Source organism: Cherax quadricarinatus, chromosome 48 (genome assembly GCF_038502225.1).
Source record: "Cherax quadricarinatus isolate ZL_2023a chromosome 48, ASM3850222v1, whole genome shotgun sequence".
In the NCBI taxonomy this organism is placed as follows: domain Eukaryota; kingdom Metazoa; phylum Arthropoda; class Malacostraca; order Decapoda; family Parastacidae; genus Cherax; species Cherax quadricarinatus.
Window position 1 is genome coordinate 18,801,790 of NC_091339.1, and position 72,089 is coordinate 18,873,878.

Below are 72,089 nucleotides of genomic sequence, written 5' to 3' on the forward strand. Positions count from 1 at the left end.
AAAGGCGGTGGGACCAGACATCTCTCCATGGGTCCTTAAAGAGGGAGCAGAGATATTGTGTGAGCCATTAACAAAGATCTTCAACACATCATTTGAAACTGGGCAACTCCCTGATGTATGGAAGATGGCAAATGTAGTCCCAATTTTTAAAAAGGGAGACAGACATGAGGCACTAAACTACAGACCTGTATCACTAACGTGTATAGTATGCAAGGTCATGGAGAAGATCATCAGGAGGAGAGTGGTGGAGCACCTGGAAAGAAACAAGTGTATAATTGACAACCAGCACAGTTTCAGGGAAGGAAAATCCTGTGTCACAAACCTACTAGAGTTTTATGACAAGGTGACAGAAGTAAGACGAGAGAGAAGGGTGGATCGACTGCATATTTTTGGACTGCAAGAAGGCCTTCGACACAGTTCCTCACAAGAGGTTACTGCAAAAGCTAGAGGATCAGGCACACATAACAGGAAAGGCACTGCAATGGATCAGAGAATACCTGACAGGGAGGCAACAACGAGTCATGGTACGCGACGAGGTGTCAGAGTGGGCGCCTGTGACAAGTGGCGTTCCACAGGGGTCAGTCCTAGGACCTGTGCTGTTCTTGGTATATGTGAACGACATAACGGAAGGGATAGACTCAGAAGTGTCCTTGTTTGCAGATGATGCGAAGTTAATGAGAATAATCAAATCGGATGAGGATCATGCAGGACTACAAAGAGACCTGGACAGGCTACAAGCCTGGTCCAGCAACTGGCTCCTTGAATTTAACCCTGCCAAATGCAAAGTCATGAAGATTGGGGAAGGACAAAGAAGACCGCAGACACAATATAGTTTAGATGGCCAAAGACTGCAAACCTCACTCAAGGAAAAAGATCTGGGGGTGAGTATAACACCGAGCATATCTCCTGAGGCGCACATCAATCAGATAACTGCTGCAGCATACGGGCGCCTGGCAAACCTACGGATAGCGTTCCGATACCTCAGTAAGGATTCGTTTAAGACTCTGTATACCATTTACGTCAGGCCCATACTGGAGTATGCAGCACCAGTTTGGAACCCACACCTAGTCAAGCACGTCAAGAAATTAGAGAAAGTGCAAAGGTTTGCAACAAGACTAGTCCCAGAGCTACGGGGATTGTCCTACGAAGAAAGGTTGAGGGAAATCGGCCTGACGACACTGGAGGACAGGAGGGTCAGGGGAGACATGATAACGACATATAAAATACTGCGCGGAATAGACAAGGTGGACAAAGACCGGATGTTCCAGAGAAGGGACACAGACACAAGAGGTCACAATTGGAAGTTGGAGACTCAGATGAATCAAAGGGATGTTAGGAAGTATTTCTTCAGTCATAGAGTAGTCAGGCCGTGGAATTGCCTAGAAAGTGACGTAGTGGAGGCGGGAACCATACATAGTTTTAAGGCGAGGTATGATAGAGCTCATGGGGCAGGGAGAGAGAGGACCTAGTAGCAATCAGCGAAGAGGCGGGGCCAGGAGCTGTGAATCGACCCCTGCAACCACAAATAGGTGAGTACACACACACACACACACACACGCATATACAGCAGGCCTAGTGTCTAATCGACATGTGCCTAGGACAGAATAGTAACTAACTAACACACAAAATAATTTAACCAAGACCCGCCTCAGGAGATATTTTCTCTGACAAACAGAACCTCTCTATCGCTTCTCTTGTGTGAGTCACGAAGCATAAATTATGCCTGATTGTCTGGGCACCTGCTTCCCACCCGGTCCATTATTTTACAACTTACACCTTTATTAACACAGCCCACTTGCACTTGTCCACGTCATTGGTTCATTGTTAATTTACGCCACAACTCAATAAGCTCACCTCAAAATATATGTAGGCCTGGTCATGGACCGGGCCGCGGGAGCACTGAGCCCCGGAACACCCTCCAGGTATACTCCAGGTATTGTGTGGAACGGTGAGACGCATGCCATTGAAACATTATTGTCAAATTACATGTTGGTGGTGTTATACAACGTACCATTCTTGCTTCAGTTTGTCTTTTCTACAGATCATATTAACTTATTTGAACAGCATCTTTTGGGCCCAGATTATCCAGAACCCTTCGTAGGGGCCCCGCTTTGTGTGGGGTGCTGGTTTCCACCCCTTTTTAATTAATAAGACACCGTTTATTTTGAAATAAACAACCCACCAACAGACAAACACCGCCTGGATGATGCTATATTTCTCCTCGCGTTTCCTCATTTCCAATGTAATACTTTTCGTGCTAAACTACTCAATAATCAGTTACAAAATATAAACTTAAAACTACAGTATACCTAACCCAGAAAATTAATTTTGAAGATGTGAATAAAAAACTGCATAAGGGAGAGAGAGCCTTTTGTAAACATTTCGCCTAGTACGAGTTTTATTAAGACCATATAATCAGGTGACTCGGTCAGTTGTATCCACTATCTTGTAAAGTGAACACGCTGAGTGCATTTGCTAACCATCGGCTGTAATGAAGCTGTGAAATGTGGGACAAACATATCACGAAATCGCATTTTGGTCACACAAGGCATCAAACAGAACATAAATCTATGAAATATACGCAGAGATTGGCAGTTTAAGATGGTTGTGATCCGTACACAGCGCCTCACAGGTTTGTGCAGACTACAACTGGCAGAGAAACTTCCAAGTCTAGAATTTGGCGGCATGTGTATCGTAATTACAAATAATCATTATCTGATGGAAAACCTTTCACCATATGCAGAAGAGAATACTGACTGGGCTACAAAATCACAGAGAGTTTTAATATAAATATTTCCGATGGTGGGTGAATGATGCCATGATATACTACATATCTGTACAGGGAAACCCCTCAAGGAAGGCTCCTTGACGCTGGTGAGGGGCTCTTGATCTAGGGAATTGGATCTGTGCTCCAGTTGGATCTGCTCCAGTTCCCTGAATTAAGCCTGAATGCCTTCCATCCCCCCATAGGCGCTGTATAATCCTACGGGTTTAGTGCTTCCCCTTTGATTATAATAATAATAATGTACAGGGAAAAAAAAATGTCCTTATAGGGTAAGTGACATCCTCTTTCTTTTATGTAGTGATTACTGTATTTTGAATATGATAATGAATTTGTATTTGTATGAATAAATTAGCTATATTGATAATACTAGAATTTATTTAACATATAAACAATGTTGGATCTAAAACAGCATAAACATATGTTCAACGTCACGAACTTCCTATAAATTAGTCACTATTCAACGATCTTTATCGACAAGCATGAGATTAAGACATTTTCTGACATTTGATAGCTCACAGCACAGCAGGTCTCAGAAACCTCTTAAATCCTTCAACTTATTGTTTTGGGTAATGGTTACCGACAACTACTTATTATTTTATACTTTTCAATACATGCAACCTGTGTATTCATCATGGCATTTCTTGTCCAAATTGTTTTGGGAGATAAAAAGAACATTAATACATTTATATAGGTGGCGCAGCACACTGAGGCGTGTCTTGCGCCTGGCACAATGTAAAAAAAAGACGGATGGCGTTTTCAGGTTAAGTTGTGTAACCTAACTAAACGTTACTTAACCTAACGTAACTGAATCTATCCCAACCCGGCCAAACCTAACAATATGTAGGTTGCATGTACTTAAAACTGTAAACTAATGTCCGAATTCCACCGCGTAGTTGTCAGTAACTATGGCCATGTGTTGTCGCAACTCAGACACACTCTTGACAGGTAATATGGTGCACGTCTCACCCTGTGACGTCAAGCGAAATACTATATATAAAGATACCAAATATACAAGCTACCAAAATGCAAACCTAAATTCCGTTGCAACAACCAACGGGAAGGTGAAAAAAAATGGCGAGGAGACTGTGGGAAGATTTTTTAGAAGGATGTGGAAGAAAAGGTGAAGAACGATGGTGCAAAGGATGTACAGGAGGAAAAAGGAAGTTGGTGAGGAGGACGAGGTGGAAAAGGAAGAGGATGATGGAAGACAGCTAGGAAGAGGAAGAGAGCCCGTCAATATGTCATAAAGACAAAGAAAAAGGTGTTACCTGGTCACAGTGCCTGTTGCTTCCCTCTTAATTGCTACTGGTGTCATTGCCCCTGCGGCTGCTGTAAAGTAAATTGGCTCCACCCAGGAGTAGTTTGGCTGGTTCTAGGAGGTTAAATGATCCTTGGTATTTTAGCTTTGTATCCACCTTACCTCCCTTTGGTAAATAGGCTTGTATTCTGGTGTATCCTTCGTTAGACTTTGTTTACAATACAGTATTAAATTTGTTCTTTTGGTGTTTTTCATATTTTTATTGGCAACTCTTTGCTCGATGTTCAGTTTAAAGGATGAACATATGAAAAAGATAAGCGAGTTCATTTTTAGAATATGCTAATTTATACATATATAGAATTTGTTTTTTTCAGTTTGACATATTTGTTTTATTGATATCAGGTGTTATCAGCACTGATAAACTGCTTGCAACCAGACCGCAATAAGCAATTGCAATTTAATCACTTGGAAAAGAAAAAAAGAATTAAATTCCAAGCACATTCGTGATGCCTTAGTCACATTGTCAAGGAACCGTGAGAATGTGACTTGAGAAATCACGAAAGCGTCTGAAATTTAATCTCCTGATTAAATTTCATGCATAAATTCCTTATATGAATATTAATATCTTTATATATTACGTAGGTGAAAGTAGTGTGATAGTTTAAGGCATTTGTACTTCGTATTGCTATGAATACCTCCTCATGGAATACTTATAAAAATGTATATGATAATTACAAAAGAGGGGACACCTCGAGCGTTGTTCTGCGCCTGTAGCCACAAATACTTCTAGGTAAAAACAAAAGAAAATAGCATAGAATCTCCACCATAATTGGTCGGCAGAAATCTAGAATGTAGGTTACATCATTTATTTATAGATTTTTATATACAGCAACGTTTAATTGCAATTCTGATAATAAAAACGTGGTAACTGACTGTAAAATATATACTTGGTGGCCTGGTTACCCACCACACGAGTTCCTTCAAAGTGTAACGTATATCCATACATGTTTGGTTAAAGATTGTTTGAAAGAACCTAGAAACACCTGCAAGGTACAAAGAAATGGAGCACGGGCTGACGTGCGTGAATATCTCATTCATAATAAGCATCTGGAGTGCTACTCCAGCCTGACTTAGTTTGCTCTCGGTGATGAAAAATACTCCCAACTTTTCAAAGTTCATACTATACAACCATCTAGCCAGTTTTATTAATATCACAAGATACAATGTCTTTCTATAACGTCTATATATAAACCATACCACGGGTGGGGTTTGAACCCGCGGTCAGTCTCAAAACTCCAGACTCTGACCGCGGGTTCAAACTCTACCCGTGGTATGGTTTGTTTGCAATCGTGTCATTTCGATTTCGTGAGTCACGTCTATATATATATATATATATATATATATATATATATATATATATATATATATATATATATATATATATATATATTATTTATTATCACACTGGCCGATTCCCACCAAGGCAGGGTGGCCCGAAAAAGAAAAACTTTCACCATCATTCACTCCATCACTGTCTTGCCAGAAGGGTGCTTTATCGTAAGGGTTCTTGAATGGAGATATCGTAGGTTGAAAGTAGACACACTTGTAGGATGGTAAATATATTGTCAGACTGAGATGAGAGATGGAGCCCGGTGCCAAGCCTGTTCACGTTCTGTAGGTCTGCCGCCGAGTGAGACCGGGACAGAGGGATCACTGCCCATGTGTATCCCTATGACGTCACACAAAGCCAAAGGCCTACGAGGGATCTCGTGTCTAAAGCACAGGGATGATACTAATATGCTATGCTATATAATACTGGGAATACAGGGATCAGCAACTATGCTGACAGCTCGGTCATGTTACGTATGTCGTCCCGACATATACTACTATACTATAGGCTGAACAGGCAGGCGGATCTGGGCTGATTCTATACAATAACAAATTCATATATAACTTAGAACTAATGGATGGTACAACATGATTTTGACGTAATGGGTGTTAACGTAATCATTACAAACTATAAGAACAAATCATTATACAATATGGATGGAATTGATCGATCGATCTGTATTCATGCACTCTACGGATTCTGAGGAAGAATAATTATATACAAAGAAGTGTTTAACAGAAAGGCAGATTCGGTGCACTCAAATCTAGACTGTTAATTCTCAGAATACGGAGGGAACGTGAACACGTAAATTTCTGACAAACTGATCAGCTAATAATAAAACACACAGTTGACAAATTCATTCATCTCGGACATCTAATTATGCAGGCTGTTTACACTTAAACCCAATTCTGCGAGGGTAAGGTTTACGTATGCAGAATGGTTATCATCTCTGGGAGGATTGAATTCCTCTGCAATGGCTAACACATGCCTTGACTGAGAGAGATCTGAAGGAGTATCTACAAGATACAGGTACAATCACTAGTGACTGTGGAATTACTAATTCGTCTGCTAGGAGTACTCAACTCGACTATTCGATACAGTAATTCTTGGCTCATAAGTCACTAATGAGTACTGGTGGCTTCACAGTAAGAATAAGCTCTTCCTGGAGCAGGAATCGAATCACACCAGAACACAAGGGATCGGTTCTTTGGGCATTTTTGACATCCTCGACAGTAAATAGAGGATCTGCAGTAACTACACTAACGTGTCGCGATAAAGCATCTGCGACTACATTCGACTTGCCAGGTAAATTTTCAAAAGTGGGATTGAACTCTTGGATAGTCAAGGTCCATCTGGCTAACCTTCCAGTAGGCTGTTTGTTCTGGAATAAAGGTAACAGTTCTTCCTTACTGGAGGAAAGAACAAACTCGGTGGAGTGGATGACTCCCCCCGGTTGAAAAAATATTAACGCTATAACACGCAATATGAGCAAGGGAGAACGAATCTACTATCTCAACTGCAAGCACAGGAGAAAAGAAATGAACACGGTCAACAATGCTGATATTCAATCTGAGTCGCACACAGTGACACGAGGTATCAGCTATAAAGAAACTACACTTACGTTAATATGTGAAAGTTATTCGAGAAATAACTTCTTACGATGCACTGATTACTGTCAACTAGGATGGGATCACCATCTGGAACATTAGGAACAACAACAGACACTCTAGTGAGAGCACTAGCTGTAACAGAGACGTCTTTCTGCAGACAGCATGTCACATCAACAAGAGATGGCATTACTAGTTGCAAGTAATCGTTTTCTGACAAGGCATCCCCTGTGGAGAAACTACTACTCGAACTAGCAGTCATTGCAGGGATAGGCTGTGCACTCAAGGCAGTCTGAGTGTCCCCGGACACTTGAGGCAACGGAACACTATCCTGCAAGTCTGAAGGTATAGGTGGAACACAGATGGGAGTGACAGAATTACTAGTGCCTGACCGCTCGGCTACGTTAATAAGTAATTCGTGGATCTATAGGAACTTAATCTGAACTTCACATTTAGCAGCACTTTAACAAATCTCAGATACAAGCTGTGAGAACAAACACATTGCTCAAGGGCTAGATATTGTCTTTCAGTCAGTAAGGGAATGTTGGTACTGTGGACTGATTCATATTGACTTTGACTGGAATGATACACTAAGTGAACGTTCAAAAGTGACTGGGACATCTTCTCAGTGAAAATACTGAAGGGCATAAGTCAACAAAAAAAAAAAAAAATAGAGAGAATGACACAGTAAGCTTAAATGGAAAAAATGCTTAACTATTCTGCATAAGTAATTAAAAATAGACAAGTTACACAGTAAGCAAAGAACTCACACAAGAAGAATATGCAACTTAACAAACACTGAAAATCAAGAGAACTTTTACTTTGCTCAAATCTAATATTCTCAACTTTTACTTTAAATTGAATAAATGGCACAGTGAGTTTTCTTTACTTTCAATGCAACAAGGAAATATACAATAAAATGATAAAATGGACTCAATAAACTTGTGCAAAAAATTAAAACAAACACACAATTCACTGAAAAATAAAATAAATTGACAGACAGAATAAAATACTATGCACAGAACAGAGCATAAGAAACTGCACTGTAATAAACTGTATTGCACAACACTGCATAAAATTTTCTGCAAGAAAAACTTTAATAGCAACACAATATTTGCACAAGAATTATTGCAAAATGAGTCTATGTGCAATAATAAAAATTATAACACACAAGAAAAGAAATATATCAAGGAATGAACACTTTAACTCTTAACTGCACTTAAACAACAAGCAAAAGAACAATTTACTTTAGAAGGAGAATTTAAAAATTGCACTAAGAGTGAATTTGTTCAATAAAATATGAAAAATAATAGGTGCTAAAACACACAACAAAAAGAAATACAACACTTACAGTGATGCAGAGCACAAAACATCAACATAAACACAGTACTAGAATTTTCTTGCAATGAAACTTGATGTGTTAAAAATTCAGTAAAAATTTTATTTCTTGCTTGGTCTTTTAAAAAATGGCACTATTGTCTGTGGAAATAAGACAAATTAGACACTGGCTAAATGGAAAGAATATGAACACAAGAATGTTCAACACACAGGGAACAAAAATAGAATTACACAAATGCTGGGAAGAAAAAAAATAACAGACAACACTGAGTTGTGATGCAGAATATGAGGTGAAAAAGTTACTGAGTTAATACACTGGAATTCTGAAGTTTAAACACAAGTTCTATATTGCTCATATGTTGCACACACAACAAAGGAAACACTAAGTACTTACTTCAAGTGTATAAAAAGATACACAACACAACAGATATAAAATAATGCACGAAAATTAACACTGAATTAAGGAGATTAAAAGAAATTAATGCAATCAGTACATGATAAACACTGAGTCTGATCAAGAGTCACTGAATGTCACTAAGAGAAAAATTCACTGGGAACACAAAAGAAATGTCTCAACACTCGCAAATGTCTCTAAAAAAAAAAATATTATAGCTGTAACAACTTGAAGAATGAGACTGATGGATTGTTTATATCGTCTTGCTGCTGTCCTCTGCACAGATGATCGTAGAATTGCGCTTAAATCGGCGAGAGACAACACACAGGAGGCTTTATAAAGATGGCGCGAACACACTCTAGCTCTTGACCCCCTATGTGGTCCTTAAAATATGGTGCTACAACCCTTAGCAGTGCACCAAAACACTGATGAGGTAGGTGAGTTGTAATGGCCGACTGTAGTTGGGTTTGTGGGTAATGGCTGAGCGAGGCGTCTGAGACCGGCAATGGTGCGACACACGTGATCGTGAGTGGTTGGGCTTATGGGTTGAACGTCGTAAGCCTCACTGAGAAAACCCACACTGCCGCGAAGATAATTCTAAGCCGGCTGGCTTAGAAGAAACCCACGAAATACTACAACACCACAAGGATGACAAGGAGCACTCAGAATGCTTGGAACTTGAATCACAAGCGATGAAGGCTACTCATGTGGCTTGCTCGAGTACTGGGGTAAGACACCTGGGTTAGTTGCTAGCTGGCTTATCTTAACCCTTCACACAGAATAGCTTGATAACTTCACACGAGGAGCACAGCAGGGGTGGAAGCTGGCTTGGCAGGCAAAATAATTAGATGGAGTAGGCTAGGCTGGACTGGGCTCGGGTGTTCTGACTCCCCCACCACAGACTGGAAGCTGGCTTATTTTGCAAACTCGGGTCAACCCCTCGGGAGTAATGCAAAAAAGCAGGAAACACTAATACAAAGAGACTGACCAGTGAATAATGTAGAAGCTGGTAGAGTAGCTGGCTTGAGGTAGCTGGATGGGGTGAACCTCGGTAGTCGGTAGGCCTACTGGTCACACGAAATGGCCGTCTTGCTGGTCGACAATTTTATCTCCAGAAATCGCTGTAATCGTCAGAATTACAGGCTCACCGCTGTCACCATTTATCGTAAAGGGTTCTTGAATGGAGATATCGTAGGTTGAAAGTAGACACACTTGTAGGATGGTAAATATATTGTCAGACTGAGATGAGAGATGGAGCCCGGTGCCAAGCCTGTTCACGTTCTGTAGGTCTGCCGCCGAGTGAGACCGGGACAGAGGGATCACTGCCCATGTGTATCCCTATGACGTCACACAAAGCCAAAGGCCTACGAGGGATCTCGTGTCTAAAGCACAGGGATGATACTAATATGCTATGCTATATAATACTGGGAATACAGGGATCAGCAACTATGCTGACAGCTTTACACTACAGTTTTTAAACTGCAACATTAACACCCCTCCTTCAGAGTGCAGGCACTGTACTTCCCATCTCCAGGATTCAAGTCCGGCCTGCCGGTTTCTCTGAACCCCTTCATAAATGTTACTTTGCTCACACTCCAACAGCACGTCAAGTATTAAAAACCATTCGTCTCCATTCACTCCTATCAAACACGCTCACGCACGCCTGCTGGAAGTCCAAGCCCCTCGCACACAAAACCTCCTTTACCCCCTCCCTCCAACCTTTCCTAGGCCGACCCCTACCCCGCCTTCCTTCCACTACAGACTGATACACTCTTGAAGTCATTCTGTTTCGCTCCATTCTCTCTACATGTCCGAACCACCTCAACAACCCTTCCTCAGCCCTCTGGACAACAGTTTTGATAATCCTGCACCTCCTCCTAACTTCCAAACTACGAATTCTCTGCATTATATTCACACCACACATTGCCCTCAGACATGACATCTCCACTGCCTCCAGCCTTCTCCTCGCTGCAAGATTGGTACTAAGGAGTCGACAATAGTTTCCATTTTAACATTTCTCCTGATGTAAAAAAAAATCACCATGGCAATATAAAAATATTTATTAGACATCTTAATACGAATTTTGCAACAAATACTAATAACAATAATTGCAACTATGAATATTATATAAAAATATTTTTTTTCAAAACAAAGTGCAAAACAATACATTAATTATCGTGCTAATATAAAAGCAATGTATGTCTTGTCTTCATAGAAGTGTGAGTAAGAAGCTCACACAAAAATTATATGGCTCCATATACTGGCCTAGCCACCATATGAAGTCATCGGGCAGACGGTCTCATACTGGGTCTGGACCGAAGTTGCGGTCTGGGTAACGTAAACCGTTGTTGTCTGAGTCGTGTAGGTGGTCAAGGTTGTCGTCTGGATGGTCGTGATGGTAGTGGGGACGACTACCGTCGTGGTCTCGGTCTTGTATTTGGTCTCAGTGTTAGTGAGGAGTGTGGTCTGGGTTTGAGTTACATAACTTGTAACAGTTTCATGTTGGTAGAGAGTAGTGGTGGTGTGGACGGGGGTGGTGCTGGTCACCTGTTGACATAGAAACGACATCAGTATACGTAATGACAAAATTACCACCTCTAACGACAAAATATCTACCTTTAACTATATTATTATTGGGGACGCGCTAAGCCCGCAGGAATCATGCAGCGCCTGGAAAGTGATCAGGTGCGAAACATGAACGGGAGGAGCAACTCCAATTCCTTGGATTAACAGCCTCTCACTACACTTAATTAAACTGTGCATACTGTATGCGAATTCTAAATCTTGATATATTAGATTAATTATATTATACCATCAGTAATATATTGGTATCAAATTACATTAATGAGTAACGTTTACTTTCTTGAACTAATATTTACTTTAATTCCTAGTCGGACCTTAGCCATTATTATATTTGTTTAAATACAAGACAGCTATCCATATCCCGCAAAAAATAGTTATTTCGTGTGCAGATTGTTATTTCGGGAGATATTAGACAGCATTTTATGGGAATGGCTAATTCATTTAGTATTGAGCCATGTGGCATGCCTGGTTAATCACAACTAACGTCACCCGTCCCGCAACCATTTCAGATACTACCTTACCAGGGTCGTGTCTTCTGCGCATGGAACTTATGAATTTCCTTTTACGACATAATTCTCCAGTATACTGGACAAGACGAATGACAGTATACATGCGTATGTACCTCTTGCACTGTAATTGCGTATTATATTTAATGTATAATTATCTATTACGCAAAATTATCTTAGGTTAACTTGGGTTCTCTTAGGTTAGGATGAGGTAAATATTCATCTCTCATCCTTCAAGGGGTTGGATTGTGAAAGGAAGGGTTCTTATTCAAGGAAATAAACTTATCTTCCACATCCTTGAATCGAATCTGAATACTTCTCATTCCCAGGGTGACCCGAAGAATGAAGACGATAACATCATCCAAAATCATGTTAGTGAATATAACATTAAAAACTTTTTGTGTGTAACCTATCAAAATTCATTATTAATCATTTGAACGTAAAAGATCTATGAAAAGTTTAACCCTCACAGGAGGTTCCTTGATGCCAGTGTGGAGCTCTTGATCCAAGAAACTGAATTTTTCCTTCCCTTTATGAATTTAACCTGATTATCCCTCATTTACCAGGCGCTGTATGACCACTAGGGGCTTAGTACTTCAGGAGACATTGCACATACCCAACTATTTCAACCAGTTCAACAGATGTGACATACCGTGACTTCTTGGTACTGTGTAGAGGTCTGGGTGACGGTGACGGGGTTACATGTGGGAGCACCGTAGGGAGGAGGCTTGGGTGGGTACTGGGGCACGGCAGTGGCGGCCACCGCCAACATCAGCAGGATTGCGTACATCATCCTGGGGAAGTAGAAGCCAGGCGTGCTATGGATACCTTGGATGTCATGTACTGGTGAGTAAATTTTAGTAGATACATTACATAAACATGGCTTATGTAATAGATTATATTGCCTTCCCTTTAGTTAGGTAACAACTTATTACCTACCATTCCCAGGTGCTGTATGACCCTATGGGTTTAGCTCTTCCACAGCATTATATATAATAAGGGATTATATATAGTCCATTTGAAAGAAGAAAATTATGCTTTTTAATTTGGAAAATGTTTAATGACACATTGATTGGCGCGGATTTGAAGTGGTATGTTCACCCTTGAAAACCAGGCTTAACCTATGATGTTTGACTTTGAAGCACTGAAAAAAAAATACTGCTAATATTGAAACTCATCAGTTGGTAGCGCCCTCAGTTCACATACTGAGGGTCCATGGTTCGAGTCATGGCACGGGTGAAAACGTTGATCATGTTTTTTACACCTATTGCCCCTGTTCACCTGGCAGTAGGTAGGTACCTGGGAGTTAGTCGACTGCTGTGGGTTGCATCCCAACGGGTGTTAATATACCTTAGACTGGACTGGACTTTAAAATGAGCTGAGATAGGATAACGGTTCTAAACCTGTAAGCTTAGTTGTGCTAAAAAAATTACTCAAAGATCATTGTGTACCGCTTGAATATTATTAAAATTTCAGGGTAAAATAACAATGTATGTGTTTCCATTTCTAATTTTGAAGCAACTTTAAGTTCAACTATTATTGTTATAATCATGGGGAACTGCAAAGTCCGGAGAGGTCATACAGAGTCTTGGGAATGGGAGACGATGAGGTTCAATCCAGGGAAGATATATTAAATTTCTTAAGACTGAAAGCCCCTCACTGGCACCAGTGCACGGTTATGCACCTCCCATGAGGGCAAGAGTTAAGAGTAGCGTAGCCCTTCAAAGAAGGAACGGGTGAGAGGGTTGCCTAGATGTTTGTGCAGCGCTCCTCATTCCAGAAATCGAGATTACATTCCGCTTCCTTTAATCAGACCTAAGTACCTCTTGTTCTCCTAGCGTTGTATAGCTCCTACAGGTTCAGCGTTTCCTCAGGAATGCTTAGTGAAAATAAAGTCAACAGGAACTAGAAAGTTAGACCAATATCGAGCGCGCCACCAAGTGATGTACAATATTCCATCAGATTTTTGTCAGACAGTTGATCTGGTCTTTAAAATACATGATGTAATCCTTGGTAAATTTTGAAATGGCTTTAAATCTTAATCCCAATAAATATTAGTCATACCTGCATCAATATTCACAGGAAAGCAATTTTTGTTGATGACTAATTCAACAGAGGAGGGGACGATGCTAGTGAAGGGCTCATGATGCAAGGAACTGAAGCTGTCCTCTCGTTCCTGGGATCAACCCTGATTACTTCTTATTCCGCAGGCAGTGTATGACCCAGAAGGATTTAGCGCTTCCTCGTGAATATAATAATGTTTATTTCCGGAAATATTTATTGAATAGGCCTCAAGTACTTCAAGTTAATTTCGTTTGTAATTTCAACTATAGATTACTGTTAAGAGCATTCAGCTCACAACCGAAAAAGACCCAGATTTAATTTCCGGGTGCGGCAAGACTTGTGATAAAAGTCCTTACACTTGTTGCCCCTGTTAACCTAGCAGTAAATAGTTACCTAGCCATTATTCGACTTGTTGTGGGTAGCATCCTGGGCCGGTAGTTTACCTAATATAGGGCTGGGCTTTGAAATGAGCTAGGGTAGGATAAAAACTCTGAGCCTGTCAGCTGAACTGTGTACAAAAAAGGCGAAGGGAGGGTACAGAAAGGCAATGTGCACTAGCTAGTTAGCTAGGCGAATGAAGCTCCGCACAAATACAGAAAGATGGGAAAACGATTCAGAAAAACTTGCTCACAATACAAGTTGAACAACAGTGACAAGTATCGGGTACTGTAGTATGAGGACACTCAGCCGTCATAATAATATTATTTATAACGTTACTTTGCAATTAATATATATGACGACTTCGCTATGAGACCCATATGGGTTTAGCTCCATTTTTGTGATTACTGTACTGAATTATATATGATGGCAATAATTTTATTGAAGTTATATAGTATTACTGATATTATTAGTATATCTAATAATAAGAAGAGTATTTTTCAAATAAAAATAAGTTACAAACCTGTTGGGAAGGTTTCTATGTGAGTGCTGTAGTTCGTGTCAGGCAGCATATATATATATGCTGGGGCTGTAGACCGGAGGAGCAGCAGACCTACATGCTCCGCCCACACCACGCCCACACACCACGCCCACACCACGCCCATCTTGGAGACTAGCAACTTGTGGAAGCATCTAAAAAAAATGTGAAAAATCGAGCATGAGCTAATTATGATAATATTTTTTTATATACATATTTTCCCTTTCTAATGTAAACGCTTTTTTAGTTACTCCCATCCTCTTAATTTATGCTTGAAGTTAATGATGATAAGCACATTCATCCCAACTTAGCAAATTAAAGAGTTTACATTCACAAATTATGCAATATTTGTATACACCTTAATATTACACATACTTTCTCTCCCTTTACAATATAGGCAGAATTATTTTTTATTAAGATTTATCTATATTAATTCAATACTCCAGTATTACTGATAATATATTGATAAGTTTATGTATCACCTGTACACCACAAGTATTCTTGACTAGTGGTTACCTGGAGGTTACCTGGAGGTTATTCCGGAGATCAACGCCCCCGCGGCCCGGTCCATGACCAGGCCTCCCGATGGATCAGGGCTTGATCAACTAGGCTGTTACTGCTGGCCGCACGCAGTCCAACGTACGAGCCACAGCCCGGCTGATCCGGCACTGACTTTAGGTATCTGTCCAGCTCTCTCTTGAAGGCAGCCAGGGGTTTATTGGCAATTCCCCTAATACTTGATGGGAGGCTGTTGAACAGTCTTGGGCCCCGGACACTTATGGTGTTTTCCCTTAGTGTACCAATGGCGCCCCTACTTTTTATTGGGGGCATTTTGCATTGCCTGCCCAGTCTTTTACTTTCGTAGGGAGTGATTTCTGTGTGCAGATTTGGGACCATTCCTTCCAAGATTTTCCAAGTGTAGATTATGATATATCTCTCCCTCCTGCGTTCCAACGAGTACAAGTCAAGTGCTTCCAAGCGTTCCCAGTAGTTAAGGTGCTTGACAGAACTTATACGCGCAGTAAAGGATCTCTGTACGCTCGCTAGATCTGCGATTTCACCTGCTTTGAATGGAGATGTTAATGTACAGCAGTATTCCAGCCTAGAGAGAACAAGTGATTTGAAAAGGATCATCATTGGCTTGGCATCTCTCGTTTTGAACGTTCTCATTATCCATTTTCTTTGCACGTGCGATCGTGGCACTGTTGTGATCCTTGAAAGTGAGATCCTCAGACATTACTACTCCCAGGTCCCTTACATTATTTTTCCGCTCTATTGTATGGCCGGAGTCTGTAGTATACTCTGTTCTAGTTATTATCTCCTCCAGTTTCCCATAACGGAGTAGTTGGAATTTGTCCTCATTGAACATCATATTGTTTACCGTTGCCCACTGGAAAACTTTGTTTATATCTTCTTGGAGGTTAACCGCGTCCTCAGCAAATGACAGCCTCATGCAGATCCTAGTATCATCCGCAAAGGATGATACGGTGCTGTGATGTATATCTCTGTCTATGTCTGATATGAGGATAAGGAATAAGATGGGGGCGAGTACTGTGCCTTGTGGAACAGAGCTCTTCACTATGGCAGCCTCCGATTTAACTCTGTTGACCACTACTCTTTGTGTACACATTTCTTGATTATTCTTATTATTATTTATGATTATTTACTATATTCATAAGTTCTTAATCAGAATAGATCATGCACCATGTTGATAGGCTTTCAATCTAATAAACCAACTAACCAAGCATATATTAATCTTACAATAAGTATTAAAAAAAAAAAGTGCAGTATATATAATCCGAGAAATTAAACAATTATCTGTGTACATAACCTGTCATAATAAAATAATTATATGAAAGCTGTCTACTTAAGTAATGTCACAGGTGGCGTTGTGGTTGCGGACACGTCTAATAGATGGCTGTAACGGAGCCAGCTAGTGATTTATGTTCCATCACCAGAGGCGTCGCGTGATGTTACAAGCAACAAAAGCAGCAGGTAGTTGCTCTCACTCCCTCATTTCTCTAGTAACCATTCACTTACGTCACAGTAGTGTGTTTATTTTTTGACTGGTGAGTTTTTGCTACGTGGCGCAAGGTTATATGCATTTAAATTGTGTATTGTTGTTTACACCGACATATATTTTTCATTGTAAATACACTGACATGTGTGTGTCTGTGTATATACGCTGGTGTAAATGCAGTCTTAATGACCCGCGTGTAGGTTATAGAATTTCAGCCCAATAAACCAACCAAGTTTGAAGGACGAGTCCTTGTTGCCAGGTAGACTGATAACAGGTCATTGTTAAACCACTAACATTATAATGTTGGTTAATATGGAGATAAGGTACTTTTAAGAAATCACGATTTTTATTAAATACAAATACAAACATGTTACCTATACCCCCGGCACATTGTTATTTTGTTAGTAGAAATACGTTCATTTTGAGACGTGCATAACTTCAGGGCCAATCAGTGTTTAGTGGAAATATAAATGCATTAGCAGTATAATGTGATCCTTTGTTGACGTTTCGCCCACACAGTGGGCTTTATCAAGTCACAAACATCTCTTGATAAAGCTCCCCCTCAAGGGAGGTTCCTTGACGCTGGTGAGGGGCTCTTGATCTAGGGAATTGGATCTTTGCTCCAGTTCCCTGAATACCTTCTATTCCTCCTACTCTATAATCCTACGGGTTTAGCGCTCTCCCATAATTATAATTGATAAAGCCCACTGTGTGGGCGAAACATTGTCAATAAAGGATCACATTATACTGCTTATGTGTTTATATTTCCGTTGTGTGAGTATTTTATACCACTTATTTCCACGGTGTTTAGTATCGACTCTCCTGGCCAGTCACAGCGACAGTAAAAAAAAAATAATCTAATATCAACACAGGTACGCTAATCCCATCTCTCCCGCTGGCGGATTATTACATTAGGTCTAGTCTATTGAAGATAGGGCTTCGTCTGCTTAGGTTGTTTCTTATATTCGCACAACATAAACTGTGTCCATTCTAAAACTAACCTTATATTTTGGCATTTTTTAGGAACGAATTCTCGCTAGGCTGACAAAAGGATCTAATCTCCATAATTACCATAATGTTTAATCACATGTACATGTGGTTTTATTTGTTTGTCGAATATCAACATTATCAGAGCCAGAGCATTACAACATTTAAAATTAATACTACAAAATCATGAGTTTATCAGAGATGCAATATGCAGTGTCAAAAATCCATTGTGACCTGCAACAACCTGGGGCGTGATATATGGTGCCATAACGTCATGGTGGCGACCTGGTCTGTACCACTGGCATAATCAAAGACCACTTTTAAGAACCTGGTTCAAGTTTAAAGGTACAAGAGTTGACCAACAAACATCATCAGAACAGTGTTATCTCTAACTACGCTCACGCACACATATATGCGTTTGTTGCATCCGCTGAATTTATTAGTGTCAAAGTGGCAATGAAAAATGACGCAGTTTGTCTATATTTTACGCAGTAATGTTTTCCAGTGTCATTCATGTTTTCATATACAATTTAATGTCGGCGAGTCATGTACATTAATGTACCGGTAAATCTCATTTTCCATATTAATAAATTAGCTGATGGACTTCAACTAGTCAGTATTAAATGAATGATCCATATGGATTCGCCTTTAACATGAATTTCTCTCTCGTTAAACAATTATCGTGAACTGTACTTCGCGTGATTCTCTTTAATTTTGGGAGGCATTAATAAAAGCTAATAACCCAAACGAGTTTGACGCTTCTGTTTAAGCTTAATAATATTAAAAGCCTTGTCATAAGAATACAAGAATGAAGGAACTCTGCAGTAGGCCTGTTGATCCATGTTAGGCAAGTACAACTCCACACATCAACACCCACGCACCCTTCAGCTACAAAAAATTCTCTCCTGCGACAGTGCTTATTGTTTTTGTAATGGATAAGCCATGCTTTGCCCAAACGGTTTCTCTCGGGTCCCAATAACTTGAACAATTTATTAATGATTTTAGTACTAATTCAGTGCTCGGATATTTTTTTTAACCCTGGAGGGTAAGCCACCCGAGAAAACTCAGCTGGTGCGTCATCGAGGACTGTCTTTTTTCCATTGGGGGGTCCTTCAATCTTGTCCCCCAGGATGCGACCCAAACCAGTCGACTAACACCGAGGTACCTACTTGCTAGATGAACGGGGACAGCAGGTGTCATAATATATCTTTATTTATACAGGTACATGCACATGGTATACAGGCCTAGCTGACATCAGTGATATACTACTGTATAGAAAGCCGCTTGTTATGCAGAGCATTTTGAGCAAATTAGGTTAGTTTTGTGCCGGGATGCGACCAACACACCAGTCTACTAACACCCAGGTACCCATTATGTACTGATGGGTGAACATAGACAACCGGTGTAGGGAAACACGCCCAATGTTTCAACCCTCACCAGGAATCGAACCCAGACATCACCGTGTAAAACGAGAGCTTTTACCACCAGGCCACGAGCCACCATTAGTAATTTTGAAGATTACTTTCCCATGCGAGGAAAAAGTTATCGTTATTATTATTATTCACTCTGGATAATGACAGCATTTAGGTTGATATTAAGAAACGATGTTTTAGTAAATTGTACGAAGACCAGTATCTCGGTGGTCTTGCATCGTAGTCAGGCGCACACCTTGATGTGTAGTATAATCTCTCCATGACAGCAAGTGTGTTTTTCTAGGATACTCTGCCCTTCAGTGCCTTTGCATCTTGACTTGTTAAGCGTAATGGACTTTTTTGACTGTGTAGCCTTAGCTTAGTTTTACCGAATAGTTTCATTTGTGTATTTCGAGTTACCTGCTGGGACCTCAATTCAGCTTCCCAGTTTTAGCGTATCATATTTTTTTTTAATAGCTTTGTACATTTAAGCTTAATATTGTACGTGTGCTTAGGTGAAGGCGTTTTATTTGAGGTAGTTAATTATGCTTGAGATTGGTTAGCGTGCATGCTAGTACGATTTTTTTTACTGCGTAGATCGTAAATAACCTTTCAGTACTAGTGCTCCGTAAGTTTTAATTATTATCTTCACAGGTAAACAATAAACCATACAAACACAGCGGGACACAGAGAAGGGGTTGCGAGGCGGAGAGAGTGAAGGGGTGAAGACGAGAAGATTGAGTAACTCGAGTGTACTGAATGCCCAGAGGCTGTCAAGGAAGTGGCGAGATGCTTGGTTGATATACTAAAAATATGTATAATTACCGAGGTGGTTTTCCGGGTGCTAAAATTCTGCTTTTGGCCCCGACACTTACTCTTAACTTAGCAACCAAGATCTTTATCGTGCCTTACCTTGAAGCTGGGAAATGTTTAAGATTTCTCTAGTGTTCGAGGGGAGGGGGGTGCTTTGATGCTTGTGAAGGGTATTCTCCTTTTAGTCTAAATTTTCCAACATATATGGCCGATGACGCAAACCAAATAATAGGCATAAACTGCGGAATGTAGAAGAATCTTATAATTGTTTTTGTTTAATAAATACGATTTATGTACTAAGAATGACTTAATCGTGACAGCAGCAAGTTGCTAATGATGAGTAAATTTATTGCATCCTTGGTTCCCGTCCGCTCTTTGAGGGATCAATGAGATCTACAACTTAAATTTCTATCTACAGTAGTGTGCATATTAATTGGGATAGTGATGAAATGAGACTATTTGGAAAATTAATGTTTTTGAAAAATACAGATTATATATTTAATAAGAGATATGACTATCCCTTGCTTTTATAAGCATTGTTACACTCTTTGGCATAGAATCGACCAATGTTTAACGCATTTTGGCAAGCTCTGTCGTGGTACCAGGTCCTAATAATAGCAACAATTAGCTTCTCCACAGTTGAACAGTCCTGTTTCGGGATCCTGCGTTTGATTATTGCTCAGAGATTCTCAATTAGGTTGAGGTCAATTGAGAACGCTTAGCCCACTTTCTTCGTAGAATCTCGGAATATTTCTGGAAGTGTGGCAGGGAGCAAGATCCTGCAGGAAAATGACTTCCAGAAAAGCATCCACAATGGGAAGCAAATGAGTTGTCAGGATTGCCTTGTATTTTTCATTGTTCATCGTTCCCTCAACAATAACAGCTGTCCAGGGCCTTTAGGAGTAAAACTACCCCAGTATTATGTTGAGTAGCTGCAGTGGGACGTCTTACCTTGAGACGGATTAGGTGAGCGGAGGGATAAACTCTTCCCGTTTAATGAGATTTCTTAACTAATAAGACGATGGTGTTGCGACACGGAACATCTCTGCGTCGTAATTCCCATCTGTAGGTTCTGAGTAGGGGGCAACACTACTTAAAGTAGCGAGTTCAAGAAGTTTCATTCATATTTGCATATTGTAATGATTCATAGCAAAATCTTTAAGCTGCACATGTAAAATGTAATAAATATTATGGTTAATATATATATATATATATATATATATATATATATATATATATATATATATATATATATATATATATATATATATATAACACTGATCTCTGGCTGAAGGAGACTCGAACCTACGAACCTTAGGACAAGGTACGCAGTGCTTTAAGAATCTACCCACACTGGACCAATACCTTGGCGTGTAGCATGAGCTACACGTTTTGATCCAAGGCAGCCAGCTTTCAGGGAGAAGGGTTACAGCTTTTCATCTCATCCCCTGCATGCATCAGCCTTACTAGAGATTTGAACAATGCAAGGAAATTCGCGAGAGCATTGTTCAAATCTCTAGTAAGGCTGATGCATGCAGGGGATGAGATGAAAAGCTGTAACCCTTCTCCCTGAAAGCTGGCTGCCTTGGATCAAAACGTGTAGCTCATGCTACACGCCAAGGTATTGGTTCAGTGTGGGTAGATTGGTAAAGCACTGCGTACCTTGTCCTAAGGTTCGTAGGTTCGAGTCTCCTTCAGCCAGAGATCAGTGTTTGTGTATATTTCGCATGCTCTCGCGAATTTCCTTGCATTGTTCAAATCTCTAGTAAGGCTGATGCATGCAGGGGATGAGATGAAAAGCTGTAAGCCTTCTCCCTGAAAGCTGGCTGCCTTGGATCAAAACGTGTAGCTCATGCTACACGCCAAGGTATTGGTCCAGTGTGGGTAGATTGGTAAAGCACTGCGTACCTTGTCCTAAGGTTCGTAGGTTCGAGTCTCCTTCAGCCAGAGATCAGTGTTTGTGTATATTTCGCATGCTCTCGCGAATTTCCTTGCATATATATATATATATATATATATATATATATATATATATATATATATATATATATATATATATATATATATATAATGTCGTGCCGAATACGTAAAACTTACGGTTTTAGCTTAAACAGCACCTTCCAACACCGTCCATCATTCCAGCACCGTCCTCCTAACACCCTCTTCCTAGCAGCACACAACGGGCAGGTGCGGTTACTTCACACACCTTGTATTCAACCATCTGGTTCTGTCCACCCTTCTCGCACCACACTAGTTATAATCGTGCAGATTTTAACGTTTCCCGTTATTCTTGCGCATTTCGTTGCCAGACGTATCCCAACATTTTTTAATTCGATTATTTGTTTTCATTTTTCTTTGTAATAAGTACATGCAGGAAGAGTGCTACCATGCTCCATTTTACAGGCATTTTAACCACCTACAACATGCGCTCACTTAATATTTTTTGTTCCAAGGAATAATAGTTACCCTACTCTTCCATTAATTAAATTATATTTTCTTTTATTCCTTAAGTGCTGTATGACTTTTACCCGTTTAATACTTTCCTTCTCTATATGATAATACGACATGTACTTCTTAAGATTCTAATTTTAGAAAATTAAAAATGAAATACGACAGAGTTAAGAATGATTCAGAAGCGCACAGACAAGTAAAGATTCCTAAAAATGCTCTAATATCTAAATATATACAGAATGTAAGCTGAAGTTAATAAGATTTACCTACCATCTTAATGATCATTGGATAGGAAAAATACAGCAATTCTGCCAGGGGGCAAAAATGTGAACACATCAGCTGTGAGTGTTACTTAGTACAGCCGAGAGATTACAACAGTAGTTGCATGTGAGAGGAAAGGTAAACCCAGATACTGATGACAAACATGAATGTCATCACATTGTTGGCTTACTGAAACTTGTCCACTCTACAATGAGTGTCTTGCTAATGCCCATTAGAATGGGGAAGGGCTCTTTATTCAAGGAATTGGGGCTACCCTTCCCTTGTAGCAAACCTATGACCTTCCACTCCCCCGGATGCTGTATAATCCCATGCAAATTTAGCGCTTCCTCATGACTGTAATAGATAATATAGGTTATACTGTTTTCTTCACTTTGAAGTTCACTTCATTTTCATTTCAAATTCAATGTTCACATTTCACTACTCTTCTTTACACCTACTATTAGAGTCACTTTCGTTTACCTGTCTCACTGTTTTATCAACCATTGTTCCATATAATACGATCTTAAGGTACACTCTTACTCACTGACTTCTGAACTTGCAGTCTTTCATATTCCACATTCTGTGCTTAGCGCTTTGCAGAAGAAAAAAAATTCCATATTCTACCAAACATATTCATTTTAGCGGGAGATCGAGCCACTTACACTGCCACCACCGCCACTGTTGTTTTTATTAGCATTATTGTTATATAGGAGTACCTTGATGCTGAGGAAGGCCCTTGATCCAAGGAATAGGAATAATCCACACTTTGGATCAAAGCAAACTGCTTTATTTTAACTTTACCGCTTTAGCATTTCCCATGACTATCATAATGTTGAATATTATTAACTCCATCTTTATTCTTTTTGTTCTTGAAGTTGCCATTTCTAGGAATATAACGGAACTAACATATATTCACCATTAGTAATTATAACTGACACTCGTCTAGTAGTTAACTCGTATGTGAGATCCACCAGTGGACTCGCCACACTGTTGTCTAGGATTCTACGTCAATTATATTCAGCAGGTGAGGTGATCCACGGAGTAACATCAGGAACGATCCCTGTGGAAGGCAGTGACACTACACCCCCACAGGCAGCCTCGAGGAGCAGCATTTTGTATACAGGTAGGCCTTTCTGCTGTGTTAAACTGAATTCGATATTTTTGTCCAGCCAATTATTAATTAAGGATTGTATTTAAACGTAAAACTTTGATAGGCAATATTCCGGAGTTTTGTAAGCTTATTCAATTCAAGTTTATTCTCTATAATGGTTACAATGTGGGGTTTACAGGTTTTGGGTATTTTGTGGTTTACATGTTATAAAATACTAATTACAGAGGGGGCCACTAGGACACCTAGCATGGCTAGGCATTTCGAGCAGACTTAGATTAATTCTTAACATTAAATCCTTACAGATTATGGTATTAAGGCCAAGTGACTACATCATAATTTGTGAGTTTAGCAATGTGAATGCTTTTGTTTTGGCACAATACAAGGTGTCTATATCGGAGTATCATAGGCAAACTTATGACTAGTTAGGATTTATTATTTTAAGATTAAGATTAGTATTTCTGGGTTTATAGTCAGTGGGTGAGTGAGTGTAATTTTGAACCACCAGGTGGTTATCATGTTAGTTGTCGGGGTGGATCAGGGAGATAAGATGTTTTCTAACTGTAGTTTTGAAAGTGATGAATGTGTCTGCAGTTAGAGTTTTCAGGTAGGGTGTTCCAGATTTTAGGTCCTTTGAAATGCATTGAATTTTTGTTAAGGTTTAGTCGAACACGGGGAATGTCATAGAGATGTTTGTGTCTGGTGTTATGCCTGTGGATCCTGTCACAACTATCAAGAAAGCATTTTAGGTCAAGGTTAATATTGGAATTTAACGTCCTGTAGATATAGATTGCACAGTAGTAAGTGTGGATATTCTGAACAGGGAGTAAGTTTAGATCTATGAAGAGTGGGGGGAGGGGTGTTGCCAGGGATGGGATTTAGTGATTATTCTTACTTCAGCTTTTTGTTGGGTTATTATTGGCTTTAGGTGTGTTGCTGCAGTTGAACCCCAAGCACAGATAGCATAGGTGAGGTATGGATATATAAGTGAATGGTATAATGTGAGAAGGGCAGTTTGCAGTACGTAGTATCGTATCTTGGAGATGATCCCCACCGTTTTGGATACTTTTTTTATGTGTTGGATATGGGTGCTGAAATTTAGCTCCTCGTTAACAATGGTGTTGAGGGTGGCAAGATTAGGGTGGGAGATGACATAAGTCGTGTTGGGATATGTTTGGAAGATCATTGATGTAAATGAGGAAGAGCAGGGGTCCAAGGACACTTCCCTGCGGAACTCCAGTATCAAGTTCAAATTCAAATTCAAAGTTTATTCTCTATAAGGATTACAATGCTGAGTTTACAGAATTTGGTTATTGTGTGGTTTACATGTAGTAAAATAATAATTACAGAGTGTACCACTAGAACACCTAGCATGGCTAGGCATTTCGGGCAGACTTAAATCTTAAGTTTAAAATATTACAAAATTATGAGGTAAGTTGGTATTATGGCTGACTAAATACTAGTTTGTGAGTTTAGCAATGTGAATGCTTTTGTTTTGGCACTATACATAGTTTCAGTATTGGAGTATCACAGGCCAACTTATGACTAGTTAAGATTCATTATTTTGAGATTGAGATTGATATTTATGTTTATGGTCAAATGGGTGAGTGAGTGTAAGTGTTAACCACCAGGTGGTATTCGTGTAATTAGTTGACAGAGTGTATCAGGGAGATAAGATGTTTTCTGATGGTAGTTTTGAAGGTGATGAATGTGTCTGCAGTTTTAGAATTTTCAGGTAGGGTGTTCCAGATTTTAGGGCCTTTGACATACATTGAATTTTTGTAAAGGTTTAGTCGGACACGGGGAATGTCATAGAGATGTTTGTGTCTGGTGTTGTGCCTGTGGGTTCTGTCGCAACTACCAAGAAAGCGTTTTAGGTCAAGGTTAATATTGGAATTTAAGGTCCTGTAGATGTAGATTGCACAGTAGTAACCTGGAGTTTACCTGGAGAGAGTTCCGGGGGTCAACGCCCCCGCGGCCCGGTCTGTGACCAGGCCTGGTGGATCAGAGCCTGATCAACCAGGCTGTTGCTGCTGGCTGCACGCAAACCAACGTACGAGCCACAGCCCGGCTGATCAGGAACTGACTTTAGGTGCTTGTCCAGTGCCAGCTTGAAGAATGCCAGGGGTCTGTTGGTAATCCCCCTTATGTGTGCTGGGAGGCAGTTGAACAGTCTCGGGCCCCTGACACTTATTGTATGGTCTCTTAACGTGCTAGTGACACCCCTGCTTTTCATTGGGGGGATGGTGCATCGTCTGCCAAGTCTTTTGCTTTCGTAGTGAGTGATTTTCGTGTGCAAGTTCGGTACTAGTCCCTCTAGGATTTTCCAGGTGTATATAATCATGTATCTCTCCCTCCTGCGTTCCAGGGAATACAGGTTTAGGAACCTCAAGCGCTCCCAATAATTGAGGTGTTTTATCTCCGTTATGCGCGCCGTGAAAGTTCTCTGTACATTTTCTAGGTCGGCAATTTCACCTGCCTTGAAAGGTGCTGTTAGTGTGCAGCAATATTCCAGCCTAGATAGAACAAGTGACCTGAAGTGTGGATGTACTGAACAGGGAGTAAGTTTAGATCTATGGAGAGTGGGGGGGGGGGTGTTGCCAGGGATGGGATTTAGTGATTATTCTTACTGCGGCTTTTTGTTGGGTTATTATTGGCTTTAGGTGTGTTGCTGCAGTTGAACCCCAAGCACAGATAGCATAGGTGAGGTATGGATATATAAGTGAATGGTATAGTGTGAGAAGGGCAGTTTGCGGCACGTAGTATCGTATCTTGGAGAGGATCCCAACCGTTTTGGATACTTTTTTGGTTATGTGTTGGATATGGGTGCTGAAGTTCAGGTTGTTGTCGAGGTATAGGCCTAGGAATTTGCCCTCATTATGCCTGGCAATTAGAGTGTTGTCGATCTTAATGTTAATTTGCACATCTGCTCTGCTACCAAACATAATGTAGTAGGTTTTGTCAGTGTTAAGCGTAAGTTTATTGGCTGTCATCCAAGTCGATATTTTGATCAGCTCCTCATTAACAATGGTGTTGAGGGTGGCAAGATTAGGGTGAGAGATGACATAAGTCGTGTCGTCAGCAAAGAGAATGGGGTTCAGGTGTTGAGATACGTTTGGAAGATCATTGATGTATATGAGGAAGAGCAGGGGACCAAGGACACTTCCCTGCGGAACTCCAGTATCAAGTGGCTGTGTTGTTGATGCTGTGTCTTTAATGGTGACATACTGATACCTATTAGTAAGGTAAGATTTGAAATATGAAAGCGCATGGCCTCTTATACCATAATGGTCAAGTTTGTGGAGTAGGATGCCGTGGTCTACTGTGTCAAAAGCTTTTCTTAGGTCAATAAAAATTCCTAGTGGATATTCCTTATTTTCCAATGCTGTGTAAAGCAGATCTAGCATTTTTATGATTGCATCGTTAGTGCTTTTATTTTTCCTGAATCCAAATTGGCAGGGGTTGAGTATGTTTTGTGCCGTTATAAATGAATATAGTCTCCTGTGCACGAGTTTCTCAAAGATTTTGGATAGCAATGGTAAGTTTGATATTGGCCTATAGTTGTTTAAATCTGTAGGGTCACCACCTTTATGTATTGGTGTAACCCTTGCCGTCTTGAGTAGTTTCGGGAAGGTGCTAGTTTCTAGTGACTTGTTAAAAAGTAATGAGATAGCATGCGAGAGGACATGGGCCGCTCTCATGTACAATAATGGTGGGACATGAGACAGATTCCCCGAGTTATTTTTAAGTGACTTTATAATCTCGGTGACTTCCATGGGCTCAGTTGGAGCAAGATAGAAGGAATTTGGGAAATTCCCATCTAGGTAGTCCCCGGCATGGGCATTGGTGCATGGGATTTTATTGGCGAGATTTGAACCTATGGTTGAGAAGAAGTCGTTTATCTTGTTAGCTGTGTCAGTGGGTTGCAGTGGTGTTTCATTAGGTTTAGTTAGGGCAATATTCTTGTTTTTTTTCAGTTTGTGGGTCCCTAGAATCTGAGTGTTTTCCAGGTCTTTTTTATATCTCATCTTGTGTCAGTGAATCTACTGGAGTAGTATAGTTGTTTGGCTTTCTTTATTACTTTGGTGAGGACTGAAGAATAGTGTTTAAGAATATCTTTGTGTATTAAGCCGTCTATATTGCTTTTCATATTGGTGTTTCTTATCAATGGATTTCAGAATGGTGCTGGTTAGCCATGGGCAACCAAGCCGTTTGTGATCTGTTTCGTTTTTATAGGACAATGTTTGTTGTATAGTCTAAATAATTTAAGAAAAATGTCTGTCCAGTCATCAATACCATTGGCCTTGGAGAATTCTGTAGGCCAGTCAACAGTCTCTAGGTCAGCTGTGAACTTCCTTATTGAGGCCTCATCATGGAGTCTAAATGAAACTTGTATTCAAGTGGTGGTTTACTAATGTTTGTCAGGAGGAAGGTAGGGTAGTGGTCTGTAGTGCTATCTGTGATTATCCCAGATTTAAGGGGGGCTAGTATATTGGTCCATATGTGGTCATATTATGGTTGCACTTGTTTCAGTGAGCCTGGTTGGTTTAGTTATTGTTGGTATGAGAAGTGTGTTGTTCATATTGTTGATGAAATCAGTTACAGGCTGATCATCTAGTAGGCCAAGGTTGATGTTGAAGTCTCCAGCTAAGAGAAGGTGGTGCTTATTCATTTGTCTGTTTGTTATTAGTGCCTTTAGTTTCTCACTGAAATTTGGGATGTTTGTGTGGGGTATCCGGTAAATGGCACCGATTGTTATAGGCGTCTTAAGGTTTTTTACAGTAAAATTAGCAAAAATGTATTCTCCATATTCATCACTAAAGCAAGTGGTGCTAATACAAGATAATTGGTTAGAGTAATAGATTGCAATGCCACCCCCAACTTGGTATGGTCTGCAGTTATGGATTGCTGTGTATCCTGGTAGAGGGTAGATATCTATTATGTCCTGCTTAAGCCAGGTCTCAGTAAGAATAATGCAGGAGAAGGATGTCTTTAGTGATTGAAGGCGTGCCAGGAGGTCATCATAGTGTTTGCTTAAGGACCTAATGTTGTAGTTAAGTACTGATAGACTTTTAGCATTGTTTAGGATAGTGCTGGCTTGTGATGCTGTGTAGTAAAGGCAGTTACTTTCCAATAGGTTTTGATTGTGTGTCAGATTATGGAGGTTTAGATCAGGGTCAATGTGATCAATCATCTTCTAGGTTTAAATTATGGTTATTTATATCCTGAGTTGTGGGTTGAGTTTTAGTACTGATATCTGTAGTGGTGGGAAGTTTGGACATGTGTATAGCTATAGCATTTTGGTCATGTAGAGTATAGTCACTACACATAATGAAGTTGGTGTTGACTATGTGTTGTGCTGGAATGAGCTAAAGTACAACTAGGTATTGATGAGGCTGTGTCTTTAATGGTGACATACTGATACCTATTAGAAAGGTAGGATTTAAAATATGCAAGCGCATGGCCTCTTATACCATAGTGGTCAAGTTTGTGGAGTAGGATGCCGTGGTCTACTCGGTAGATATCTGAGCAACCAGTCGTGTAACTTGACGAATACGAAGACTAACTCTCCAATTCCTCGGTGAAGGGATGAAGGTTTTACTGCCCCAGCTTTCTTTGTAGTTTCCAGGTGTTTGGTGGATTTCTTATCTCCAGTTTTGCTTAACCTTGTGAAAACATCAGCACTGCGTTCACATTATTCTGGTGGTAAATTTTCTCTTCCTGTGGGGGCTATACTTAGTGTTTGATCTTGTGTATCTTGTTGATAACTTGGAGGAGGTGCAGGGTTTTCCTGCCCCAGCCTGGCTTCCAGTAACTTGTATTTGGCTTTCAGCTGAGCTTTCAAGACTTCTTCAGGTTTAAAGTGCTACACACAGTGCCCTGTGTCAAACGCTTTTCTTAGGTCAATAAAAATTCCTAGCGGATATTCCTTATTTTCCAATGCTGTGTAAAGCAGGTCTAGCATTTTTATAATTGCATCATTAGTGCTTTTATTTTTCCTGAATCCAAATTGGCAGGGGTTGAGTATGTTTTGTGACGTTATAAATGAATAAAGTCTCCTGTGCACGAGTTTCTCGAATATTTTGGATAGCAATGGTAAGTTTGATATTGGCCTATAGTTGTTTACGTCTGTAGGGTCACCACCTTTATGTATTGGTGTAACCCTTGCTGTCTTGAGTAGTGTCGGGAAAGTGCTAGTTTCTAGTGACTTGTTAAAAAGTAATGTAATAGCATGCGAAAGGACATGGGCCGCTCGCTTGTACAATAATGGCGGGACGTGAGACACATTCCCCGAGTTACTTTTAAGTGACTTTATGATCGCTGTGACTTCCGTGGGCTCAGTTGGTACAAGATAGAAGGAATTTGGGAAATTCCCATCTAGGTAGTCCCCGGCACGGGCATTGGTACGTGGGATTTTACTGGCGAAAACATTGCTTAGTTAATTTTATATAGTCCAACACCTCAGATTATCTTTACTGTTTTTTAAGTCACATTTATATAATTGCCCTTTTTCGCCACATTTATATAATTGCACTTTTTCGCCACATGCCGCCTCCCGCAGTAGGGTGATGGCTTAGAGGAGACGTAATTACCACCGTTCCTTCAGTACTTGTGTGCGGCCATCACAGGTCAAATGACCAGAGAGCAGCAACATCCCCACCCACCCTTCATAGTGTTAGCACTGTACTTCCCTCACGTATCTTATTTAAAGGTTTGAAAGAAATTGCTTCACACTTATTTTTTCATTTAAATTCCTGGTTTTGCCACCCTTTGTATTTTGTGTAATTTGGGGGAACAAACAAGTTGAAAGTACAGTGATGAAAATATTACCTCCCATTGAAGCTCTGGATAACCCCGTGAAAGTTTAGTGGTTCCCCGTAAATATAATAGATACAAGGTACACAGAGTAATACGTCATAAGTAAATAAGTCGTTAGTAAATAATAAATATACAATAAGTAAATATAAAATTTCATGCAAAATAATCACTGGGGGAGTTGAATGATAGCTCTAGGCCTTTCGTATTGCAGTCAACACATAGGGAGCTCGCAGTGTTGCAGAAATGAGTAGGAAGTCCAGGCAGATTCGCTCAGGTTAACCACTATTCAGAATGGATAGTTTCCCTTAACGAATCTGCCTGGACTTCCTACTCATTTCTGCAATATTGCAAGCTCCTGATGTGTTGATTGCAACACGAAACACCTAGAGCTGTAATTCAACTCCCCCTGTGGTTATTCTGCATCATTCATCGCTCATTAGCGATTATTGCATAATCTAAATACATAGTGAACAGACTTATCACCATCAACAGGATAATTTTTATATTCAATAACACGGAAATATTCTGGAGTAAAAAAAAATCCTGGTACAGTACTGACATCTCTGAAAAAATTATCACAAGTTTCCCAATTCTGCAACTGTTTATGATTCAGGAAATGATGGAATAGCAGCAGGTGGTTTGGCTGTGGGCTGCCTATGACCCTCCACACGCTGTGTGGGCCCCAGGAGTCCACCACACACTGAGGGCCCCAGGAGTCCACCACACACTGAGGGCCCCAGGAGTCCACCACACACTGAGGGCCCCAGGAGTCCACCACACACTGAGGGCCCCAGGAGTCCACCACACACTGAGGGCCCCAGGAGTCCACCACACACTGAGGGCCCCAGGAGTCCACCACACACTGAGGGCCCCAGGAGTCCACCACACACTGAGGGCCCCAGGAGTCCAACACACACTGAGGGCCCCAGGAGTCCACCACACACTGAGGGCCCCAGGAGTCCACCACACACTGAGGGCCCCAGGAGTCCACCACACACTGAGGGCCCCAGGAGTCCACCACACACTGAGGGCCCCAGGAGTCCACCACACACTGAGGGCCCCAGGAGTCCACCACACACTGAGGGCCCCAGGAGTCCACCACACACTGAGGGCCCCAGGAGTCCACCACACACTGAGGGCCCCAGGAGTCCACCACACACTGAGGGCCCCAGGAGTCCACCACACACTGAGGGCCCCAGGAGTCCACCACACAGAGGGCTCCAGGAGCCTACCACACAGTGAGGGGCCCCAGGAGCGCACCACAGTGTGAGGGCCCCAGGAGTCCACACTGAGGGCCCCAGGAGTCCACACAATATGAGGGCCCCAGGAGTCCACACAATATGAGGGCCCCAGGAGTCCACCACACAATATGAGGGCCTCAGGAGTCCACCACACATTGTGATTGCCCCAGGAGTCCACACACTGTGAGGGCCCCAGGAACCCACCACGCAATTGTGAGGGTGTCCCAGGAGCCCACACAATTGTGAGGGGGCCCCAGGAGCCCACACATTGTGAGGGGGCCCCAAGAGCCCACCACACGGGCCTAGGAGCCCACCATACAGTGAAGGTCCCCTTGAGCCCACCACAGTGAGGGGTCCCCTTGAGCCCACCATACAGTGAAGGTCCCCTTGAGCCCACCACAGTGAGGGGTCCCCTTGAGCCCACCACAGTGAGGGGTCCCCTTGAGCCCACCACACAGTGGGGGTCCCCATGAGCCCACCACAGTAGGGGGCCCAAGGAGCCCCACCACAGGGGGGCCCAGGAGCCCCACCCCACAGGGGGCCCCAGGAGCCCCGCCTCACAGGGGAGCCCCAGGAATCCACTCAGTGGGGGGCCCTAGAAGTCCACCACACACTGAGGGGTAGCCAGGAGCCTTCCATCACTATGCTCACTAGTGCCATAAGCAGAAACGTGTTCAACTCTGCATTGAACATGTGACATGTGTTGAACGCTCTTACCACTGTAGTTATCCGATTAATCGGTCAAGTCGGGATGAGATCCAGCTCTTGGTACCCACTCCTAACTTTAGACCAACTGACGTGATTATACCTCGTCTGCTTTTGAGATCCAGTATGGAGTCTGCTTCCACTTGTCTTCATTGGTTCATCTGGGTGTGTGATTTCCTGTTGCATCTGTGATAGAGCCTAACTTGTTCATACCCCGTACTATTGTGCATGTTTGGATCTTAGTTCCTCTTGGTTTTGTTCTCCAGAGAAACGAGGCCTCATTCTCGCATTCTTCTCAGTTTCTACCCTCTCTTCGGTCCCACTCCTGATACACTTTTTTTTTTTTTTTTTTTTACAAGGACATGGTTGTACACCGATGCTGCATACTCAAAAATGGGTTGCACATAAGAGGTAAAGTGCTTTGAACAGGTCTTTATCCAAGGTCACGAGGGGAAGTTTATAGGAATTAGATTTGATCAAATTCCTCAGATCAAAAGCTTTTTTTTTTTTGTCCTACGAAAGGAAATCATCCTTTAAGGGGCCAACATTCTTCAGCTAAAGTGAAATACGCTGGACAAATTATTTTCACATTGTTTCCTGTATGATCTTTATGTTAAGTATATAATAATATATAATACTACTACATACTATTGCTACCCAGCTAAACGCAGATGCTGGCTCACATGGTACACAGAGTCCTAGCTGCTGACCACAAGTCTCGCTCTCGCCTCTTCTACTTTCTTCTTACTCAAACCGAGCAGTGTGCACATATTGATACTTTTTCCTCTTTCGCCCCTCCCTTTTGTCCGAAGACCGCCTCCAGATGACACCAACTCCTCCCCGTGAAGGTGACAAGTCCCTCCCTTTACTTCAGTCTCCTATATATGTGTGATCTTGAGCTTGCAGAAGACAAGTTAGGAGATCCTTACTGAGATACAAACAAGGTACGTGTAGTCAGCAGTAAACGTCTCATCCAGCAAAGTGAAGATACACTTTAGAGTTATTAACTAGGATAACTTAACAATGTCTAGTGAGACTTATTTTCACTAGGTCCTTTCCTATTACTAGGTGAACGGGCAGCAGATGTATTTGAATCAATTTGTCCTGGTGGGAAACGGCTGCTGTTAATATACTGATTGTATTTACAAGTGCAGAGTTAGAGGTCCATTGAACTCCATTGGAATTAATATTTATTCACGAAAATGACAACACTACTTTTAAGGGTCTTTTTGAGAATACTGAAAAATATTTGACTATTGTAGAGCCGGTCATATACTCTGGTACAGTTTTCTTCCTCCAAGGTTGTCGTTTATAACTTACAGCCATAGCCCATGGGCTTCAAACGTTCAACACTGGTGTATCCCACACACTCAAACAATAATCCCATTGGGATTGTTGTTGAAGCCAATGTTATTTCTATTTTTTTTTCCGTGAAAGCTTTGGTATGCTTTTACCGAACGGCATTAATTTTAAGAGCTGATACAGCTTTATGAAAAGGATAGTTATGATTGCTTGTACATTCTTGGGGAGGGGAGCTCTAAATCTATATGGGTCATATAACTGGGAATGTGAGGCATTCAGATTCATATAAAAAAATGGAAGACAGGTTCAATTCCTTGGATTAATAAATAATAATAATTATGATTTAAGGCTAAATCTGTATCGACTTGGATTAATAGCCCTTCGTCTTAAGACTTCCCCTCTTGAAGAGACAGGCATTGTCCATTGGGAAGCCCATATTGTATTATTAAATTTAAGAGGACTAAACCCGTACTGGTCATAGAGGTTCCTCGGTCCTGTCTCATAGGTGCCTCGATGCTCTTGATCCAAGAAATTGGAACTATTATCATTTTTCTTGGATAATTAACCTGATCGACTCCCATTTCTCAGACGGAATTAGCGTTCCTGGATAAATGTAATAATTTCGCAGCTATGAATATAATCCATATGGTTTAGGCCCTTTTTTAACATAGGCTAGTTATTGAATGGTCCATACGAGTTTAGTACTTGCCTGTGAATATAATTTTCAAGATTTTTTTTTATGTTCCTGGTGTGTAATGAAGTGTGTGGTTGCAGATGAACGTAGCGTTGCTGTGCGTTGCGGCATGTGCTGTGGTTGTGGGCGTGTGTGATGCTCAGTACCCGCCTCCCACACCATGCTACGCTCCCACCGTAACTGTCACCAGCACTGTGACGCAACTGAACACCAAGGTGGTGACAGCGTACTCCACCATCATCGACCAGCTGGTGCAGACGCAGACTCAGTACGTCACAGTGACGCAGATGGAAACAAAAACGAAGTTCGTTACAGAGACGCTAATGAAAACTTCGACTGTGACACAGCAGGTAAGAATAAATCATTAAAGTTATTTTAACCAGGAGGGTTATTAATGGTAACTCACAGTAATTTGGCTTATTCCTAGGATGAATTTATTAAAATTATTTATCTAGATAACCCAGTTATTATAATGAAATGCTAAACCCATAAGGGTCATACTGCACTGCAGGGCAGGGGGATGATGCAGAATCGTATTATAAACAAGGGAGGAGGATAACAGAGGTAGAGTTAGGGCTGTGAGGAGTGCTAAAGAAAGTATTATAAAAGTTTGTGTAATAAATCAGTTGCTGTCAAAAAGCCATAGAGGGAGTCTGAGTCAAAGGTGGGGCCATCAGCATGGAGGGAAGATAAAATAAGGGTGTTAGAGCGGTGACGACGTCAGAGGTAAATTCTGCATGCTCGTTGATAGACAGGACAGTCCCAATAGAATATGGAGAATTGAAATTGGACAATTCTCAGAGTGGAACAGGGTGCCACTCCATGAGATACCCACGAGTGAGAAGGGTGTGCCCGATGTGGAGACGGGAGAGCGTTGTCTCCCAACCTTGATGACAAGAAGGCCAGAAACCTAAATTTGGTTTGATAGAATGTAGTTTGAGGCATATTGGACCAACATTGTTAGATAACCCAAGGAAGCCCATAGAGGTCTTGTGATCTTCCCCAGGATGTGACCCTCGATGAATAGGTACAATTATTACATTAAGGGAGGCAATAAATAGGCTGTGGTTAGTACATAGACTGGGCCTTGTTAGGGACTAAGCTGCAGGGGTGTCGACGCTCAGAACACACTTAAGGTAGACACCAGGCATAAGGAATTACCAATGTTTCTACTCATTCCAGGTTCGAATCCAGGTCCTTCAGGTGTGCGCCAAACGCACTAATGCTTAGTCACTGTAATAGAGGTCCTTTGCTAGGTTGAGACCCACAATAGGCGAACTGGGGCAGCAGAAGTAAATAGATATGCCCACACTACTAGCTCCACCCAGGAATCAAACTTAAATCTGGTTGGCAAGACAAGGGGGGGGGGGTTTATTGGATGTGATAAACTGTTAAGAAATGCTTCTTTTCAAAGAAATGCGTTAGGTTCATACAGTACAATATGAAGTTCAACGATGAGAAATTTCAATTACTCAGATATGGTTAACACGAGGAAATTAAATCTTCATCAGAGTACAAAACAAATTCTGGCCACAAAATAGAGCGAAACACCAACGTCAAAGACCTGGGAGTGATCATGTCGGAGGATCTCACCTTCAAGGACCATAACATTGTATCAATCGCATCTGCTAGAAAAATGACAGGATGGATAATGAGAACCTTCAAAACTAGGGAGGCCAAGCCCATGATGACACTCTTCAGGTCACTTGTTCTATCTAGGCTGGAATATTGCTGCACACTAACAGCACCTTTCAAGGCAGGTGAAATTGCCGACCTAGAAAATGTACAGAGAACCTTCACGGCGAGCATAACGGAGATAAAACACCTCAATTACTGGGAGCGCTTGAGGTTCCTAAACCTGTATTCGCTGGAATGCAGGCGGGAGAGATGCATGATTATATACACCTGGAAAATCCTAGAGGGACTAGTACCGAACTTGCACACGAAAATCACTCGCTACAAAAGCAAAAGACTTGGCAGACGATGCAACATCCCCCCAATGGGGAGTGTCACTAGCACGTTAAGAGACAATACAATAAGTGTCAGGGGCCCGAGACTGTTCAACTGCTCCCAGCATACATAAGGGGGATTACCAACAGACCCCTGGCAGTCTTCCAGCTGGCACTGGACAAGCACCTAAAGTCGGTTCCTGACCAGCCGGGCTGTGGCTCGTACGTTGGTTTGCGTGCAGCCAGCAGTAACAGCCTGGTTGATCAGGCTCTGATCCACCAGGAGGCCTGGTCACAGACCGGGTCGCGGGGGCGTTGACCCCCGGAACTCTCTCCAGGTACTCCAGGTAAACTCCAGTGCTTGGGGATAGGAAGATTCGATCAAAGGGAAAGCTAGATCCAATTCTGTTTATTAAAAGCTCTTCAGTGGCATCAAAGCACATCCCTTGAATGACTAAGACAATTAATGTCACATTTATGTGCACTTAAAATAAGCAGATGTACCTGGGTTCGGCTGGGCTGTACAGTAGATACTTCTGGGAGTTTGCACCACTAGCTATTGTAGAGAATCAGATGTAAAAATTCCCAGGGAAATTGTCACATACTGAGTCAGTGTATGCTGGTTTGTGAAAAACATCTAATTCAGAGATAATTCATAAATGTTTAAGAACTTTTATGACTAGTCAATCTAGAAGAGTACCCTAGTTTTGCATTATTCTTTAAAAAACTCAACCAACCACACACACTATAATGCAATGTTTTGTACCTGAATCCATGAATATAAACTTCAGTGGAACCCTGAGTTTCGAGCTTATCGATTATCGAACTCTTCAAGTTTCAACCTCATTTTTCAAACCAATTTTGTCCCGATTATCAACCACACCCCATCTTTCGAACCACTGGGTACCGGACCTGTCCACCAGCCTGCTCTGTCAGTGTCCCCGCACAGGCGTGGTGAGCCAGTCTGGCTTTGTTGATGCTTGAGTGAACACTAACCTGCACGCTCATTCAAACAGAAGGAAATACAAAAATATGAGATTGATGCGCGACTTGTTGAACTTACCAGGATGTACGGCAAAAACAAGTCAACCATCGCTTCTATCCTGGCAAAGAAAGAACAAATCAAGGAAGCTGATGTTGTGAAAGGTGTTGATATACTAACCAAAAATAGACAACAGACAGTCGATCAGGTTGAGAAGTTGCTGCTGGTGTGGATCAAGGATAAAGAGGTGGCAGGTGATAGTGTTTCGGAGACAATTATTTGTGAAAAGGCAAGGAAGTTGCATGCTGATCTTATAAAGAAAACTCCCAGAACCAGTGCTGATAGTGAATTCAAGGCCAGCAGAGGCTGGTTTGACAATGTTGTAAGGCATGGTGAGGCAGCCAGTTCAAACGGGTGGCTGATAAGTTTGTACAGGAGTTTAAGGGGTACATAAGACACTGAAAAATTGAAACCCCAACAAGTGTTCAGTTGTGACGAAACAGGCCTGTTTTGGAAGAAAATGCCGAAGAGGACCTACATTACTCAGAAGGAAAAGGCACTCCCAGGACACAAGCCTATGAAAGACAGGCTAACTCTTTTCTGTTCTAACGCTAGTGGTGATTTTAAAGTGATGCCTTTACTTGTGTATCACTCGGAAAATCCCAGTGTGTTTAAGAAAAACAATGTCATAAAGAACAAGTTATGTCTTGTGGAAAGCAAATTATAAGGCATGGGTCACAAGGCAAATTTTCAAAGAGTGGGTCCATGAAGTGTTTGGCCCCAGTGTGAAAAAATACCTAAAAATAATTTGACACTCCAGTACCTCCTGTTAATAGACAATGCTCCTGCACATCCTCCAGACTTGGTAGACCTACTGTCTTGGGACTAGTTTAGTGCTGTATAGCCCTTGTGGCTTAGCACTTCTTTTGATTATAATAATTGGGACTAGTTTCATCACAGCGAAGTTCTTGCCTACTAACACCACCGCTCTCCTCCAGGCCATTTCTAACTTAAAAAAAAAAAAAACAGTGTTTGAAAAGTGCTTTGAAGTAACCACAGACACTAAGTTGACCCTAAGAGAGTTCTGGAGGAATCACTCAGTATCTACAGCTGCATAAGCCTTATAGGTAAGGTTTGGGGAGAGTGACTTCCAGGACTCTGCTTGGAGACAATTGTGGCCCCAGTGTGTCGTCCAGAGGGATTTTGAAGGGTTTGAGGATGACCCTGACCCTGCGGGCCCTCTGCCTGTTGTGGACACTCTTGTGGCATTGGGAAACACCCTGGGGCTGGAGGAGAGTGGAGAGAATGTGGACGACCACAGGGAAGAGCTAACCACTGAAGAGCTTCATCTGGCACAGCATCAGACCACAGCTCAGGAACTTGCTTAAGAGGAGGAAGAGGAGTGGATGAGGTGCCTTCTTCACAGATTAAGGAGATTTGTGCCAAGTGGAATGATGTGCAAATGTTTATGAAGAAGTACCACCCTGAGCAAGCTGAAACAAGCCATCTCTGCAACAAGTTCAGTGACAGACCCATGTCCCACTTTAGGGAAATCTTAGAGGCACCAGAAACAGAGGACTGTGGACAGGGGTCCAGTGACACAAGCTGGTCCTAGTGCCAGTAAAAGACAAAGAAGGGAAGTAACCCCAGAGAGGGCTTTGATACCTAAAGTCCTTATGGAGGGGGATTTCCCTTCCAAACACTAACCCCAACTCCCTCTCTCCTCCTGTCTTCTAGATACCATCACCAATCTAAAATAAAGGTAAGTAAAAATGTTATTTTATGTTTATTTAAATTTATTACTAATTGTACTATGTATGTATGTAGTGTGTAAAACTATGTAATCTATAATTTTTTTTTTTTTTTTTTTTTTTTTTTTTTGTGAATACTTTTGGGTTTCTGGAACAGATTAATTGTACATGTATTTCCATTATTTCTTATGGGAATTATTAGTTCGACTTTCGAATATTTCGACTTTAGAACTAGCTCCTGGAACGGATTAAGTTTGAAACTCTAGGTTCCACTGTACTTTTGTTCTGAATTAAGTTACTTGTTTTAACAATTCATCACCACTGTTAGCAAATGTTGCAGCTCAGTCCCTGGAAATATTATATGCCTCTGTAATCCCTTGACCGTAGTAAGGCAAATGACTGCCGACAAATGCAGAGAACTTGACATGAATACTTACACTTTGGACACCCGTATTAAAACTTTGATCCTGGTACCTTGATCACTTCAAATACGTGTAGGTCCAAGAACCAAAAGTGTCAATAAAAGGTGTCCTCCAAGGTGGTGGAGGAAAAACAGGGGTTTCATGTTATCCAAGGAATAGAAACCTTTCCTTTGACCAAACCAAACTCGCTCATTCTGCAGGCTATATGAGCCTTAAGAGCTTAGAACATTGAAATTAGTTTGTGAAGTGCTAAACCTGTAAATTATGCAGTGCATGGTTTGCAGTGCTGTACAACCCTTGTGGGTTTAGTGCTTGATTTTTATTACAGTGCTTGGGTAATGAAAGGTAATCAGATTACATCCAATTCAGGGGAAGCTGTTCATTTCCTTTATACCAAGAGCCCTTCACCAGCTTCAAGCACTTCTTAAGAGTAGTGCATGATATGCTTAAAGGTTGGCTGCTGGTTTCTTCACTTGCCAGATTAGTGACCAAAACACCAGCCTGCAAATTAAAGAAAAACTTTAAAGGTATACTAACTTTCCTCCTCTTGCAGGTGGTAACGTCGACCTACAAGACTGTTTTAGAAACTAAAGTCTTGACACAGACGAAGACACAGGTTGACGAGCAGACAGTGAGGGTCACCACCACTCGAGTGCAGAAGATGCAGGTGACGAAGTGTGGAGCATCAGTCCTCTATGGTTCACCCACCCATTCCAACCTGCCAGCACCTTCCTACCCCACTTCTCCCCCAGCCACCTCTGTTCGAAGTTTCAAATTGAGTGAATTCCACCCATTTACGGCCTTCGAATCTTAGGACTAAGGCTGTTGAGCTCGACCCCACCCACTACGTCACAATGGTATTTGTTTATACAAAAGCAACAAAAAACTAAATTTAGATTTGTTTATCTACAATGACATGAAGCATTAGCTCAGGGGAGGGTCATACAGCACTTGGAAGTAATTAGGTTTAATCCAAGGAAGATTATTATTATTATAATCAAAAAGAAGCACTAAGCCAACCAAGGAAGATTAGCTCTGCTTTCAGGGTAACCAAGATTAAGTGACAAATAGCTAAAGTTATATTATTATATCACTTGTTTAGTCAGGTTATTAAGTTGTTATTGGTTATGTTATGGTTTTCTTGATCATGAATTGTTAGTTATGGAGTGTTAAACCCATAGGGGTCATACAGCACCTGGGGATTATACATATTGCTCAGGAGGAAAGTGCTAACCCCCATAGGAGTTATGCTATGTTGGGAGGAGGTAATCAGTTTTGATCCCAAGAAGATTTAAAACATTCCTTGGATCAAGATCCTTTTATCTAGTATATAATTATGGTAATCAAGTGAGGTACCTTGATGCCAGTTAAGGGCTCTATATAAGGAAGTGGGTTTAACCTCCCCTTACATGGACTGAATCAATTTCCTCAAATGCTCTGTATGATGCCTATGAATTTCTCTTTTTTTTTTTTTTCCCCCAATTATAATATTAAATTTTACTGCTTTTGATTGTGTATTTGCCCATGTGACCCATGCAAGTTACTCTAGTGTTACTCCTGTTAGCATCAGCAACAATGGTGACATCCACCAATCATCATCAGTAGTATGGTACATTATTATTATTATTATAATCATGGGGGAAGCGCTAAACCCGGAGGATTATACAGCAGTAGTATGGTACAGTTTAGGTGTAATGAACTTTTTGTTGTGGGGAAGCAAGCCCATGAAGGTCAAAGTGGAAGAGTAATTGGGTTTAATATGAAGAGGGATCATCCCCAATTTGTTGGATCAAGAGGACCTTAGTATCAAGGCACCTTGAAGGGTGAACATTATTATTATAATCAAAAAGAAGCGCTAAGCCACAAGGACTATACAGCGCTGCAGGGCAGGAAGGAAGTGAGGGCATCAGGTGGCAAAAGGGAGATGGATGAGTAATAGGTTACGGATAACAGCGGGGTAGTGGATGGTGAAAGGGTAAAGGGCAGCAAGAGACTGAACTAGAAAGGGCTGAGGGGAGTGCGAAAAGTATCATCAGAGTTTGTGGAGTAAATCAGTCGTTGTCAAGAAGTCAATGAGAGAGTCAGGATTAAAGGAGGGTCCATCAGCAAGAAGGGAAGGTAAAGAGAGAGTAGTAGAACGAAGACGGCGTTGGAGGTAAATTCTGCGTGCTCGTTGATAGAGGGGGCAGTCTAACAGAATGTGGCTAATCGATACTGGAACTTGGCACTGATGACAAGAAGACGGCCAGTAACCTATGCTCGGTTTAATAGAATGAAGTTTGTTACCGAGCAGAGTTGACCAACGTTGTTGCCAACGGGTGCGAAGGTGGGTAGCTATTGCAGCAAAATAGTCCGGAAATGGAACACCTTGATAGGAAATCGGTAGGTCATGTACTGCTGACCACGTAGCAGTGTCTGCCTGTTCATTGCCCTGTACGTCGACATGACCAGGGACCCAACAAAAAACAATATCTTTGTTTGGTAGAGATACGGCGTAGCCAAAGTTGGATACGGAGAACTAGGGGGTGAGATGTATCAAATTTTCGTATAGCTTGTAGAGCACTAAGGGAGTCTGAGACTACTACAAATGATGACACAGGCATAGATGCGATACGAATAAGTGCTGCAAGAATGGCATACAGTTCAGCAGTAAAAATGATAGCTGAAGATAGTAAATGCCCCCGCACGACGCTGTCCGGAAACACTGCTGCGAATCCAACGCCGTCTGAAGACTTAGAGCCATCTGTGTACACAGCGGTGGCATGAGAATGGGAGTGGAAGTGATCAAGAAAAAGAGAGCGGGAAGCCACCGTAGGCAGTTGAGCTTTCGAGCAAGGGAGTGAGAAAGAACAGACCCGAACAGCTGGAACTTCCCAGGGGGGTAGGGAAAAGTGAGATGCTACATGAACATATAAAGGTGGTAACTGAAGGGAAGACAAGAGTGAATGTAGGCGAAGAGAAAAGGGACGGAGCAAACAGGGGCGGCGAACGAATAAAGAATGTCTACTAATATCGGTGACCATTCTATAAATGGAAGGATTGTGTAGATCGTGAGAGCGTACATAGTAGCGAAGGCAATGGGCATCACAGCGATCAGACAAGGATGGAACATTCGCTTCTGTATAGAGGCTCTCAACAGGGGAAGAGCGAAAAGCACCAAAGCACAAACGTAATCCTTGGTGATGGATAGAGTTAAGGCTAGAGAGAGTAGCAGGAGAGGCCGCGGAATAAATCTGGTCACCATAATAGTTTCGATAAAACGAGGGCTGAATGTAGGCGAAGCAGAGTTCGACGATCAGCTCCCCAGGAAAGACGAGCAAGAGTTTTAAGAAGGTTTAGCCGGCTGTGACAAGTTGCCTTCAGAGAGGTAATGTGAGGTTTCCAGGATAACCGACAGTCAAAGAGAAGGCCTAGAAACCTGACTATCACGTTCGGGGATACGGGAGCCATAGAGATACAAAGGATGATCGGAGATAAAGCATCTAGTGAAAGTAATTTGGTGAGTTTTAGTACTTGAAAATTTAAACCCATGCGTGGTGGCCCAAGTGGAAACACGGTCGACCGCATGCTGGAGAGAAACTGCAATAAGGTGACAGTCAGCGCCTGCACAAGCAATAGCGAAGTCATCAACATAGAGTGATGACCAAATATTGGGTGGAAGAACAGAGGCCAAATCATTTATAGAAAGGAGAAAAAGTGTTGTTCTTAGAACACATCCCTGAGGGACACCTTCAGCTTGGACGAAGTCCGGGGAAAGAACATTATTGACTCAAACACGGAAATGTCTGTCAGTTAAAAAGTTCTTAAGGAAGGATGGTAGATTGCCTCGGAGGCCTAAGGAATGGGCCTGGGCCAAAATATTATACCTCCAAGTTGTCATATGCCTTCTCAAGGTCAAGAAATATGGCAATAACCGAGTGATTATTCGCAAAGGCATTACGAACATACGTATCCAAGCATAGTAAGGGGTCTATGGTAGAACGACCCCTTACGAAAGCCATATTGACTAGCGGAGAGACTGTTGTGTGTCTCTAAATACCACATTAAACGTCGATTTACGAGATGTTCCATCACTCTGCAAACTGCACTAGTAAGAGCGATGGGGCGATAGTGGGAGGCATCGTGTCCTGTAGTACCTGGTTTGCGGAAAGGGAGAACAATGGCAGATTTCCACAGCTGGGGAAGAACTCCTTGTGCCCAAATAAGATTGAAGAGGTGTAAGAGGACTACAAGGGCTGACCGATGTAAATGTTGTAACATACGAATATGAATGTCGTCAGGCCCAGCTGCCGATGATCGGCAAGCTGAGAGCGTGGCCTCCAGTTCTTGAAGTGTAAAAGGCACATTATACTGTTCTTCTCTGAGAGAAGAAAAGTCCAAGGGTACTAACTCTCTGGCAGACTTTGAGGAAAGAAACGAGGGGCATAGATGGAGCCCTCGGGAAATACGGACCAGATGTGTGCCAAGTTCAATGGCAACGTCGAGAGGGTTTGCTACATCAACACCAGCGACCCGTAGAACAGGAGCCGGGTCAGGAGAGTATTTACCACTCAATTTCCTCACTTTTTTCCAGACTGCACTCATAGAAGAAGCAGAGGTGATGGTGGAAACAGTCTCGCCAACAAGTGCGTTTAGCTTCACGGATGACACGGCGAGCGATCGCACGCTTCTGCTTAAAATCAAGAAGTCTCTCAGCGGTTCTATTGTACCGGTACCTGCCCCATGCAGCACGTTTCAAACGTACTGCACGAGCACAAGCAGGAGACCACCAAGGCACGCACTTCTGAGAATGCCTGCCTGAGGTTTGGGGTATAGAATGAGAAGCTGCGGTATAAACTGACGTCGAGAAGATGTGTAGGAGCTCATCAATGGAGGATGAAGAAGGAACCTCACTAAAAGCAGTGAGGTGTGAGTAAAGATCCCAATTTGCCCGATCAAATTGCCAGCGAGGGCTACGGAAAGGTGGTGAATAGGAAGGAGAAGTAAGAATGATCGGAAAATGATCGCTGTCATGTAAGTCTGGTAGAACAGACCAGGTGAAGTCTAGTGCAGTGGAGGAAGAGCAGACTGATAGATCGATGCACGAGAGAGTATGAGTACGAGGATCAAAATGGGTGGGAGTACCCGTATTTAAAACATGGAGGGGGCGAGAGGCGAGAAAAGCCTCCAACTGGATGCCACGTGAGTCACAATGAGACCCCCCCCCCAGAGGAAATGGTGGGCATTAAAATCACCAAGTAACAGAAGTGGTGGCGGTAAGGATGAAACAGGAAAGGCAAAGTCTGGGATAGAAAATGCCCGAGAAGGAGAGATATATAAAGAACATATTGTAAACCACTTATTCAAGTGGATACGGGCTGCAGTGTAATGCAGCGAGGTATGGACAAATAGTTGACAGTACGGAATATCATTGCGTAGAAGAAGGGCACTTTCATTAAAGGTCCCATCTGAGAAAGGATCCGAAGAATACAATAAATTATAGCCTGAGATAGGTTGGAAAACAGCCGAGTGTAATTTTGGTTCTTGTAAGCAAGCACCAACAGGGGAAAACCTGGAAAACAACATCTGAAGCTCACCCCGATTACCCCTGAGGCCGCGGATATTCCACTGTAAATAGGCCATGATTGGCGATGAAGAAAATATCAGGAATCTGTAGGTAAAGGCACCTACGGACTAGAGGGGTTAGAAAAGTCAACGTGTGGTGGCATTGGAAGACGTTCAAGTAGCGAAGGAACGGAGCGTTGCGAAGAATGGGGTTGTGAAGATGGAGGAGAGGGAAGAGAAGGAACAGGAAGTGAATCAGTGTCCATTGAAGGTTTAGTCTCTGCAATATATTCTGAAATGGCTTCAAGTGTTTCTGAATTCAAAGATGTATGGGAGACCATATTGGAGATAGAAGGAGGAGGGTGAGTAAAGATTGGGACAGTAATGGACTGTACCAAAGTAGAGGGGAAGGGAAGAGTGTAAGGGACTGGAGATGAAGTGTGGGGGGGGGACAGAAGAGGCAGAAACCTGGGAGGTGGCAGAAGAGGGAGAAACTTGGGAGGGGACGGGGGTGGAAGGCATAGTACGAGGAGGAGGGTGAATCTCCACACTCGTAATAGAGCCAGAGAGAGGGGAAGAACTAGGTACAGAGACTGGAAAGGTAAAGTGTGGAGGTGGAAGAAGGGAAGGAAGGGGCAAAGAAGATTTGAGCAATGTGGATTTTTTGGACTTCTGAGTAGAGGGGCGATTGGTATTAGGTGTCGTACGAGGTCTTGTCGATACTGGGGCTTGTGAGGAAGGACGCGAATATGTGAGAACAGACTGAGTTGTAGTCGGGACGTCAGAGCCAAGGACAGCAAAAGGATTAGATGCCGTAGTGGCTATGGGAGGGGTAACAACAGAGGAGGCTGCAGAAGATGGGACCCCAGAAATGGGGGGATGTTTGGAAACACGAGAATAAGAAACACGGGGTAGTCTCCCTTGGAGGCGGAGATGAGTAACTGCCATAGCATAAGGGAGACCTTCTGCCTCTTTGAGGCAACGGATTTCACGTTCATTTAAGTAGACCTGGCAACGGCGGGAGTACGAAGGGTGAGCTTCATTACAATTAAGGCAAGATGGAGGTTGACTGCAAGATGTATTAGAATGGTCGTCGGCGCCACAGACTGGGCATTCGGCCATAGATCTGCAATATTTCGCTGGGTGACCAAAACGCCAGCAATTTCTACATTGTTGTGGTGTAGGTATCACCTTTCGAACTTGTAACCGATGTCCCGCGACACATACAGAGGACGGGAGTTCTCGGCTGTCAAAAGTTAAACGAGCCACACTGCAAGGGTAACGTCTCCGCCCCCGGGCAGGAAGGACATAAGTGTCTACTTTGAGGATTGGGAGATCCTGGAGTTCCAGCTGTTCAAAAATGTCATTGCCACATGACTGGAAATTCTGTTGGACTATGGTATGGGGCAGAATGACAGTACCACTACAAGAATTGAGAGAAAGATGTTTTTCAATAGTGATAGGAGTAGTATCGATTTTCGAAAGGAGAGAAAGATCATGAGCTTGGGTAGCATTCTGGACAGTGACGATGCACATACCGCTCTTGAGAGCACAAAAGGAAATATCTCTACCAACATGATGCAGGAGCGCTTTGCCAATACTATGGTCAGAAAGGTAAGCAGAAGAAGAAGTCGGTCTTAAAGTAAAGAATTTAGTCCATTGTGTGGTCCGAAACTGAGCGTGGAGAGGGAGTGCTTGACGTGTCGGTCTTTTCCGAGTAGAATGGGAAGGTAACGAAGGAGCATCATCAGGAGATTGACGTTGGCGTTTAGGAGTAGGACCGGAGTTGGTCCGGCGTGAAATGGGCGGGGGATTCGAAAATTGCCGTACCGTAGAGGGAGAAGCCGGAAGCATAGTCAAAGGAGAGCGGAGTTCAGACAAATCGAAAGAGTCAGTCGAAGCCCTGGTACCTGAAGCGGGTGAGGAAACAGCACCAGCAAGAGGTACAGGGGCATCAGGAGTGTCCGAAGAGTGGTCTAAACACAAGGCAGGGTCAGAATGGGGTGCGGTATCAAGAAGGGGCCCGGGGGTAGTGGGTTCATGGACTAGGGCTGCCATGGTTAGGTTACTTCTTTGCTTTTTGTTTTTAAGAAAAAAAAAAGAAAGAAAATAAAAATAAAAAAAAAAAAATAAAAAAAGGGGGAGCAGGGAGGAATAGTTCCCAGGATGGAATGAAAGGGCCGGAAATCTCCCTCCGCGCCCAAGAGGACCTCAGCACCGCTAGTAGCGCAGATGCAGCATGGAACCCGTGCCATACCCTACCCTTCATGCCAGTAAACCAGCAATCCGGGATAGCAACCTCACATCTGCCGAGCTACCTCGGTGGACAAAAGAGAGGGCGGCCGGATATCCGCCACAAAGCATACCTCCTTTGTCCACCACCCCCGGAATCCGAAAGGTGGCTTCCAGAGATACACCCGTCGCCTGAAAGACACCCAAAGCTACTCCGGGATACCGGAGAGGGATCGGGACATCCCCAGGCAATCCAGATTCCACGGCAAACTACGCCACTGCCAAGAACCTCAACGGAATGGGATGGACCCCGGTGTCCTTTCCCCTACCTAGGAACTAGCGCGCCTGTGGGAGAAAGGCCAAAAAGAGGAAGGGCAAAAGGGAGGGGTGGGGAGGAGGAGGAGGAATGGAAAAAGGGGTGGATGGGGAGGATGGGATAGGGGAGGGGAGAATGGGGGGTAATTAGGTTCGGTCTGAGGAAGAAGACCGACAGGGCTAATTCCTCAGACCAAGAGCCTCTTCACCACGCCAAGGAGCCCCCCTTGAAGAGGGAAGGGTGAACAGAGTAGGTTCATCCCTTCCACCTCCATGTGAGGGGGATGGGATAATGAAATTGAGCACTGTACCAAAAAAGGCCTATGCTTCAGGTAGGGATGTGTAAAAGGATACATGTTCAGATGTTGGTAAGTGGGGGAGGGGGGAGATGAATGCAAAAAGGACTATTACAGTTGGTGTGATAAGTTCATTTAAGTCAGTCAGAGCATCAAAGGTAGGACTTTCAGCAAAGTTAGCAAGAATTGGTGTGGTTAGAGCTGTGGAAATGAATTCTGCATGCCCACTGAAAGGTCAATGTATCTTAGGCTAACCAGCCTAAGAGTGAAGTCCAACAGTCCTCACACTATTTTTCTATGAGGAATTTATGCAAGGCAAATGTGGCTAATACAGTTTGGTGTCTCCCCAATATGAAAGCAGTGGGAAGATGACCAGAAATCTAAATGCAGCTTGGAGAAAAAAAAATTGAACCAACATTGTCAGTGGGACTTTCCCATGGGAAATTGGGAAGTCATGAACATCTTAACAAATGGCTAAGTCAATGTGTTTGTTACCCCTAACATGAAAGTGTCAAGGGAGCTAGAAGGAAAAAAAAAATCCAACAACTGAGTTTACTAGAAATGGGGCATAACCAAAGTTGAATGCAAAGAAACATAAGAACATATTATAATCAAAAAGAAGCGCTAAGCCACAAGGGCTATACAGCGCTGCAGGGTAGGGAAGGAAGCGAGGGTATTGGATGGCAGAAGGGAGGAGGGATGATCAGTAGGTTACAGAAAACAGCGGGGCAGGGGATAGTACGGGGGTAGAGGGTAGCAAGAGATTGAAGTAGAAAGGGCTGAAGGTATCAGAATTTGTGAAGTAAGTCAGCTGTTGTCAAAAAGTCAATGAGAGTCTGGATGAAAGGTGGGTCCATCAGCGAGAAGGGAAGGTAAAGAGAGCAGCAGAGCGAAGACGACGACGGAGGTAAATTCTGCGTGCTCGTTGATAAAGTGGGCAGTCCAACAGAATTTGGCTGACTGATAATGGAACTTGGCAATTCTCACAGAGAGGAGCAGGGCGCCTCTCCATGAGATATCCATGAGTAAGACGAGTATGGCCAATGCGAAGACGGGAGAGAGTAGTCTCCCAACCTCGACACTGGTGATAAGAAGACTGCCAGTAACCTATACTCGGTTTAATAGATTGAAGTTTGTTGCCGAGCATAGTAGACCAACGTTGTTGCCAACGGGTGTGAAGTTGGGAAGATATTGCAGCATAATAGTCCGTAAATGGAATACCTCTACGTGAAACTGGTAGGTCATGTACTGCTGACCGCGCAGCAGTGTCTGCCTGTTCATTGCCCTGTACGTCAACATGACCAGGGACCCAACAAAAAACAATATCTTTATGCTTGGTAAAGATGCGGCGTAGCCAAAGTTGGATACGGAGGACTAAGGGGCAAGGTGTATCAAATTTCTGTATAGCCTGTAAAGCACTAAGGGAGTCTGAGACAACCACAAATGATGACACAGGCATAGATGCAATACGGATAAGTGCTGTAAGGATGGCATACAATTCAGCAGTAAAAATACTAGCCGAAGATAGTAAATGCCCTTGTACGTCGCTGTCCGGAAACACTGCTGCGAATCCTACACCGTCAGAAGACTTGAGCCATCTGTGTACACAGCAATGGCATGAGAATGAGAGAGAGTGAAAGTGGTCAAGAAAAAGAGAGCGGGAAGCGACCGTAGATAGTTGGGCTTTCGAGCAAGGGAGAGAGAAAGAACAGACTCGAACAGCTGGAACTTCCCAAGGGGGTAGGGAAAAGCGAGATACTACATGTACATAGAAAGGTGGTAATTGAAGAGAAGACAAGAGCGAATGAAGGCGAAGAGAGAAGGGACGGAGTAAACAGGGGCGGCGAACAAATAAATAATGTCTACTAATATCAGTGACCATTCTATAAATGGAAGGATTGCGGAGATCATGAGAGCGTACATAGTAGCGAAGGCAATGGGCATCACGGCGATCGGATAAGGATGGAACGTTCGCTTCTGCATAGAGGCTCTCGACAGGGGAAGAGCGAAAAGCACCAAGGCATAAACGTAATCCTTGGTGATGAATGGGGTTAAGGCTAGAGAGAGTAGCAGGAGATGTTGCTGAATAGATCTGGTCACCATAATCAAGTTTCGATAAAATAAGGGTGGAATGTAGGCGAAGGAGGGTTCGACGATCAGCTCCCCATGAAAGATGAGCAAGGGTTTTAAGAAGGTTCAGCCGGCTGTGACAAGTTGCCTTCAGAGGGGTAATGTGAGGTTTCCAGGATAACCTACGATCAAAGAGGAGGCCCAGAAACTTGACTGTATCACGTTCAGGGATACGGGAGCCATAGAGGTACAAAGGATGATCGGAGATGACAGAGCGTCTAGTGAAAGTAATTTGGTGGGTTTTAGTGCTGGAAAATTTAAACCCACGTGTGGTGGCCCAATTGGAAACACTGTCGACTGCATGCTGGAGAGAAACTGTAATAAGGTGAGTCAGCGCCTGCACAGGCAATAGCGAAGTCATCAACATAGAGTGATGACCAAATATTTGATGGAAGACTAGAGGCCAAATCATTAATAGCAAGGAGAAAAAGTGTTGTGCTCAGAACACATCCCTGGGGAACACCTTCAGCTTGGATAAAGTCCGGGGAGAGCACATTATTAACCCGAACACGAAAATGCCTGTCAGTTAAAAAGTTCTTAAGGAAGGATGGTAGATTGCCTCGAAGGCCTAAGGAGTGGGCTTGGGCTAAAATATTATACCTCCAAGTTGTGTCATATGCCTTCTCAAGGTCAAAAAATATGGCAATAACTGAGTGGTTATTCGCAAAGGCATTACGAACATAGGTATCCAAGCGTAGTAAGGGGTCTATGGTAGAACGTCCCTTACGAAAGCCATATTGACGAGTGGAGAGACTGTTGTGTGTCTCTAAATACCACACTAAACGTCTATTTACTAGGCGTTCCATCACTTTGCAAACTGCACTGGTAAGAGCAATGGGACGATAGTGGGAAGTTTCATGTCCCGTAGTGCCTGGTTTGCGGAAAGGGAGAACAATGGCGGATTTCCACAGCTGTGGAAGAACTCCTTGTGACCAAATAAGATTGTAAAGGCGTAACAGGACTGCAAGGGCTGACTGATGTAAATGTTGTAGCATACGAATATCGTCGGGCCCAGCTGCCGATGATCGGCAAGCTGAGAGTGTTGCCTCCAGTTCTTGAAGTGTAAAAGGCACATTATACTGTTCTTCACTGAGAGAAAAAAAGTCCAAGGGTGCTAACTCTCTGGCAGACTTTGAGGAAAGAAATGAGGGGCATAGATGGAGTCCCTGAGAAATACGGACCAGATGATTGCCAATTTCATTGGCAACATCTAGCGAGTTTGCTATATCAACACTAGCAACCCGCAGAACAGGAGCCAGGTCAGGAGAATATTTACCACTCAGTTTTCGTACTTTTTTCCAGACTGCACTCATAGAGGAAGCAGAGGTGATGGTGGAGACAATCTCGCCAGCAAGTGTGTTTAGCGTCACGGATGACACGGCGAGCGATCGCACGCTTCTGCTTAAAATCAAGAAGTCTCTCTGTGGTTCTATTGTACCGGTACCTGCCCCATGCAGCACGTTTCAAACGTACTGCACGAGCACAAGCAGGAGACCACCAAGGCACGCATTTCTGAGAATGCCTGCCCAAAGTTTGGGGTATAGAATGAGAAGCTGCAGTTAAAACAGAGGACGAGAAGAGGTGTAAAAGCTCATCTATGGAGGACAAAGAAGGAACCTCTAAAAATAGTTAGGTGTGAGTAAAGGTTCCAATTTGCCTGATCAAATTGCCAGCGTGGGATGCGAAGAGGTGGTGAATATGAAGGGGAAGTAAGAATGATTGGGAAATGATCGCTGTCATGCAAGTCCGGAAGAACAGACCAAGTGAAGTCTAATGTGGCGGAGGAAGAGCAGACAGAGATCGATGCAAGAGAGAGTGCGAGTCCGAGGATCAAAATGGGTGCGAGTACCTGTATTTAAAACATGGAGGGGGTGGGTGGCAAGAAAAGCCTCTAACTGAAAGCCACGGGAATCACAGTGAGACCCCCCCCCCCAGAGGAAATGGTGGGCATTAAAATCACCAAGTAACAGAATCGGTGGTGGTAATGATGAAACAAGAAAAGCAATATCCGGAATAGATAATGCCCGAGAAGGAGAGAGATATAAAGAACAGAGCATATGCCACCTATGCAATTGGATACGGGCTGCTGTGTAATGCAGCGAAGTACGAACAAATAGCTGATGGTACGGAATATCAGTGCGTAGAAGAAGGGCACTTTCATTAAAGGTCCCATCAGGAAAAGGATCTGAAGAACACAATAAATTATAGCCTGAGATGGGAGAGATAACAGCAGAGTGTAATTTTGGTTCCTGTAAGCAAACACCAACAGGGGAAAGCTGGGAGAGTAACATGTGAAGCTCACCCCGATTACCCGAGGCCGCGTATATTCCACTGTAAATAGGCCATGATTGGCAATGATAAAGATACCTGAAATCCGCAGGTAAGGGTTCCTACGGATTAGAGGGGTTAGAAAAGTCCACATGCGGAGGCAGTGGAAAACGTTCAAGCAGCGAAGGAACAGTGCGCTGTGAAGAAAGGAGTTGCGCAGATGGAGTAGAGGAGAGAGAAGGAGCGGAGGGTGGATCAGTGTCCATTGATGGTTTGGTCTCTGCAATATATTCAGAGATTGCTTCAATGTTTCAGAATTCAGAGACGTCGTATGGGAGACAATATTGGAAATGGTAGGGGGAGGATGAGTAAAGATTGGAACTGTAATGGACTGTACCAAGGTAGAGGGGGGGGGGGCGAAAGGGTGGAGGGAACTGGAGAAGCGTGGAAGGGGACAGAAGAGGCAGAAACCTGGGAGGTGGCAGAAGAGGAAGAAACTTGGGAGGGAACAGGGGAGGAAGGTACAGTACGAGGAGGAGGGTGAACCTCTACACTTGTAACAGAGCCAGTGAGAGGGGGAGAACCAGGTACAGAGACAGGGAAGGGAAAATGAGGTGGAAGATGGGTAGGTGTTAACGGACCTTTTTTTGACTTTTGAGAAGTAGAGGGACGATTGGGAGGAGGTGTCATACGAGATCTCGTCGCCACTGAGGCTTGTGAGAGAGAACACGAAGAAGCGAGATCAGACTGAGATGAAGTAGGGACGTCTGAGCCGAGGACAGCAAAAGAATTAGCTACAGGAGTGACTATGGGAGAGGTAACCACAGAGGTGGGTGCAGAAGATGGGATACCAGAAGTGGGGGGACGTTTTGAAACACGGGAATAAGAAACACGAGGTAGTCTCCCTTGGAGGCAGAGATGAGAAACTGCCATGGCATAAGGGAGACCTTCTGCCTCTGAGGTAACGGATTTCCCGCTCGTTTAAGTAGACTTGACAACGGCGAGAGTACGAAGGGTGAGCCTCATGACAATTAAGGCAAGAGGGAGGTCGATTGCAAGACGTATTAGAATGGTCATCGGCACCACAGACTGGGCATTCGGCGATAGATCTGCAATATTTCGCTGGATGGCCAAATCGCCAGCAATTTCTACACTGTTGCGGTGTAGGGATCACCTTTCGAACTTGTAACCGATGTCCTGCTACATAAACTGAGGATGGGAGTTCACGGCTGTCAAAAGTTAAACGAGCCACATTGCTATGGTATCATCTCCGCCCGCGGGCAGGAAGAACGTAAGTATCTACCTTGAGGATTGGGAGATCTTGGAGTTCCAGCTGTTCAAGAATGTCAGTGCCACATGTCTGAAAATTTTGTTGAACTATGGTATGGGGCAGAATGACGGTACCACTACAAGAATTGAGGGAATGATACTTTTCAATAGTTACAGGAACAGTATCGATATGGGAAAGACGAGAAAGCTCATGAGCCTGGGTAGCATTCTGTATGGTGACGATGCGTGTACCACTCTAAAGAGCATGAAAAGAAATATCTTTACCAACATGGCGTAGGAGTGCCTTGCCAATACTGTGGTCAGAAAGATAGGCAGTAGAGGAAGTCGGTCGTAAAGTGAAGAATTTAGTCCATTGTGCAGTCTGAAACTGAGCGTGGAAAGGTAGTGAAGGACGTGTCGATCTTTTCTGAGAAGAATGAGAAGGTGGAGAAGTATCATCAGCAGGTAATTGTCGTTGGCGTTTAGGCGTGGGACCAGAGTTGGTCCGACGTGGAACGGGCCGGCGATTCGAAAATTGCCGCACCGTAGAGGGAGAGGCCGGAAGCATAGTCAGAGGAGAGCGAAGGTCAGATAAATCTAAGGAGTCAGTCGAGGCCTCAGTACCTGAAGCAGGTGAGGAAACGGCACCGGCAAGAGGTACAGAGGCATGAGGAGTGTCCGAAGAGTGGTCCAAAGACGAGGCGGGGTCAGAACAGGGTGCGGTATCAAGAAGGGGCCCGAGGGTAGCAGGTTCATGGACTAGGGCTTCCATGGTTAGGTTACTTCTTTCTTTTTGTTTTTAAGAAAGAAAAGAAAAAAATAAAAAAAATAAAAAAAGAATAAAAAAAAGGGGGGACCAGGAAGGGATAGTTCCTAGGAGGAATGAAAGGGCCAGAAATCTCCCTCCGCGCCCAAGAGGACCTCAGCACCGCAAGATGCAGCATGGAACCCGTGCCATACCCTACCCATCATGCCAGTAAACCGGCAATCCGGGATAGCAACCTCATCTGCCGAGCTACCTCGGTGGACAAAAGAGAGGGCGGCCGGAAATCCGCCACAAAACATACCTCCTTCGGCCACCACCCCCGGAATCCAAAAGGTGGCTTCCAGAGATACACCCGTCGCCCGAGAGACACCCAAAGCCACCCTCCGGGATACCGGAGAGGGATCAGGACATCCCCAGGCAATCCAGATTCCACGGCAAACTACGCCACCGCCAAGAACCTCAACGGAATGGGATGGACCCCGGTACCCTTTCCCCTACTTAGGAACTAGCGTGCCTGTGGGAAAAAGAAAAAAAAAAAAAAAAAAAAAAAAAAAAACCAAAGGTCAAAAAGGAAGGGCAAAAGGGAGGGGTGGGGAGGAGGAAAGGAAAAAGGGGAGGATGTGGAGGATGGGATAGGGAACGGGGGATTGGGGGGTAATTAGGTTCGGTCTGTGGAAGTAGACAGACAGGTCTAATTCCTCAGACCAAGAGCCTCTTCACCACGCCAAGGAGCCCCCCTTGAAGAGGCATAAGAACATAAAGGAGGAACACTGCAGCAGGCTTGTTGGCCCATACTAGGCAGGTCCTTCACAATCCATCCCACTAAAAATTTGCCCAACCCAATTTTCAATTCTACTCAAGCAATAAGCTTTGATAATTCTATTAATGCATGTGAAAGTCCCACTCAAATCCAACCCCTCTCATTCATGTATTTATCCAACCTAAATTTGAAACTACCAAGGTCTTAGCCTCAATAACCCTACTAGGCAGACTGTTTCACTCAACTACCCTATTTCCAAACCAATACTTTCCTATATCCTTTCTAAATCTAAACTTGTCTAATTTGAATCCATTATTGGGGGGTTCTCTTAAAGAGATCCTCAAGACCTTACTATCCCCTTTATTAATACCCATCTTCAACTTATACACCTCTATCATGTCTCCCCTCATTCTTCACCTAAAGATAGGTCAAGTCAAATTTCTGGATAAGAACACAGGAGGAACACTGCAGCAAGCCTGTTGGCCCATACTAGGCAGGTCTTTCACAATCCATCCTACTAACAGAATATTTTCCTAACTCAATTTTCAATTCTACCCAAGGAATAGGCTTTGATAATTTTATTAACTTGCGTGCAAGTCCCACTCAAATCCAACCCTTCTCACTCGTGTTTTTTTTTTTTTTTTTTAACACATTGGCCAATTCCCACCAAGGCAGGGTGGCCCTCTTCTGATTTTTAGTAAATGTGTACAGGAGAAGGGGTTACTAGCCCATTGCTCCCAGCATTTTAGTCGCCTTATATGACACGCATGGCTTACGGAGGAAAGATTCTTTTCCACTTCCCCATGGACAATAGAGATAAAAAACTATTAAGAAAAAGAAGAAAAACCCTAGATGTGTGTATGTATATATATGCATGTGCATGCCTGTGTAGTGTGACCTAAGTGTAAGTAGAAATATATACCTGTTATCCAGCGTGTTTGAGACAGAAAAAAGACACCAGCAATCCTGGAAAAATCAGATACAACTACAAGTGATGAAAATAGACTGATACAATGCATATGATGGCCATGGGAATTGCACATAACTCTGCTGTTAACACTGGCTAAATCTAGTAAATGACTGAATTTTTTGTCAGGAAAAACTGCTGCATATCCAACACCATTAGGGGATTTAGAACTATCAGTGTACACTGTAGGAGAATGAGAATTGAAGTCATTAAGAAAGAGTAAGCATGAAGTTATAGCATGTAAGTGAACTTTTCACACATGGAAATGGGAAAGAGCAAATATGAATCATCTGGCTTTCCCAAGGAGGAAGGTATGTATAAACAAGATGCAGGGTGAATGTAGAGGGGAGGTAAATTAAGGGAAACCAATAAAAAACTAATACGGAGAGGAGGAGGAGCAACAAATTAAACAAAGAAGCCTTACTAAAATCATTACTGTCCTATGCATGGAAGGATAGTAAAGGTCGACAGAATGGACTGATTTGCTGATCTTGCAAAGGGAAGATGTTCACCTCTGCATAGAGGCTTCTGAGGAAGAGCAGAAATCCCACACACAAATGTAACCAGTAATGATGAGTTGGATCAAGTTTAGAAAGGGTAATGTGGGACTTTGAAGAACATAGTCAGTCACCATAGTCTAGATATATGAGGATGGACTGAAAGTGAAGAAGGGTGCATCTATATAGCTAAACTGCAAGATAAGACCTCTTGAAATCTTATAGATGACCAGTGATTGTGCAAGGGTAAACTGTAGAAAACAAAATGTGGCAATCATTTCTATGGGTTTGTGAATGGATATTACACTTTTATAAATGCAGTTATAATTTTTTATGTAATTACATTAAATTTGTAATCAAAGCTATTGTATTTTTCTTAGGCCTTCCTGCCACTACCTTGATCTTGGTGAAGGGCTCTTTATCTAAGGAAGTAGACATATGCTCCAATTCCTTGAATCAAGTCTGAATGTCTTCCATTTTCCCAGCCATTGTATGATCCCTATGGATTTAGTGCTCCCCTACAAATGTGATCTAATTTTCCCCTTTTCCTGTACCCTGTAGTTCAAACCATACCAATATTGTTGAATTAGACACATGTGCAACTCTTGGGTATCTTTGAGGAAACGTTTCGCCACACAGTGGCTTCATCAGTCCATACAAAGGAGAAACTTGAAGAACAGGAGGAGAATGAGGTAATCAGTCCCTCAGCCTTGAGTCGATGTGGTCAGTCCATCAATCTTGAATAGAATACGGCATATGAGCGGAGAAGCAGCTTATAAACCATAGACAGGTGAGGGGCAGCAGTCATAGGTGGTGTCACATTTGTCCCATGTGGAAGTAGGTCGTGCCCAAGGGTTAGGCAAGTGAAGAATTCCCAAGTATTAAGATCCCAAGAAGTTGCAGTGTCTGACAGGATTGTAGATGAATGGTTCAGAGAACCGACATCATGTTGAATTAGACACATGTGCAACTCTTGGGTATCTTTATTGAGGAAACATTTCGCCACACAGTGGCTTCTATTCAAGATTGATGGACTGACCACATCGACTCAAGGCTGAGGGACTGATTACCTCATTCTCCTCCTGTTCTTCAAGTTTCTCCTTTGTATGGACTGATGAAGCCACTGTGTGGCGAAACGTTTCCTCAAAGATACCCAAGAGTTGCACGTGTCTAATTCAACATCATGTCGGTTCTCTGAACCATTCATCTACATACCAATATCATTCGAGGTTAGAGCATAAAGCACACTACATAAGCAAGGACAGCACAGCATAAGCACTAGGCCATGAATAGCTAGCTAGGGAGAAAAAAAAAAGTGGAGGAAGAATGCTGTACTCACTGAACAACAAAGGCATTCAAGCTTTACCAGTACTGGGAAGAGTTCAGGCTATGTAGAGGACAGATAGATATATCAGACTTGTTGATGGGCAACTGCTAGCATATCATTTCATGGATGATTTAGTGAACTTGGTAAATGTACACTAGTTGAAACTTTCAAGGACAGCAGCCCTGCAATGCTAAGGCAAGCATACCACAGAACCATATGTACATGCATCTTCTACAGTTTGTAAACTAGAGGGGGTTTTTAGCTTACAAATAAATTAATACACACAAAGCATGTGGAGATCATGAGTGATTATCTGATTAATCACAAAATATATTCATAGCCTCACTGAGCTAAATGAAAAGAAGCGAGTATATTTGAGGGTCATATCTCTGGAGAGGTAATAGAATGTAGCCAAAGTGATGGGGGGGGGGGAGAAAAGCCTGATGATTATAGCAATTTTGTGGTCAAGAAATGTCATGAACAGTATATGAATCACTCGGTGTGGTAGAGTAAGGCCTACGTTAGTCCTTTCCAGGATAAGAATGGAATAGTCAAAGGTAGTTCAGAGGGCTTATTTGTAATATCCAAAAACAGTAGTATAAATAATTAAGCTCCCATACCCCTACCACCCGTAGTCCAACAAGAGAAGGCACTAATGGGCCCTGGGTTAATAGAGGGATACATGAATGACAAGTAGATGGCTTCATGGCAGACAGTACCAAAATGGTGCCCACTCCTCCAATGTTTGAATAACCCCAGCTAAATATACAACAGGCTATCGTTAAGATGAGTACCACCTCAAAAATACAACATTCGTGGAAGTTCTCCCAATACAATGAACCACAAATGAAAATTCGTGACCCAAATCCAGCTTTAAATAAAATGTAGACCAGCACACCACCCACCATCAGAGGGATGAAAGACCAATCTATTGATTCAGCAGGAACTGCATGTGGGTCTCCAGCCTCAGCAAATGGAATGGACCAGCAACAGCCTGGTACAGTAAAAATAGGTAGTTGATACTTACAGAGCAATGACTAGGTAGCAACATCCTGGTTGACCAGGCAAGCACCAGATATGCCCAACTCAAAGCTAGGCTGTAGTAGGAAAACTCAAAACCAGTCCCAGGTATATCACAGTGCTGCATCAAGTTAAGCCATTGCAGGGGTCCTGCCAACCCTGGAGAAAATTTTCCATCCAGTGTGCTTACAGCATTAACAGACTAATCTCCCCTGCAAAATGAAATGTCATCAGAGGATATCTATATTGACAAATCTTTGTTTACCAATTTGATACCGAAATATTTTTTCCCTGCCTCCCCCATTAGCTAATAAAGAAATCTTTAATGTTTTCAGACTTGCATCTTGACTCACTTTTATTTAACAAAGCCATTTTACAGCTCGACTGTTGCTAGTGTCTACTTCATATTTTATGATCTTTATGCCTAATCAGCACTGCATCTGTCTGCTTATGTCATGAACAGCTTTGTTGCAAAGTGCAAATTCATGGTGCAGCATCTTTAATCAATGGATATGTAACAAGCTCTTATAGTGAAATTTTATTCCACTTAATTTACAACAGGATTCCACTTTAACCACATTATTTAACAAATAAATGCACACTCAAATTCTTCACAAATTACTTCAGAAAAAATACAAATGCCTTGCATATGCTTAAATAAATATTCTTTTTGGTCCAAATAACTCATTTCTCTAAAACACCAAGAGTAAAAATTAAATGAAGCAGAGATTTCTGGCACCAAATGCTGGTCCTCAACTGTGACAATAATGGGGCTAATTCAGATATTCCATAAGGTCTACATCTCTTACAAAACAGGTTAACCTTACTGAAGAACCACACAAGTTTTGAGACATTAACTGCCACCTTTAATGAAAAGTTTGTTCCTATGGACACTACAGGAGCGAGATGAAAAACAATTATAATTTACTATTTACAGTGAGATGTTAGATACCCTGTAGAACAAACATATCCATGACGTTTAACAAATAGGCAACAATGTGACCAGATTTCTTTCACGGGTATAAAAAAAACAGCAGACTACCTGTGACCTATAACTGGTAAATTACATACATCACAGGTTTGACTTTTTTGGGCTATTTGCTTTCTAAGATTGCTTTTACAGACATGCTGATAATGCTAGCAGATCTGAAGGGACAATCAAATATTTGGAGAAAAACTAATTTTGTACTTCCATGTCCTTGTGATTTATTTCACTGTGTAGTATTATCACATAATAAGCAACAGCAAGAAGTGGTTAACAATGGTCCCATCTCTCCCGTGCTTTTACTACACATGAAAGCATACAAACATAAATCACATTCAGACCTGTCAGCATTAACACTTCATACATACCATTATACATGTGATAACCTACACTGCATGGTCCAGCTTACACAAGTGAAACAGACTACTCATAACCTAGCTGTTGAGAAGCAATCTGTAGCAGTCTACCGAAGATGTTTTATGAACCACAAAAATTTACTGATCAGATCATTAACATAAAAAATAATTTGCACTGGATTACAAATGGTAAATGTTTGGTTACCAAGGCCTATTCATCCTTAATGTCTGTTGCAGAAGTGCCATGACCATTTGCTGACCCTGCATCTCTCTCATCTCCAGTACAAACTGTGCAAGGTGAAGCTGGCCGTGTTAGTCCCATTTCAGAGTTCCCTTGAGTTTGAATCATAGGAGGTCCTACATGCTGAGCAGAGGTTATGCAGGAGAGGGACGACAGTCTTAAATTACGACGAGGAAGATCAGGAAAGCTTGCATGACACTCACGGCACCCATCAGCAGCTTCAGGGTGAGAGAGTGCATGGTTTTCAAGCTCAGCACGGAAGAAGAAGCGTTGATGGCAGTGGTGACAATCATAAGGCCGAGCACTTAAGCCATGTTCTACCATGTGCTGCTGTAATCGTGATGCAGTTGTAAACACTGATGAACACATGTAGCAGGTGAAACTTCCACAACCCTCAAATGTATGCTCGATAAGATGACACTGAAGACGCAGAGGTGTATCAAATGTAGCACGGCACAAATGGCACTCATGTACTGATCCTTCATGAAGGAGATGAGATGCTACGTGTGCTTCTATTTCTGCTTCTGATGCAAAACTTTCTTGACACTTGATGCACTGGTAAGTACGAGACGTTACAGAACGACCAAAACCTTGGTGCTGTGGTGGTTGGTGATTCTGGTGATGGTGGGAAGCAGCATGAACTTCAGCCTCTTCAATAGTTTCTAATTTTAAATGACACTCTGAACACCGTAATGATGGGGAATGTCTAGGACTACTGCTGCTGTGACTACTGCTGCTATTTGTGGTTATAGTAGAGACAGTGGCAGCAGTAGTAACAAGTGAGGAATTTGAAGATTGATGGAGTAATTCACCACTACTAAAGATACTTGATGCAACAGATGCTGCAGCAGCTGCTTGGGCAGCTTGAGCAGCATGGAAACGTGCATGGACATTAACTTCCATGTCAGTAACAAGTGTTTGTCTGCACACCACACAGGGTTGAGGCAGTGGTGCTGGGTGATGTTCATTTTGATGATTTGTAAATTGCTGCTCTGATGTTAAAGGTTCACGACACACTGCACATGCACTTCCAGATACAACTTTAACATGAGTAAGTTTATGTTGAGCGAGAAGAGCTGCTGATGGACACAATTCATCACAGATATTACACTTATGACGACCCCCATTACCCTGATGCGATTTCATGTGCGCTTCCAGGTCACCTCGAGATTTGCATGCCTCACTACAGTATGCACAGAACAGACTCAAAGATGCAGCAGCTACCTTAGCAGCAATGCCACCAGACCCACTCTTTATATTGTGAGCTTGTTTCCTGTGAGTTTGTAGTCCCGAGTCTGTGGAGAACTCTGCATCACAAATATCACATCTAAGTTCCTTTTTCTGGGGACTACGACGGGGCTTTGCCAGATTTTCTGGCTGTGGAACATTGCCATTGAGCTCAGAATTGTGTTGCGTTTGCATATGTTTATCCAAAAGGAATTCGACATAAAAGGCATCATCACAGAGTGAACACTGAAACTGCCGTTGGTGTGTGGCTACATGAGCAGACAACTCTGCCTCAGAACTTAGAGTTAAAGTGCACAACAGACAACGATATGATCCTCCAGAGCCACCACCAGAACCACTACCTGATATTTGATCGCTGCCAGAATGCCCACGACGCACATGACTGGAACGTATATGTCCTTCAAACTCCGAGTGAGAACGGAATATGAGGGAACACCTCGTGCATTTACTTACTTTACATTCATTACTATGTTTTACAGCAAAATGTACCTGGATTGACACTTTAGAATCAAACATCTCCTTGCACAGAGCACAACGATAAAGATGATGTGCATGAATATCCATTAAGTGCTTTTGTAATTCATCAGGCTTTGAAAAAAGTTTCAGACATGCTTGACATCCATACTCTGTACATGTAACACCTAAATGAGTTGATAAGTGAGCTTCTAATGCTGCTTCTGATGTCAATGGTAGACGGCACTCTGGACATGCAAGCTGCACTGCACCAGCTGTTGAAGCAAGCTGCTCTCCTCCATCTAAGTGAGACTTGAGATGCCTTCGGAAGGCTTCAAAATTTGTAAATGGAGCATTGCACTGGCTGCATAGTAATGTGGAGGCAGGAAGATCTGATGTCAGAGTTTCGTGCCGGGACTTTTTGCTCAAGTCAGTTGGAGTATCAGTTGGGGGAGAAGGTGGGCGTTTATTGAGCACTGCTGAGAGAACTGGTGCAGCATGAACAAGTTTGATGTGTTCAGCTAAGGCACCTGGATTACTAAAGGGCAAGAGGCACTGTGCACAGAAGACCCCTTCAGCAGCACGTGCCAACAGATCCGTGAAAGTGTGGGCTGTAACAACATGTCTCTGTAGAGCTGTGACTCCTCCAACACGAGCCCCACACAGTTCACAGCTAACTCCCCGTGATGATCCGGGGCCAAGGGGAGAGGCTATGGATGAAGCCAAACCACTAGCACCAAGAGATGTGCCTAAAGAGGATGGCAGACCCAGCATTGCTGCCATGTCTCTAACTTCACCATTCAATACAGACCCTAGAAAAAAAACACCAAATATTAATATTGAAACAAATTAATGTTTATCATTTAAAAACTTTCATTTAACACATTAAAGAAATACTTGAATATGACTAACCATGAGCAGACTGTAGATGAAGTTGTAAAGCCTCTAGAGAAGGAAATCCATCTCTAGAGCAATAAAGGCAGGATAACTTTCCACTAACAAGTGATAACAGAGGGTTGGGAAGAGGCCTGGGAGAGGGTAGAGAAGATGGTGGTCGAGGTGAAGGTGTGGAAGCTGCAGAGGATGCACCACCTATTGATGATGCTCCAGAACCTCCACCACACGATGCAGGACGCTCAGCTGACACTGCATGTATTTCATCACCGTGGTAACGAGACAGATGGCGCTGAGAATGTAATGTGCATTTTATTTATACATTATAAATTATTTTTACTAGACAACTATTCATCATTATAATCAGAAGATACCAAACCCTGAGGAGTAACCCAGTGCTGCTTAGAAAACACTTTCATAAATTCTAACTAAAAGTTTTATCACAACAGATGGTTATTGAGAGAGAGAGAGAGAGAGAGAGAGAGAGAGAGAGAAAAAACTTGAAGGGAAGTGCCTCAATGCCAGCGAGAGCTCTTGATCTACTAAGGAACTGGAGCTGCCATTGCTCTTTGAACTGACTGCCTCCCTACACGTTTAGCACTCCAGTAAAATATGGCAAGAAAGCTGTGCCAGCCAAAATAAGAGAACAGGCGATTGGAAACTATACATATTCATAAATTATTTTTAACCCTTGTCAGTTTTGTTTTTGACCAAAAAAAAATACAACTTTCAAATTCAAAGTTTATTCTCTATAAGGATTACAATGCTGAGTTTACAGAATTTGGTTATTGTGTGGTTTACATGTAGTAAAATAATAATTTCAGAGTGCACCACTAGAACACCTAGCATGGCTAGGCATTTCGGGCAGACTTAGATTAAATCTTAAGTTTAAAATATTACAAAATTATGAGGCAAGTTGGTATTATGGCAAAGTGACTAAATTCTAGTTTGAGAGTTTAGCAATGTGAATGCTTTTGTTTTGGCACTATACATAGTTTCAGTATTGGAGTATTACAGGCCAACTTATGACTAGTTAAGATTCATTATTTTGAGATTGAGATTGATATTTCTGTTTATGGTCAAATGGGTGAATAAGTGTGAACCACCAGGTGGTATTTGTATAATTAGTTGACAGGGTGTATCAGGGAGACGATGTTTTCTGATGGTAGTTTTGAAGGTGATGAATGTGTCTGCAGTTTTAGAATTTTCAGGTAGGGTGTTCCAGATTTTGGGGTCTTTGACATACATTGAATTTTCGTAAAGGTTTAGTCGGACACGGGGAATGTCGTAGAGATGTTTGTGTCTGGTGTTGTGCCTGTGGGTTCTGTCACAACTATCAAGAAAGTGTTTTAGGTCAAGGTTAATATTGGAATTTAAGGTCCTGTAGATGTAGATTGCACAGTAGTAAGTGTGGATGTAGTGAACAGGGAGTAAGTTTAGATCTATGAAGAGTGGGGGAGTGTGTTGCCAGGGATGGGATTTAGTGATTATTCTTACTGCAGCTTTTTGTTGGGTTATTATTGGCTTTAGGTGTGTTGCTGCATTTGACCCCCAAGCACAGATAGCATAGGTGAGGTATGGATATACAAGTGAATGGTATAGTGTGAGAAGGGCAGTTTGCGGCACATAGTATTGTATCTTGGAAAGGATCCCAACCGTTTTGGATACTTTTTTGGTTATGTGTTGGATATGGGTGCTGAAGTTCAGGTTGTTGTCGAGGTATAGGCCTAGGAATTTGCCCTCATTATGCCTGGCAATTAGAGTGTTGTCGATCTTAATGTTAATTTGCGCATCTCCTGCTCTGCTACCAAACATAATGTAGTAGGTTTTGTCAGCATTAAGCGTAAGTTTATTGGCTGTCATCCAAGTCGATATTTTGATCAGCTCCTCATTAACAATGGTGTTGAGGGTGGCAAGATTAGGGTGAGAGATGACAAGTCGTGTCGTCAGCAAAAAGAATGGGGTGCAGGTGTTGAGATACATTTGGAAGATCATTGATGTATATGAGGAAGAGCAGGGGACCAAGGACACTTCCCTGCAGAACTCCAGTATCAAGTGGCTGTGTTGTTGATGCTGTGTCTTTAGTGGTGACATACTGATACCTTACTAATAGGTAAGATTTGAAATATGCAAGCGCATGGCCTCTTATACCATAATGGTCAAGTTTGTGGAGTAGGATGCCGTGGTCTACTGTGTCAAAAGCTTTTCTTAGGTCAATAAAAATTCCTAGTGGATATTCCTTATTTTCCAAAGCTGTGTAAAGCAGATCTAGCATTATGATTGCATCGTTAGTGCTTTTATTTTTCCTGAATCCAAATTGGCAGGGGTTGAGTATGTTTTGTGCCGTTATAAATGAATATAGTCTCCTGTGCACAAGTTTCTCAAAGATTTTGGATAGCAATGGTAAGTTTGATATTGGCCTATAGTTGTTTAAATCTGTAGGGTCACCATCTTTATGTATTGGTGTAACCCTTGCCGTCTTGAGTAGTTTCGGGAAGGTGCTAGTTTCTAGTGACTTGTTAAAAAGTAATGAGATAGTATGCGAGAGGACATGGGCCGCTCTCTTGTACAATAATGGTGGGGCATGAGACAGATTCCCTGAGTTATTTTTAAGTGACTTTATAAATTCGGTGACTTCTGTGGGCTCAGTTGGAGCAAGATAGAAGGAATTTGGGAAATTCTCATCTAGGTAGTCCCCGGCATGGGCATTGGTACGTGGGATTTTATTGGAGAGATTAGAACCTATGGTTGAGAAGAAGTCGTTTATCTTGTTAGCTGTGTCAGTGGGTTGCAGTGGTGTTTCATTAGGTTTAGTTAGGACAATATTCTTGGTTTTTTTTCAGTTTGTGGGTCCCTTGAATCAGTGTGTGTTTTCCAGGTCTTTTTTATATCTCCTCTTGTGTCAGTGAATCTACTGGAGTATAGTTGTTTGGCTTTCTTTATTACTTTGGCGAGGACTGATGAATAGTGTTCAAGAATATCTTTGTGTATTAAGCCCTGTCTATATTGCTTTTTATATTGGCATTTCTTATCAATGGATTTCAGAATGGTGCTGGTTAGCCATGGGCAACCAAGTCGTTTGTTTGTGATCAGTTTTGTTTTTATAGGACAATGTTTGTTGTATAGTCTAAGTAATTTGTTAAGAAAAATGTCTGTCCAGTCATCAATACCATTGGCCTTGGAGAATTCTGTAGGCCAGTCAACAGTCTCTAGGTCAGCTGTGAACTTCCTTATTGAGGCCTCATCATGGAGTCTAAATGAAACTTTGTTGTATTCAAGTGGTGGTTTACTAATGTTTGTCAAGAGGAAGGTAGGGTAGTGGTCTGTAGTGCTATCTGTGATTATCCCTGATTTAAGGGGGGCTAGTATATTGGTCCATATGTGGTCTATTATGGTTGCACTTGTTTCAGTGAGCCTGGTTGGTTTAGTTATTGTTGGTATGAGAAGTGTGTTGTTCATATTGTTGATGAAATCAGTAGTAGTAGGCCAAGGTTGATGTTGAAGTCTCCAGCTAAGAGAAGGTGGTGCTTATTAATTTGTCTGTTATTAGTGCCTTTAATTTCTCACTGAAATTTGGGATGTTTGTGTGGGGTATCCGGTAAATGGCACAGATTGTTATAGGCGTCTTAAGGTTTTTTACAGTAAAATTAGCAAAAATGTATTCTCCATATTCATCACTAAAGCAAGTGGTGCTAATACAAGATAATTGGTTAGAGTAATAGATTGCAATACCACCCCCAACTTGGTATGGTCTGCAGTTGTGGATTGATGTGTATCCTGGTAGAGGGTAGATATCTATTGTGTCCTGCTTAAGCCAGGTCTCGGTAAGAATAATGCAGGAGAAGGGTGTCTTTAGTGATTCAAGGAGTGCCAGGAGGTCATCATAGTGTTTGCTTAAGGACCTGATGTTGTAGTTAAGTACTGATAGACTTTTAGCATTGTTTAGGATAGTGCTGGCTTGTGATGCTGTGTAGTAAAGGCAGTTACTTTCCAATAGGTTTTGATTGTGTGTCAGATTATGGAGGTTTAGATCAGGGTCAATGTGATCAATCATCTTCTAGGTTTAAATTATGGTTATTAATATCCTGAGTTGTGTGTTGAGTTTTAGTACTGATATCTGTAGTGGTGGGAAGTTTGGACAAGTATATAGCTATAGCATTTTGGTCATGTAGAATATAGTCACTAATACACAATGATGATCAGCCTGTAACTGATTTCATCAACAATATGAACAACACACTTCTCATACCAACAATAACTAAACCAACCAGGCTCACTGAGACAAGTGCAACCATAATAGACCACATATGGACCAATATACTAGCCCCCCTTAAATCAGGGATAATCACAGATAGCACTACAGACCACTACCCTACCTTCCTCCTGACAAACATTAGTAAACCACCACTTGAATACAACAAAGTCTCATTTAGACTCCATGACGAGGCCTCAGTAAGGAAGTTCACAGCTGACCTAGAGACTGTTGATTGGCCTACAGAATTCTCCAAGGCCAATGGTATTGATGACTGGACAGACATTTTTCTTAACAAATTACTTAGACTATACAACAAACATTGTCCTATAAAAACAAAACGGATCACAAACAAACGGCTTGGTTGCCCATGGCTAACCAGCACCATTCTGAAATCCATTGACAAGAAACACCAATATGGAAAGCAATATAGACAGGGCTTAATACACAAAGATACTCTTAAACACTATTCATCAGCTCTCACCAAAGTAATAAAAAAACCCAAACAACTATACTACTCCAGTAGATTCACAGACACTAGAGGAGATATAAAAAAGACCTGGAAAACACTCTCAGATTCTAGGGACCCACAAACTGAGAAAAACCAAGAATATTGTCCTAACTAAACCTAATGAAACACCACTACATCCCACTGACACAGCTAACAAGATAAACGACTTCTTCTCAAACATAGGATCTAATCTCGCCAGTAAAATCCCACATACCAATGCCCATGCCGGGGACTACCTAGATGGAAATTTCCCTAATTCCTTCTATCTTGCACCAACTGAGCCCACGGAAGTCATTGAGATCATAAAGTCACTTAAAAATAACTCGGGGAATCTGTCTCATGTCCCACCATTACTGTACAAGCGAGAAGCCCATGTCCTTTCGCATGCTATTTCATTACTTTTTAACAAGTCAATAGAGACTAGCACCTTCCCGAAACTACTCAAGATGGCAAGGGTTACACCAATACATAAAGGTGGTGACCCTACAGACTTAAACAACTATAGGCCAATATCTAACTTACCATTGCTATCCAAAATCTTTGAGAAACTCGTGCACAGGAGACTATTCATTTATAACGGCTCAAAACATACTCAACCCCTGCCAGTTTGGATTCAGGAAAAATAAAAGCACTAATGATGCAATCATAAAAATGCTAGATCTGCTTTACACATCATTGGAAAATAAGGAATATCCACTAGGAATTTTTATTGACCTAAGAAAAGCTTTTGACACAGTAAACCACGACATCCTACTCCACAAACTTGATCACTACGGTATAAGAGGCCATGCGCTTGCTTATTTCAAATCTTACATTACTAATAGGTATCAGTACGTCACCATTAAGGACACAGCATCAGCAACACGGCCACTTGATACTGGAGTTCCGCAGGGAAGTGTCCTTGGTCCCCTGCTCTTCCTCATATACATCAATGACCTTCCAAACGTATCCCAACACCTGAAACCCATTCTCTTTGCTGATGACACGACTTATGTCATCTCTCACCCTAATCTTGCCACCCTCAACACTATTGTGAATGAGGAGCTGATTAAAATATCGACTTGGATGACAGCCAATAAACTTACGCTTAACACTGACAAAACCTACTATATTATGTTTGGTAGCAGAGCAGGAGATGCACAAATTAACATTAAGATTGACAACACTCTAATTACCAGAAATAATGGGGGAAAATTCCTAGGCTTATACCTTGACAACAACCTGAATTTCAGCACCCATATCCAGCATATAGCCAAAAAAGTATCCAAAACGGCTGGGATCCTCTCCAAGATACGATACTACGTGCCGCAAAATGCCCTTCTCACACTATACCACTCACTTATTTATCCATACCTCACCTATGCTATTTGTGCTTGGGGATCAACTGCAGCAACACACCTAAAGCCAATAATAACCCAACAAAAAGCTGCAGTAAGAATAATCACTAAATCCCATCTCTGGCAACACACCCCCCCACTCTTCATAGATCTAAACTTGCTCCCAGTTCAGTACATCCACACTTACTACTGTGCAATCTATATCTACAGGGCCTTAAACTCTAATATCAACCTTGACCTAAAACGCTTTCTTGATAGTTGTGACAGAACCCACAGGCATAACACCAGACACAAACATCTCTACGACATTCCCCGTGTCCGACTAAACCTTTACAAAAATTCAATGCATGTCAAAGGCCCTAAAATCTGGAATACCCTACCTGAGAACTCTAGAACTGCAGACACATTCATCACCTTCAAAACTACCATTAGAAAACATCTTATCTCCCTGATACACCCCGTCAACTAACTACACGAATACCACCTGGTGGTTCACACTTACACTCGCTCACTCATTTGACCATAAACAGAAATATTAATCTCAGTCTTAAAATAATGAATCCTGTGATACTCCAATACTGAAACTATGTACTGTGCCAAAACAAAAGCATTCACATTGCTAAACTCACAAACTAGTATTTAGTCACTTAGCCATAATACCAACTTACCTCATAATTTGTAATATTTTACAATTAAGAATAAAACTAAGTATGCCCGAAATGCCTAGCCATGCTAAGCGTTCTAGTGGTACACTCTGTAATCACAATTTTACTACATGTAAACCAAACAACCAAATTTCTGTAAACTCAGCATTGTAATCCTTATAGAGAATAATGAAGTTGGTGTTGTCTATGTGTTGTGCTGGAATGAGCTATAGTACAACTAGGTTTAATCTAATAATATAAAAATACAAATTAAAAATAGCACCAGGCTCTCACTAGTAATTACACTATGGTCAATATAATGAATTTGGTATTGACTATGTATTGAGCTAGAATGAGCTATAGTACAACTGAGTTTAATCTAATGATATAAAAAAGGCACAAGACTCTCAGTTGTAATTGCACTAAGGTGTTATATAAGTTGTTTACAAGAATTAGAGTATAACTAGATTTAAATTGACAAGATAAAATATACAAGTTAAGGTAGCAAAAGAATAAAAAAAGTAGAAAATAAATAAATAAATAAATAAATAAATTATATATATATATATATATATATATATATATATATATATATATATATATATATATATATATATATATATATATATATAATATATAATATATAATATATATATATATATAATATATAATATATATATATATACATGTATATATATATATATAATATATATTATATATATATATATATATATATATATATATATATATATATATATATATATAATATATATATATATATATATACACATGTATATATAGAGGTAGTTGGTACTAGTTAGCAAAAGATAGTTAAGGGTCTTGAACAATAATATAATTGAAATATACACTAATTGCACACACAATATAGTCACTAAGATATGAAAACAATCTTAGAGTAGGACTTAATATAAAAACACAAATTGAAATGGTACTTGCAATTGCACTAGGGTCTGGTATAGGTTGTTGACAAGATCAAGAATAGGCCTCTCGATCTAAATGAAGTTTCAGCAATATGGATTCAGAGACCTTGAACTCACCTATAAAGCAGCAAGCATTCTTTCCAGAGAACACTACTATGCACCACAATCAACACTACTGACCATGTACTAGGGTTACCCTTTAACCCTTTCAGGGTCCAAAGGCCAAATTTCAAAGTGTGCACCAGTGTCCAAGAATTTTCAAAAAATAATTTTGTTATTTTTTCCTATGAAATAGTAGAGAATCTTTTTCTGAAGGTAACAAAACAAAAAGTACGAAATTTGATGGAAAACTGATGAAATTATGTTCTCACGAATTTTGATGTGTCGGCGATATTTACGCATCGGCAATTTTGCCAACTTTCACTCCCATTTTAGGCCAATTACCTTATTCCAGTCGACCAAATTGTTAGCTATTTCATTATTATTACTTCTTTTCTATCTATGGAGCACAAGAAATCACCAACTCAACTGTTTCAACTACAAAATAAAGTGATTTGAAATTGGTAATTTGGCCAATTTAGTGCAAAGTTCAAAATATTCCAATTTCAAAATAGGATCCAGAATAAACAATGCAGGCATTCCTGGCACTAAACTATCATTTCCTCTGTTCATTAATTACATTTTCAGGCTTTACAAATGAATTCCATTTTTCATTTTTAATTCACATAATGAATTTTTATTCAAACCAAAAAATGGAAGATTTACGGTCATGCAATATTGTAATAATTGTATAAATGATATCAGCACATTTGTGAACATATATTAGACCCACCACTGGCGTGTATTAGACGTGCGACGTCATTTGTTTATTCTTGAACATCGGCAAAAATTTAACATTTCCGCTACTTTGAGCTGTTTCAAGCCATTTTCAGTACTAAAACCAATCAAAATCATCTCTACTTCTGTAATATATCTTCCATTCTATCAAATGAGACCAAGAAATCGCAAATACAGCTATAAAAAATATACGAAAAAACACTGCAAAGTTGCTGTTTTAATAGAAAATTACGGTCTCAGT

General features: G+C 41.9%; 2 protein-coding genes across 11 annotated transcripts in view; one reads left to right on the forward strand and one right to left on the reverse strand.

The window, feature by feature from the left end:
- Positions 1 to 16,783: 16,783 nt before the first annotated feature.
- Positions 16,784 to 42,350, forward strand: LOC128696070 (uncharacterized). 10 transcript variants are annotated; one of them, XM_053787099.2, is made up of 5 exons: positions 16,789 to 16,836; positions 23,807 to 23,908; positions 33,471 to 33,602; positions 34,735 to 35,004; positions 40,312 to 42,350. In XM_053787099.2, the coding sequence occupies exons 4-5, from the start codon at positions 34,735 to 34,737 to the stop codon at positions 40,570 to 40,572; spliced, it is 531 nt and encodes a 176-aa protein (XP_053643074.1). In that variant the 5' UTR covers positions 16,789 to 16,836; positions 23,807 to 23,908; positions 33,471 to 33,602; the 3' UTR covers positions 40,573 to 42,350. The 10 variants fall into 10 exon arrangements, with proteins under 10 accessions (XP_053643080.1, XP_053643074.1, XP_053643070.1 ...); XM_053787095.2 differs by having other exon boundaries at positions 16,801 to 16,910; XM_053787096.2 differs by having other exon boundaries at positions 16,823 to 16,910; positions 23,810 to 23,908.
- Positions 42,351 to 59,674: 17,324 nt separating this feature from the next.
- Positions 59,675 to 72,089, reverse strand: part of L (zinc finger protein Lobe) — a 97,085-nt gene continuing 84,670 nt past the window's right edge. Inside the window, exons 7-8 of the mRNA XM_053787106.2 lie at positions 63,345 to 63,618; positions 59,675 to 63,244 (exon numbers count right to left, since the gene is read on the reverse strand). Coding sequence (XP_053643081.2) covers positions 60,702 to 63,244; positions 63,345 to 63,618 — 2,817 coding nt within the window. The 3' untranslated portion in view covers positions 59,675 to 60,701. The remainder of the gene's footprint in view (positions 63,245 to 63,344; positions 63,619 to 72,089) is intronic.

Coding starts and splice junctions, on each gene's coding strand:
- LOC128696070 (XM_053787105.2), top strand. CDS start 34,735: ATGAACGTAGCGTTGCTGTGCGTTGCGGCATGTGCTGTGGTTGTGGGC. Junction 35,005..40,311: donor CTTCGACTGTGACACAGCAG/GTAAGAATAAAT, acceptor CTCCTCTTGCAG/GTGGTAACGTCGACCTACAA.